General features: G+C 48.6%; 4 protein-coding genes across 6 annotated transcripts; 1 reads left to right on the top strand and 3 right to left on the bottom strand.

Annotated features, from left to right (window-relative positions):
• Window positions 1-9,809: 9,809 nt before the first annotated feature.
• Window positions 9,810-14,363, top strand: LOC128793717 (synaptic vesicle membrane protein VAT-1 homolog-like). Its single transcript, XM_053953092.1, has 2 exons — window positions 9,810-10,089; window positions 14,280-14,363. The coding sequence occupies exons 1-2, from the start codon at window positions 9,860-9,862 to the stop codon at window positions 14,281-14,283; spliced, it is 234 nt and encodes a 77-aa protein (XP_053809067.1). The 5' UTR covers window positions 9,810-9,859; the 3' UTR covers window positions 14,284-14,363.
• On the bottom strand, window positions 11,794-22,838 carry LOC128793716 (peroxisomal coenzyme A diphosphatase NUDT7-like). 3 transcript variants are annotated; one of them, XR_008432872.1, is made up of 5 exons: window positions 22,433-22,676; window positions 20,981-21,139; window positions 18,655-19,083; window positions 13,722-13,863; window positions 11,794-11,867 (listed from the first exon to the last, which is right to left on the bottom strand). XR_008432872.1 is itself a non-coding variant. In XM_053953090.1 (4 exons), exons 1-3 carry the CDS (start codon window positions 22,574-22,576, stop codon window positions 18,700-18,702), a joined length of 687 nt encoding a protein of 228 aa, XP_053809065.1. In that variant the 5' UTR covers window positions 22,577-22,676; the 3' UTR covers window positions 13,404-13,863; window positions 18,655-18,699. The 3 variants fall into 3 exon arrangements, 2 of the variants coding, with proteins under 2 accessions (XP_053809065.1, XP_053809066.1); XM_053953090.1 differs by lacking the exon at window positions 11,794-11,867 and having other exon boundaries at window positions 13,404-13,863; XM_053953091.1 differs by lacking the exons at window positions 11,794-11,867; window positions 13,722-13,863 and having other exon boundaries at window positions 18,242-19,083; window positions 22,433-22,838.
• A 2,017-nt stretch (window positions 22,839-24,855) lies between these two features.
• LOC128793714 (hydrocephalus-inducing protein-like) lies at window positions 24,856-54,764 on the bottom strand. Its single transcript, XM_053953089.1, has 18 exons — window positions 54,564-54,764; window positions 53,346-53,445; window positions 51,999-52,117; window positions 50,624-50,844; window positions 48,635-48,705; window positions 46,286-46,518; window positions 45,553-45,653; window positions 44,170-44,305; window positions 43,550-43,714; window positions 42,525-42,677; window positions 40,470-40,708; window positions 39,168-39,420; window positions 38,403-38,546; window positions 36,925-37,065; window positions 36,117-36,433; window positions 26,904-27,040; window positions 25,953-26,168; window positions 24,856-25,166 (listed from the first exon to the last, which is right to left on the bottom strand). The coding sequence occupies exons 1-18, from the start codon at window positions 54,717-54,719 to the stop codon at window positions 25,153-25,155; spliced, it is 2,916 nt and encodes a 971-aa protein (XP_053809064.1). The 5' UTR covers window positions 54,720-54,764; the 3' UTR covers window positions 24,856-25,152.
• Window positions 54,765-55,898: 1,134 nt separating this feature from the next.
• On the bottom strand, window positions 55,899-64,361 carry LOC128793756 (hydrocephalus-inducing protein homolog). The gene is made up of 6 exons (XM_053953169.1): window positions 64,258-64,361; window positions 62,985-63,104; window positions 61,080-61,214; window positions 59,462-59,661; window positions 56,237-56,361; window positions 55,899-56,113 (listed from the first exon to the last, which is right to left on the bottom strand). The coding sequence occupies exons 1-6, from the start codon at window positions 64,336-64,338 to the stop codon at window positions 55,899-55,901; spliced, it is 876 nt and encodes a 291-aa protein (XP_053809144.1). The 5' UTR covers window positions 64,339-64,361.
• Window positions 64,362-68,305: the final 3,944 nt, after the last annotated feature.

Below are 68,305 nucleotides of genomic sequence, written 5' to 3'. Positions count from 1 at the left end.
ACCACCACCTTGTTAAAATAGGAGAAATAACCTGCAATGTTCACTTTCTGGAGCACTGTTTAGCTTTTTAACTTGATTAACCCAACGGTAAATTTAACTTTTCTAAACTGAAGAAACTAAACCCTTGAATTAAAGGTTTGAAAGTAGTATAAGCCTCTTCCGTCCTCCTCCTAAGGGGGTGCCTTCAAGGTGATTAGAGATCCAGCCTCTTAGTGCAGAAATTCCTTTTTGGACTACACATGCTTCATAATCCCACTGATTTCAAGGTCTCTGGGGAAACTTGGGTGACATTCAGCAAAAATAATTCTGATGCTGCAGCTCAACCAAGATAGTGTTGGTATTTGGAGCTGATTTAGTAACACAATCCCCCTTCTCTAGCTGAGATTCCAAATACTAGTCAGCATCTCCATGTTTAAAGAGAGATGCTGGCTTGCTACCTGCCGTGAAAGGACATTGCTTAGCTCATGATTAAAATATGAAGCCAGAAGGTTTCTATATCTTTTTCTTATGTGGGGGAAAAAAATATCTCTTTTTATAGTGCAAAATACCAATACCCATACCAAACCTCAGTTTCCTTTGTCCTCACTTCACATCCCATGTTACTTCTTCCTAACTTTTATTTTTGGCTGTATATATAAACTGCATTTTGAATTATTTCTTCAAAGACTTCAAATGCCAGCACTTGTACTGTGATTTTACAAAGACGCTCTTGCTGAATTCCAAATTCTCATCTAAAATGGTTTCCAACTTTAATTTAAATCATCTGATAAATTAACCAGCTAGATAGAGAATTACCTCAAAGTAAGAGGAAATCAAACTGCATGCTCAGGAAGTAGTTGTGGCCCTTCCATTTTACCCTGAAAGAAAAAAAAGATTTATCCAGAGTGCCCAAGTTTTCTTGCAGGTTTTCTTACACTGGATAAAAAAGATCAAGCAAATGATAGTTTACATGGGTACCCAAGTGAGTTATGTCATACAGGGAGATAGCAGGTGTGTTCTAAACTTCCCTAGAGGAAGATCATTTCATGAGGACTTTAAAGGCCTCTACTGATGTCTCAAAAAGACAGAAACTCTTGAAAGACACAGAGATCACAATCAGGCAGTGCCAGGGCATTGTGGCAGTAAGTAGTCCTCATTTTCACCCCTTAACTGGGACTTCAAAGTCTTATGTGGCCAAGTTCTACCATTCAAATTTAAATACCTTCTCTGATCACTTGTCTAATTCACAACTTAGCAATATTCTAATCCATCTGCACAATTTCTAGAGGGAGAAGAATAAGAGTGCTGCCCCTGTACAACAAGATGTGTTTGCCACAATGAAAGAAGTCTGAGAATGCTCTACGGGCTCTCATCTCTTGACCTTTTGCACTCAGAATTTCCAAACACACTGACAAACCCTGGAGTTTATTGGACCACATCTGACTTCTCAAAAGACTGGAGCACTGAAGAATCTTTTTTCTTGGTTGCAGCCTGGAAGGCTTGCTATGCAGCTTTTACATTAATTTTGTCTCCAGAAATCACCTTTATCTAACATTTAGCTGATTATTGATGAAAAGCACATCTGAAATTATTCTAATACTTCTTCCAAGGCCCTAAATAATGTCCAGGTGTTAGAAACATAAATTACTTGTTGGTAGAATTGCTTTAAGTCTAGAGCTTAACAGGCTTCAATGACCTCAGAGCTGGGGGAGGTTAGCCAAGCTTGGGAAGAAGAACGTGATTCTGATAGCAGCCACAGAGAATGCAGAATTTACAGGCCACAAGGACACTTTGAAGAACTCCCAAGATAAGGAGGAAACTAACAAAGTCAACTCAGCAACCATGCTAAAATCAGCTCCAGCTGGGTAGAAGGCAATTCAGCCAAGGGAATATTGCAACCACCAACTCACAGCCACCGACCCAAGAAACCCACCATCTGAAAAGAGAAAGACTGAGCATGAGACTAATTAACATGGGAAGCTAAAGAATCATTTAACCAATCAAAGGCAGAATACCAGTTAATAAGAGAACCAGGTAGCTTTTAGCCAGTGAATGCTGATGCCTTTGTTTGCTAAAAATGGTGTGAAGTTTTGATGGTCAGAGAGCCAGCCTCTTGTGGCTTGCCCCCCAGCTCCCTACTTTGCACAAACAAGAGCAGAAAATAGAAATACCTCGCCTTGGGGTGTGAATTGGCACCGTGCAGTGGGCAGTGAGCCCACACTGGGGTGAGAGAAGAAACAGAATGGCACAGTCAGTCCTCTTGTGTAGTTACACTGCTGTCAGGAAATGGTCCAATTTCGGACTACAATGCCTTTTTTTCCATTATCTTCCAGTATGGTGAACTACAGCTACAGATGGAATAAGTACATAGAATCACAGAATCGTAGAATGGTTTGGGTTGGAAGGGGCTTTGAAGGTTACCTCATTCCAACCCCCTGCCATGGGCAGAGACATCTTCCAGTATCCCAGGATGCTCCAATCCCCGTCCAACCTGACCTCGGAAACTCCCAGGGTGGGGCAGCCACAGCTTCTCTGGGGAACCTGTGCCAGGGCCTCACATTCACAGGATTTATTCCTGGTATGAATTCTAAATCTACTCTCGGTCAGTATGAAGCCATTCCCCCTTGTCTTGTCACTCCAGGCCCTTGCTAACAGTCTCTCTCCATCTTTGTTGGAGCTCCTTCAGGTACTGGAAAGATCCAGTTAGGTAGCCCTGAAGCTTCTCTTCTCCGGACTGAATAATCCTAATTCTCTCAGCCTTCCCAAAGTCATAAAACTGGAACACTTATCCTAGTTTTATTATAAATACTTAGTACTGTGCCATTATCAATAGTATAAGCTTACCCAAAGAACTTCACTAGTATGCTTAACTACAAAATAAGGAACTATTTCTCTAGGTGAACGTGGCATTAAGATTTTTTGGGCCCATTTCCTAACTTACGAGTTTACTTACTAAAATCAGTATAAAAATAAGAGAGATGTGGTTTTGGTTTTGCTGTGGGTTAACTCTGACAGGCAGATAAACCCCATGTACTTTCTCATCTCTCCTCTGCAGTGGGGTGGGGCAGAGAGTCAGAAGGACAACACTGAGAAAACTTGTGGGTGCAGATAAAGACAGATTAGTGAGGCAAAGCTTTATGTGCAAGCAAAGCAAAACAATGAATTTATTCCCTGCTTCCTAGGCAGGCAGATGTTTGGCCATTTCCAGGAAAGTAGGGCCTCAGCCATAACTCCAAATGTCCCCCTTTCCTCTCTCTTTCCCCCAGCATTGCTTGCTCAGCAAGATGCCTTGTGGAATAGGATTCACCTTCCATCTGGTGGGGTGTCCCAGCTGTGTCCTCTTCCAGCTCCCCGTGCACCTCCTTGCTGCTGGGGTGGTGGGAGAAGCAGAAAAGGCCTTGACACTGTGTAAACTCTGCTCAGCAAGAGCAAAAACACTGCTGTGTTATCAGCACCCTTGAAGTTGTAAATCCCAAACATGGCATCACACCAGCCACTGTGAAGAAAAATAACTCTATTGCAGTAAAACAGAATACAGGTTCTGAACCTTGCCTGCAAACTCAAATGCATTTATTCAGTGAAAATCCCTGTTTCTACCAGCCCAAGTGAGATGCAACCTAGAAGCTATGTAATGAACAATTCCATTAGCATCTTAAGAGTGCTCAGAGGAGCCCAATCTCCAAATAATTGGTGTTTATGTTTGGTTTCACGGGTAATTGTTTTCCTCCATAGGGAGAGTAGGAAAAATACAGGGAGACTAGAAGAGAATACAGCAGCATGCTAGGTTGGTTTATTAAAATCAATGAGTTAGAAAGCAGTAAGTAGCTATGGAATTGAGGAAAAGAGAATATTAATAGACCATGATAAAACACTCCACAGAAAACACAGTAATGCTAAAGAGTATCCTTTTCTTTTCTGCAGAAGGCCCACCACAGAGGGCACAACCAGGGTGGTACAAAAAGCTGCATCAAGAGCCTGTGGGGGAAAGAGAGTTCTTTGTGTTGCAATGCCTATGGAAATTCTGTGCAGTGACACTGCTCTTGTAAGAGCTGTAAATCGGTACAATGCCTTCAGGTTTAAATTCAAGCTAGACGCATCCCTGCTCCCAGAGCAGCAATCTTTCTGTTACTGCTCTTGGACTGCAGCTTCAGAACAGGCAAAACAGACCTCAGCGTAGAAGACTAAAAGCTCATATTGGTTTCCTTGAGCAGATTCAGGAGCCACCTGTATTATACATGTAAATACTTAACAAGAAAAAAATAAGAGCCTCAAAAAGGCAGAACAGCTCGGTAATTTGTAGAAAGTGACTTTGATCAGAAATAAAATGTGCTAATAGATCGGTCTGAAGACGGCATTCAATTTTCCTGGTGATATTGTGCACTGTACTGTAACAGTGGATAACAATTGGACATAGCCACTAGGATAAGTGGATATGCTTTTCAAACTTATTCTTAGTATTCATTGAATTATTCACTGAATTCTCATCCTTCTGTACACTTCAGCTCTGCTGTACACTTCAGAGACATTTTTTCACAAGCCTCTAACAAGTTACTCTGGATCCATAATTACTGAGAGCAAATTGAGTCAAAATGCCAAGTGGGATTACTCTTTCTCAAAGCCTGGAGTCACACAGAATGAAGCAGTACTTAAATCATCGTGTGCATCCCATACACATAACAGTCCACTTACTGACCATTGCACTTACAAAGGGAAATTCAACGTGTGCAATAATTTTTTTACTTTTGCTACAAACTACCTTAAAGAATAAGCTACAAATAATATCTGGAATCTGTTTAAATTCAGGGATGGCATTGCAATACCCTAAAAATTTCTAGGGGTACCCAGTGCTGGTGCAGAGAACTGTAAATGTGTATTACTAGTTGTTATTCATATTAAGTAAAAATGGCTCAACTCAGCTTTACAAAGCAGGAAACGAGTCATGGAGAGTTGAAATGATGGAGCTGGGACAATGTAGCCAGTCTGCTTTTTGTGAGAGAGGCTCTTAAGCAGTGGCAGTAGTAATGTACTCATCTCCTGTAACTTTGCTCCCTGTGATCTGCTATCCACCTGTGCAATTTTTTCTGACCTTTTTTTTCCTACATTTCTTCAGTTGAGTACCAAAAGGAAACACAGAACTTCAATGTTACTACCAAAATAATGTATATTTTTTGCAAAATGAAAAGTACTCAGAGCTATTAGAAAACACAACAGAAGTGTTGGAATGTATAAACAATAGAAGATATTGAACAGTATTTTTACATTCTACTACATCGGCCAAATAAATGGATAGTAGGGCTTGAGGAACAAGGATATAAATGAAGTTTTGTTAAAAGGGCTTATTTTGGTCTCTATGTGGTAACTGTCATCACCATGATGTAAATACTTCCCAATCCATTTCAAGTTTCCTAAGTTGTATTGTTTTGTGATCAGCTATGATTTATTTAATTTCTGTTGTACTCATCACTGAATTATCTGAGCACAATCTCCAAACAAGCCAAATGGTAAAGTAGCAAAGGGCCATATATTGGCTTTGCCAAATCCTCTGTGAGTGCTTTCCTTTCTTTTCCTCTTTGGTTTAAAATGCAAGACATTTTCATTACTTCTGATGACGGCAAGGAACTCTAAACTGCATCTGCTGAAGGGAACTGTATAGCTCTTTTTAGTGCCTATGATCAGAGAATTGCTTCGTTGCTGCTATGATTCATACAGAGCTTCACCAGCAAGAGAAAGCCCCTGGCTAAGATAAATAAAATAATACTATTATCTTCATGCAATTCAACCTTAGGAAATGGAGGTCTCTTTCATTTTTAAAAAGCCCAAACAAATAAATCTAGCATCCTGTACTCTTGGAGATTCCTTTGGAAATATCTTTATAATACATTCTACACAGGGATACAGGTGGGAAAAGACACGAAACCAATTTTCCTATTGATAAGAGACGTTGTGGACTATAGGGCATCACAACAGCTTAAATAGGTGTTCTGAACATGTTTCATAATACACATCATTTCAACATAATTTCTTTCAGATTTCTTTTTGGCACTAGACAGAATTCAGTGACAATAGACTGTAAAAAAAACCAATGTTTTGGAACTCAATGTGTTAAAAACTGCCTTGACTATGCATTAAAGCAGCCAGAACATATACATCACTATGATTTTCTAACTGAATTTGTAACTACTAGAAAAATAAATAATTTAACCTAACGAAAATGTTTATAATACTTTATTCTAAAAGCAAAACATGATTTATGCTCCAGAGAAAATTACTGAGATAAAAATTGCATTCTAACTAAGGATTTGTTTTTGCCATTTATGTGTTACTTCCTTTGAGCAAAGGGATTAGCCCTTAGTCAGGTCTTCTTGTTCCTGTTAAGAATGGAAACTGATACAAAGACATCAAGTCCTTCTTGAACACAAACCTCATTGTTCTTCCAAAATGAAGTGGTGTCAAGTACGTCACGAGTATCTAGTGGGGGATATTTCTTTTGCACAATAGTCCAAGGGTTGTTTGGTTTGGTTTGGTTTGGTTTGATCTCCACACAGCATCAAACCTTGCATTTAGCTCATCTCCTTCACTTTTTGATCAACCTTCCACTGAGTCTTTGTTTCCAGTAGCAACTTCAAATGCTTCCTCTAACTTCCTCCAGAAGTATGGCAATACTACAGTCAGATTTATCCTGAGTGGCTGCTCCACACCATGAAATTCAGGCATGAACCCTCAAAACAGTATCTGATGCAGTCATATATAGGTTCCTTGGCTGAATGAAGGAACTTTATGTTCTGAAAGTAAAAGATCTGAATCGGGAGGAAATGTTGACTGCAACTGGCAGCATTTATCCACAAGTACACTGCTCCATTTCCCTTCCTTTCTGCACAGCAGTTTAAACATCACTTTCTCAAAGAAGAGATATCCCCAGCTTGATCAGCAGGTACAGAAGGTGATGAAAGAACTCTTAATTCCCTTTTGCTCAGGTTCTCACAGCATGTTCATTAATATTGTCACTGCTTGTCTATACTCATCAAACTGAGTTCTCTGTTTTCACCTTTACAGGTCCAATCACCGGCTGCTGAAGTCAGTGGAAAGCCACCACTGGAATGCTTTTACTGAAGGCTTAAGTGATATGAATGGCCATCCTGCAGCCTGTCTCTAGGGTGGTTAAATTTACAGTCCACTGTCAGAATAAATCCTGCTTTTACATCAGTGTATGCTTCTGTACTGCGTCATCAAATATTCTTAAAGAAGTGCTCAGGAATTACATCAAACTAATGGAATCATATTATGCAAAAATATCTGCTACACATTACTTCAGTTGCCACAATTGACCTGTGCAATTACTGGTTCTACCATACGTCATGTTTCTACAAAATGGCCATCCTTCAACATTTTGACTTGCAAACAGTACACAGTTAAGGTATTTAGGATAAATTACTTTTGGTTCAGGACCAAGGGGTAATAGAGATAGCTTTAAATCAGTATGGGGAGGCTTAATCAGAAGACTCACAAACCATTGCAAAACAAATGCAGTTTGAAGGCCCAGATTCACTTCTCTGGCTCTTGCAGACTGCTGGAGTGATGCGAGTGAGCTATCCCCTAGTCTCTTCATCATTCTGGATGTCACTTAGTTGCCATATGTTATCTGCTTTACTTGCCCCAGTCACTCTCTGCTTCACCATTCATTTGAGTCAGAACTGTAACAAGATGCCGGCAGAGTGAATCTTTTGGAGACAAGTGCATGTTATTCTTTATTCAGCTGCTGCCTGCCTGGTCATGCATTCAAATGGCCAGATCTAAAGTGACAAAACCTTGTATTCCCCATTACAGCACTGAATTAGCCAAGTGCAGGGAACAGGGAAGGGATATTCATGATATTACCACGGGAGCAAGGGAGAAAAAAGCTTCCTGATCTTTAAAACAGTTGGATCTTTCGACATACTGATACTTGGACAGAAGTGAATGGCATTGCTTTAATATGTCACACATAAAATTCTTGATGGTGCTAATGAGCTGGTTCTGAGTCTTTGTCAAAACATATCTTAAGGACAACTTAAGTGGTTTTTGAGGCATCAGACTTCACTTTTGAAAACATCTGCTTGAACTTCTTGAGGTAATGGACTTATTGAAGCTTCCCCGAGGTTAGTACTATTTCTCATTTTCTCCTAACAAGTATTTATTTACTGCTTCATTTATGGCAGGCTTAGATGACAAATTCTCAGAAATGGCCTTTTAAAAATACGTTATCTAAAAGTTTTCACAGACTACAGAGGAAAAAAAAAAATTGCAAAGGAATAGGAAAATTCTCACCATTCTTCCGCTATCTCACTTTGTTACTTAAGGAAAATGTTTTACCCCAATATGTGTTATAGCTAAGATCCTTCCAACAGTTTTGGCTTCCTTCAAATACTTGAACACAGAATACATGACTCAAGATTAAATAAATGCACATTGTGAAATTAAGGGGTACTGATGAACTCTGACCGCTACAACTCCACAGCCTAAAGAGAGGGTGGTCATAATCCCCAACAGATGACAGAGAGGTCCTGAAGCTTCTTAGGATCTCAGTTGCCACCGGCAGGTGTGGTTTGATGGAAGAACTGTACCCACAGGGAGGTCTGCAGGATCACTCGCTACACACACAGCATGCTGCAGTGAAATTTGGAACTCCATAAATACATGCATCATTTTAGGCTGATTTACTCAAACCGTGGGGCCATCCACAAATTGGTACAGGGATCTAATACTGACATCATGGAACCACAACTAGTGATCCCCCCAAAATCCACGCTCGGCTGCCCCAGGGGAGGCTGCAGGCACTGCCCCTCATTAACACAGGGCTAAGTGGCTGATGTCCAAGCCTCTTTAGGGACCCAAACCAAGACAGTCCCAGGGAGCTCTGGTGGATGGGTGTCTTGCAGGACACCCTGTGCTCATATTAAAGGATTTAGCTCCCCACAGGAGCCAACAAAGACCAGCATTGATCACCAGCTAAAGAGCTGTTGTATAAAGGCTTAAAAGTGCTCTACAGCAGAGTCTCAAGCTTGTGTTTCTTGCTGCAAAGGTGTGTGTCAGTCGTGAGGCAGCTGCCCGCCTGCATGGTTCTTCTGACGCTAAGAGTGCTCACTGAGCTGGGCCCAAGAAGAGCTTCAGGACAAGGAACAGGGAAGGTGTGACTCTGCACACTGGGCTCCCCAGCGAGGATCAAGACCCGGGCATCTCGAGTGAAGATTTAATCCACAGTGCCACGAGCTCTGGGGCACAGAGGGTGGCTGGTCCAATCAGACAGCCTGGCCTCACACTCAGCTCAGCGGGCTTTGGGCTCTGCGCTGGCCTAAGGTGACTGTTCAGCCTGGAGAAGAGACTCAGTCAGGGGTGATCTTATCCCTCTCTACAACTACCTGGAAGGAGGGCGGAGCCAGGTGGGGATCGGGCTGTTCTCCCAGGTAACAAGTGACAGGACTTACTAAAGCTGTACCAGGGGAAGTTGAGGCTGGACATCGGGAAGAATTTCTTCACAGAAAGACGATTAGACATTGCAATGGGCTGACCGGGGAGGTCGTGGAGTCCCCACCCCTGGAGGTGTCGAAGGACTGGACGTGGCTCTCAGCGCCATGGTCTGGGTGACCAGGTGGATACGGGTTACAGAGTTGGACTGTGTGATCTCAGAGATCCTTTCAACCGGCCTGGTTCTGTGATTCCGTGCCGGGGGCTGCTGCGGGCGCTGCCCGGGCCGGCGGGCGCGGGCGGCGCGGGGGCGGCGCGGGGCGGAGGGCGCTGCGCAGCCGGTGCAGTGCGGCGGGCGGGCCCCGGCGGCTCCGCGGCCATTCCACACGGCGGCACCGGCCTCGCACGGCGGCGCCGCGGGAGCCGCCGCAGCCCCGCCATGGCCAAGGAGGGAGCGCAGCGAGCCGAGGAGACGGAGCAGATGATCGACAAGGAGGGCGGCAGGGAGGCGGCCGAGGGCGGCGCGGGCGGCAGCCTGCGCGCCGGGGACGCCAAGGAGATGCGAGCCGTGGTGCTCTCCGCCTTCGGGGGGCTCAACAAGCTCCGCGTGTCCAAGAAAGCCATGCCGGAGCCGCAGGAGGGCGAGCTGAAGATCCGCGTCAAAGCCTGGTCCAGTATCGCCCCTCGCCCTCTCCTTCCCCCGGGGGCGCGGGCGGGTGCGGGGTGCCCGCGCTGCCACCCCGGGCATCCCTGCGCTCGGAGCGCGCCGTACGAGCCCCGCAGCCCCCGGCTCTGGCGCCGATTTCCCTCACCTGTGGCTTCCCCGCGGGGGAGCCCCGCTCCCGGCAGCCGCCGCCCCGTCCCTTCCCCGGCGGCGCCGGGACCGCCGGCTCAGCGCTGAGCTCCGGGCTCCCGGTCCGGGGCGGGCAGCGGGGTTTGTGTGCGCTCGGCAGCAGGTGCAAAGGGAAGAAGATTGTCAGTGGTATTTCACGCTACCAGCTAGGAGAAAAGGGGGGGAAAGCCTGGCCAAGTGCCTTCGGGGTTTGGGTTTCTCTGAGAAATGTGGATGCCAGATTGTGCGTGTTGCTCAGCACCTCTTTCCCTTCTGACACACTGGCTGTTGTTTTTCTTCCGGGAATCACTTACTTAAGTCAGCATCCTTTTTCATCGGAGCTGCTGTGGCAGCGTGGCCAGACCTTGAGATAATTTCCCAGTGTTAGTCCCTGTGTCCAGGAGACAAATGGCTACGGTCTGGCAGCATCCTGAAACGAGCTTTCCTAGATGGCTTTTTTTTTTTTTTTTTTTTTTTTTTGGACAATCAGAGCAGACTGTTCTTTCTAGATTGCTGGTTCTTAGTGCACATGTTCCTTTGTGAAAATAGGATTAATTTTTTTGAGTGACAGAAGCCACATTAGGATCTTACTACACAAGTTGATGTTTACCAAAGAGTGAATTAATTTTGCCTAGGCAAGGATTTATCTTCTGTTGTCCTTTTCTGCTATGTGAAAACATGGTGCTTCTGGAAGATAAATTCCAAGGTGAAGGCCAAGTTGTTTACTTTAGAAGGAACTTGTGTTTAAAATGTTACCGGTAAGGGGGAGTGAGCTTGTTTTGAATCATGTATCAGTGGATCTGCTTCAGATTTGGAATATCCTGGTAGGTTAATGTAGCTGAGTGTCTTGATCTGTTCAGATGCTGTACTTTCCATCCTGTTCTTAATGGGGCTCATAAAGTTTGTGACCATTGTGAGTATTCCCCCTACCAAGGTGTTGCCTATGAAAAATAGTGATGTCCATTAATCTGCATGAGTACTAGTTAATAATGGACTGGGATTTTTTGCATTCACATTTGGTACTGGGGATTTTTTTCTTTTTACTAGCCACAATGGGAAATGCAAGAAATTCTGTGCTAAGTGAATAGAACTAATGGTTCTGTTACCTGAGTGGTTTTTCTTCAGCCATTGAGTTAACAAAAGTTAACATGCAAAACTAAAAATGTTATTAGCACATGGATATATTCCTCTAAATGTGTCAGGGGTTTACAGCATTTTCCCGTACCTGTCTGAATTCCACTTTCATGAAACCAGTATCTGTGTATGTATCACAAATAGCAAGCTACCTACACAAGAACACCTGGCTGTAAAATAGAATTGTGCAGGCATAGCTGCAGCTGCTCTCCAGGGCTGCAGTGTCTGTAGAGCTGTGTGAGTTGCACACGTGCTGTTTGACACCAGAAGACCGGCTCAGCTGCTCCACAGGTAACTGCCAGGTTGCACGATGCCCCGTGTGTCTTGGGAGCTTCCCTTCATGCTGGAGAAGCCTGCAGGCTGGAGAGCATCTGCTTGTCATTCCTGACTGGAAATGGCCACAGGGCTGAAATGTCACCAGGTCACCAAACTGTTCTTCCAGGCAAGGCAAAATCAATTTGCTGATCCTCTTGACCCAAGCCTGTAAATGCAGAGGATTGATTGGGATGATGATGGACATGGGAGACCGAGTGAGAAAGGGGTGGGCTTTGCCCAGGGCACATGTTGATGTGGGCAGTGCTGAACACATGCAAGATGGGTTGTTCCAGTCATCAATACTTCTTACAAAACGCGTATTCTGTTGAATCAGTTTTGTAGTTGATGACCAGTAGAGATGATGATGATGATGATGATTATGATTATTATTAGACTCAACAAATTGATGGAGGAAAGTAAGTTTTATTTGAAGAAGGATATGCACATGCTTGATAGATAGTATATGCCCATAGAAGAGCAAGTTCTGTGTGGTCTCTGAATTCCCCGTGGGTAAAACCAATTGAATCACATGTTTAGACCCCCTTAAGTTGTATGTATACACTGTGTAGTATGGTTCTAGAATTGGAGGAGATGGAGGAGATGTTGCTATTAGTACTAAGCCAAATGAATAATTCTTTTGAAGGTCTGGAATATCAGTGATCCAATTGAAAATGTGTCAGCTGAGATGAGTCATGTGTTAGGCTTATTCAGTGACTAAGAAATGGAACAGCCATCGATGACCAAGATGAGTCACAGCTTGTGCATATTTCTTGAAATAATTTTTGATTGATAATGATGAAGCAGTTGAAACTCCTGTGTTTGTTTGTATTGTAATTTGCAGGCAGCAGAATGTTGGGATACAGACTGTTTAAAAGATGAGACAAGTAGCTGGAGTGAATGGAAGCCATATTTCAGATAGGTTGTGTGAATAAGCAATAGTGTCCTATAATTACCTCCCTCTGTTGTTCTTTTTTCTCTTATAATTATTTCTTCCTTGTGCTGCTGTACATGTGCATTATGAGGAATGAGGCAGAAGTGACCCTTCTGACTCTGTGACTGTGAGATAAAGGCTCGTTATAAAAATGGAGCAGATAAAAGAAATCCTAACTGTAACAGAGTAGTGGAAGAGAATCAATGTTGCTCCTAAAGGCAGTCTTGTTTATATGGTGTTGGTTTCTGCATAAAAAAACATGAGACCTGATAATTTTAAACCTTTCCCTTATGTATAGATATGGCTGGGTTTGGGGTTTATTTTTGGTTTTTTTTTTTTAATTTTAAGATTGGGCCATTTGCTGGCTGTGGTTAAGAGGAAGGATTTTAAGAATGCAAAACTCAGGGTCCTCTTGTTTGCTCTGTGGCATTTCATTAATTTCAGTAATTAATTTTAGTGGATTTTTACAGTGAGATAAGATCAAAAGCAGCACCTCTTCAAACCAACGTGTCATGGAGTGGTCTTCATGATTTGGGATTTTGCAGTGGAAGGTACTGGGCATCCTTGAGTATGTGGGATGGAACAAGGAGAAACAAATTGACTGTTGCCACACTTAAGAAAAGGGAAATAAAAATGCAGCAAAACTAAACCACAAGTATAGAGAATAATATTCAAGGCCCTCAAAAGGACCTGGTGTAAAGGTAAGAGCATTGCAGACTGAGACAGTCAGATTCAGATTCAAGGATAATTCCATATTTGATAAAGTCAGCCTGCAGTAATGCACAGTTTGTGCAGGTTACAGAGACATCCCTGCTCTGTCACAGGGAGGTTCTTGCAGAACCCCTATGTCAATGTATTTATCTTGGTAATTCATATCCTTCCCTATCTTCATTTGCATCCAGATCTTGATTTAGGATTAAAAACATGCTGTGTACTGTTTGTCACTGGATTGCTTTGCATTTACACTTCTCCCTCTGCATCTGCCCTTACTTAAAGTTCAGGAGTCACTTTCTCTGGCTGCTCACCAGAACAGGCTATCCTGGTTTGCACTAGTACAAGAAATAAATTGTGCTTAATCTCTAAACCTACCACTCTTCATGAGACATATTTTCTTGTGATCCTCTGTGCAGTCAAACTTTTCCTGAGTGTGCTGTTGATTGAATCCCAATGAAAGAGGTGGGTATCTTCAGTGAAGTTACAAAACTTGCCATCCATCTTGGGTATAGGACCTCTTGGGTATTCAAAGGAAAGAAAAAAAAAAAAAAAAAAAAAAAAAAAAGCTGAGTTGACCAGTATACCATAATCATGCTTTCAGATCTACTGATCTTCAAACATGTCACATCAAATCACAGAGAGACTAATGGGACACAGCCATGTGGTTGGAGTATGTGTATTGCACTCTGTATTATTAATTTATTGGTGCTAAGTATTTCAGCAGGTAACTTCCAGGGCTTCCAGAACTGTCCTAGTGCCTAGTGATCACAAATTATTCACCAGTGCTACTTGTTCAGGAAAAGCTTTTCTGAAGCTTTTCTGAACAAGCACATTTCTGATGCTCTCTTGCTGATTTGGTGTGGGGTTTTTTTGTTGTTGTTTTTTTTTTTTTTTTTTTTTTTTTTTTTTTTTTTTTTTTTTTTTGCCTTTCAGCTGATTCCCTCTAAGTTCCAGATTCTCAACATGAAGAAGGAGGCCAGCACTGTGGGGAGTATTCTGCCCAGAATTAGCCCATTTCTAGACATGAGCGAGACTCGTCCGAAGGTAGCCTTTTCCTGCTCTTTTCCTTTCTGTTTGATGTGAAGTTTGAGGAGGGTGTGTGCTTGTGACAGGCTTGCCTCCAGCAAAACACCTCAGTGTCCAGGTCCTGTTGTCATTGTAAACTGCTGGTAGTGGTGGACTGGGAGTCCTGATCTGCACTAAGCCAACACAAACAACCTCTGCTGAAGCTGCTGGGGTGTGCTGGAGTGTAGCTGCCATTGCTAAAAGAGTGGGGGGAAGGCTAGGGACACAAAGGCACAAAATTGCCATTTGCCATTCTCCTGCTGAAGTAGCCACCTCTTACTTTGGTGTGGTCACCATCAGATGCTCGGGGTCATAGGATTCCCTCCAGAGTGGCAGCGTTGGCCTTTGAAGGCCGAGGACCTGCAGTAATTACTGCAGATTGAACAAAACAAATTGCATTCATGCTCTGGGTTGGAACAATGTGTTGGACCCTGCCAGGGTGTTAGATTTTGCAGGCTGCCATATGTAAAGGAGACTCGCCTCCCCTTCCCTCTCATCCTACTTCCTTTTGGTCAGGTCTTCAACCCTGTCCTTCTCCCAGCTCACAGCAACACCCAACAAACCAACCTGAACAAATCCAAACCACAAACAACACATAGAACCAACAAATTCCATTCTTTCACTTAATAACCTTTTGGCCTCAGCCAAATATCACCTCATCTTTCACACCTCTTCTGGTACTGTTCCTTTCTTACTGATGCCTAAGTTCTAGATCAAAAAAAAAAAAATTTGCAGTTGTGTGGGCCTTGGTTTCCCTGTCTCAGAGTAAAGGGCATCCCAAAATTGATTCCCATAGAGTAAATTCTTGGGTTTTACTTACTCCATGAGTGCTCAGTCAGTGCCCCAGTGGACACAGGGCTGTGCTTAAGGAAAGTGCTGCCTGGCACTCTGGAGAAGGAAACCCAGAGAAATACATGCCAGAAGAGCAGCTTGGCTCGAGCCTGCTCTGAGCTGATCAAGCAGCTCTTGCTCAGCTCAGAGCAGAGGTGGGTGAGCCACTGTTACCCCAGTGTGGGCTGGGCAGACGTGCTCACGCAGAGTCTGTACTTCACTGGGATCAGTGTAAGATTGTCCTTCATGAACCTTCCTCCCAGCAGCTGAACCTCTCCCTGCTCTCTCTCGCCTCTCCAGCTGCCACCAGTTGCCCCGAAACAGAGCTTGTTTCGGGTTTCCCCACCAGAGATGGTATTTCAGAACTTCGTCGCCCATGAGGTCTCTGAAATGGCACTGTCCTTCATGAATAAGGACAAGGTAAGTGCCGGCACCTGGAGCTTTAACTCTGTGCTGGAAGAGGAGAGTGCTGTCATTCCCAGAGTGTACAGCAAAGCAAGTTATCTGCTGCAGCACATGCAGAAGAAAATGTCTCAGCACCTTTGTTCTGCAAGATGGTGGAAATCTTCCTGTGCTGGGAATTCTCCCCTGATTTTGGCCATGCGTTGATGGTATCTATCCCAAAGGAGTTTCCTTCTCTTGAAAACTCTGGAGTGATAGGAATGTTGAGGGTTCTTACCTGCTCTCAAGCTTTGCCTTGAGTGTATACCACATCCTGTGTCTCCTTGGTTAATCTTGGTTCCCGGTAGGAATCTCTGTCTCTCTCAGCCTGTTTGGCTCCCTTTGTGCAGCTCACAGTCAAAGCTCAGGGGCTGAGTCTTCTCCACTTTATGCTGGAATCACTTCTCATTAATGGCATGGGCACTGCAGGAAGTGTGCTCTGAAGCAGCCCTGGAATCAGGCTGATGTAGCAGATGCAGTGGGAGGCCTTTAGGTGCCACTTCAGGCTCCTGCTAAACTTCATTCAGCTCTGCTCAGCTTTTCCAAAAGCAACATGGTGCTCTGCTTTCCCTTTGGAGAACCAGAGCACATCCAAAGCCGTGTGCTCCTGGAGGTTTTCGCTTTCACTTGTGATTGTTTTGCAGTTTCCCAAGAGAGTTGAAAAGGAAAAAGCTGAAAAATGTCACCAGTTGTGTTCCACTGTAAAGAGGAAATGGAGACCATTTGAATTTCAGTCAGGGAAACATTTTCTCAAATGAGCCCTGTGCCAAGAGTGGGCTGGTGGGAAGAGACAGGAGGGAGTCAAAATCGCCTGGGTTAGACTTTTGGAGAGCATTTTGGTGCTCAGGGGTTGATATCTGTGTGCTAGAAAATGCATGTTTGCTGTGTCTGTGTGTCCCAGAGGGCAGAACCTGGCCTGCTGGCTGCAGGTAGGAATGCCCAGCAGCCCAGCTTGCCTGCACAGGCAGCAAGAACCCCTGGAGAGCCAAGATTGGCTTTTAATACTGGAACCACACTGCCAGCCAGTGCTGGTCATGTTTCTCCAGGCAGCAAGTGCCTTTGAAGCCCACAGTCGATAGGCACAGCCTGTCTGTGTTTCCATTGCTTTTGGCAAGCTGATTGCTCTCATGGTTTTATGATTCTTCCTTGCTGCTTTACTGCCCATTTAAATTCTCTTTTGCCATCTCCTTGTTTTAGGGATTGTCTTGCTGTGTTCCTTCTTTTGCTTTTCAGGTTTGCTTTTATTCCCAGTAAGGCCACAGTGTTTGGTCTCCTCTCTTGCTGCTCTGCCTGCATGACTCTATCCCCAGAACGTCCCTACCCAAACCTGATCTGCTAGAAGGGAATTTCTTCCTTCCCCCAGGATACTGTGCTGTTTCGCGACTCTGTGGTGGCGGCGAGTTTCCGCGCGGACCGCGCTCGCTCGTCTTGGCAGCGTGCCTTTGTGGCAGCGGCTCTTTCTCCGCACGGCTCCTGGATGCTCCACGGTGACTCTCTGCCTGCTCCGTGACTCTGCGCTGGCCATGGCCCCCCGTTGGTCCCTGTTGCTGCTTCTGTATCTGGCACCGCAGAGCAAGTGGCTCTAAAGGTTCTGCCTCTGGTAAATCCCCATCCTGAGGCCGTTCCCCACTCCGGTGTGGTGCTGGAGTTCTGAGAGCTAGCCTGGGCTCCGGTGGGCTGCGTCACACAAGTGCTTAATACTGAAAAAAAACCCTGTTCTTCATACGTGTGCCTTCTACTTCTCCAAGGAGTTCACGCTAGCCAAAAAATCAAGTCTTTTTTTTTTTTTTTTAACTTAAAAAGTCAACTGGTATCAAACATAATGAGTGCATAATATTCAATGTTAATAGATATTAACAACATTAGCCGAAAAAGTTAATGTAGGAATGGGAAAGGTTCGATGGCAGTTACTGCATGTGCACAGGAACTGCCATCAGCTTTTCTTTATCACACTTACATCTGTTAGTGACTGCAGCAGGGGCAGCACAAGTGCCAACAGCCACAGGAACATCTGAGGGTTTGCTTCATCTTCCTGGAGCCTTGCACTCGGGCCCAAGATTCCGACAGACACCGAATGCTTCAGCTCTCCTGGGGATTCAGATCAGCTGTTCAGGCCTGGAGACACCTGGAGCTGTGCAGCAGATCTCGAATCTACAATTCAACTAAATCACTTGAGCTTTTACAGACATCACCATTTGCAGTAAGGTCCTGAGCACTGTGAATGAGCTGCTAGTTCAGCAGCAAAGAGGGAACAAGGATTTCCAGCACAAGGAGCACCACGTGTCTGACACTGCCAGGGTGCCTGGTCAACTACACATAAGCATTTCTGGCCTCGTGAATCCTCACCTCCACTTTTCTGTCCTGGAGTAGACTCCTGCCAGCAGCTGAGTGAGGTTTGATAACAAGACAGTGAGGGACAAACTTCAGTCCTGTTGCCTGTATCCTAAGTTTTCCATAGCCTACAGAATTGCCTTGTGAGTAATGTTAAATTAACCACGATTAATTGCAATTTTAATCCGCCCTCTTCCATCCACAAGCCCAAGCAAAACAAAACAAGATTGTGAAATCACCTGAAACTATTTGTATTTTTCTTGTGCATTCTGTAAGTGCTTAATGATACCACACAAGACTGTATGGATCACATTGTCCATGTATGGCACGTGCAAGAGGTAGCCAGATCCCCAGAAGGTTTCATAGGTTAACTGAAACAGGAATTACATCAAATAGTATTATCTCATTACAGACAAGGCAAACCACAGAAACACACAGAACAAAGGCACTGAAACTGAGAAGGAACTGAAACAGACCTTTTCAAAGTCTGTTTCACAAAAAATACTATGTGCTTCTCAGAACTCTTAAAAGAGATTAAAAATGGTATTAATCCAGTTAGGGATTGTCAACCTGAAGTTCCCAATTCAGAAGAAATTCAAGTGTAGCTTTCAAAAAATAGGTAAAAAGGAAATAAACAAACCTCCTTTTTCCTCTTTCAAAATAAATTAATGGCCGGACCAAGTTGTCACAGATTACTCTTCTTTCTTTCATGTACGGATGCATACAAATTAATGAAGTAATTCTCAGAGGATGAAATTAAGTTGTCAAGATCATAATCCACTTCAAAGGTAGGTCTCTCTCCAAAAATTACAAGAGCAAGAAATACAGCAAAGTGGGCAGTCAGTCCCCATATCTTGAATGACTTTCTGTGTTCCTGGTCATCGTATGTAAAGCAGTGTATGCGAGTTAAGTAACCTGAGGAGGTTTTATAAGAGAAGGTCTTGTAATTTAAGGGCTTGACAAAGTACTCCAAAGGCACAACAAAAACCTCGCTCACTTCATCTGGATTAGGAGTGACCTGGAATGTATCCTCCACAAATCCTACAACGGGTGTCACCAGGTTATTCATCTAAAAAGAGAGAAACAAACCCCAATAAATAAGTAAATTTTAAAAAATCAACAAAACCCTCAAACACTTATGTTTGTACCACGTAAAAATCTTCGTTACTTAAAAAAAACATTTCATTGTTACAAAATGGGTACAAGACGCCTATCAACTATTTTTAACTGCAATGCAATTTAGTCCCCATAATGGCAAGCTATTTAATTTGACTTGGAGAATTTGAAATCATATTTTTGTATTTGTCAAAAATGCTTTTACAGATAATCTGTTCATCCTGTATAATCATATAGCAGTTAAAAAGGCTTGCGACTTTGCTACAGAAGTAAAAAAGCATGCATGCTTTCTCATTTACATTTTTAAATTCTGATTTTAATCCAGATTTTCCCTATCCTTCATACATATTTCTGTATTGTTTTCCTGGGATACAGGAATTTACCAGAATATGGGAATATTTTTCTATAGGTACAGAAATATTATTGCAATATATTTAGCCATAAAATATAACACTTCTTGAAAAACCTTATTTATGGACATTTACCATTTCTTGAAACACCTTATTTATGGACATTTTCATTCTAAATGTAATCCCTACTTCCATGGCAAGACAAAATCACTGAATTCATACTTTGCATCAACGGAACACCAAAACTCTTTCGGATACATTGCTAGTTCTATTTATTCACACTAACAAAGATCACTGTCTTGTAGAAAGGAGGAAGAGCAAAACAGTGTTTGTGGTATTTGATTCAAGTCTGGAAAGACCCAGTCCAAGTCAGAAGCACCTGGAATGTATATATTGAGGAGAAAAAATATCATCTGACATGTACAATATTCATGGTCCAAAACCCACACCATCTCTCCTACTGACTGAAGTAATTGGCTGGAAGAAAGGGAAAATTTACACACTACCTCTGAACTAAGTGGCTTTAAGGTTATCTGTAGAGAAATTATAATTTAAGTAGTTAAATAAAGTTTTTTTCAATACAATTTCAAAAGTAGTTCTTTCCTTTTTTAATCGGGAGAGCATATTGCTAACAGATAGACGAACAGGAGGCATAGTAATAAACTGTTACCTGGTGAACAGAAATAGTCTTCAGAAACAGCAATTCCTCTGTTCTATGGGCAAACCGATCCCATGTAATACTGAACACTGTTACAGAAATTGAGAACCTGTGAATTGACAAATGGTGACCTACACTCCAAAGACACCTCTGGGAGTCTCCCTGCTAGTGGAAGATGATGCACACGATCCTGGTGCACATCCTCTCTGGTGCTCCCTCTCTGTGTGCACTGCCCTGGAGTCAGCGGAAAATGAACAAGACACCTGTGAGGCTACAGCAGCCTGCTGCAACCCTGCCTGGGTGAGTGATCTCTGCACAGCTCCAGGGATGGAGATTATACAGCCTGTCAGGAGCATCTGCTCCAGTTTTGGGCAGACCTCATGGTGAAGAGGATTTTTTTCTTGCATCTTATCAAAACGTCCATGCTGCTGCTGTGTCCACTGCCTCAAGAAGAGTTCTGGTATTGTTCTCTCTCTGATGCCCCAGGAGAAGGAAGCAGCCAAAACCCCTGGTAGCTTTCAAGCTGAGCAAGCCCACCTCTCTCAGCCTGTCTGCTCATCACCCACTGGCTGTAGCCCCGTGACTGTGCTCCTGGCTCTCTGCTAAACTCTCACCAGGGCAGCGGTGTCTGTCTGGTACTCCAGAGTCACTGACTGGTGCCCCAGAGCTGGTCTCACAAATACTAAACACTGAGCAAGAGCCCTTTCCCTGGGCTCTGCTGGACACATGGGCTGTGCACATGAAGAAGCAGTGCCTCTTAAAGTTACAAGTTTGAAAAGGTCACTGCCAACCACACAAAAGAAAAGCACCCACACTTACTCTGTATTGATATGCTGACTTACTTTATCAATTCCAGGCATCAGCCTACAGATGACTTCCACCTTCTCTGGCTGAAGACCCACTTCTTCTTTAGCTTCTCGGAGAGCAGTGTCAATGTCATCTTTATCAGTGGCTTCCCTTTTACCTCCTGGAAAACACACTTCCCCTGGTGATCTTCTCAGCTAGAATGTAAAGGAGTGCTACTGTTAAATAGAACAAGGTTTATGTTTCTTATTGGATCCACACAGATGCATGTTGCATTGCAGCATCCCTTTATGTTCATCTTTCCAGTCAAAGAAGCTGGAAATGGTGGTTAAGGTGTCTGCAGAGCAGAAGAAACGTGCCTTAGCAAGAGAAGCTACCTAAGAAAATGCTGAGGCTATCCCCTGCTAATCCATAAACCCTTGCTATAAGAAATACACTGCACCCGTACAGCGTTGTGTAACTGTGGAACTTCTGCTTTAGTAGGTCAGAGTTTACATTTTGCATTATCTTGTTTGCATAAATGACTGACAGGTGAATCCAGACAGACAACTTATAGAGCAAGATTAAAATACTCTAAGAGCAAAAACTTCTGAAAGACACAATTAAATAATGTACCTGTGAGAGAGGAAATAACATTTTGCTTCAGCCCAAAAAGGCTATGCAGCAAAAGAATGAAAATGGTTGGTTCTGTTTCCTATTTGTTATCTATAGTTAGGATGTGTTTTGTTTAATTGGTTGGGTGTTGTTGAGAACCGGGAGAGGGGCGGGGTTGAAGACATGACCAAAACAGGAAGAAGGATGAGAAGGGAAGGGACAGAAGAGTTGGCATTACAAATTAAGTTCCTTAGATATTGCTTCGAAGTCTGTGTCCACTCTTAACTGTATCAGAAAGTGAGTTATTTCTCACTAAGATATTTAAAGATATTTAAAGATATCTTTAAGCTTTAAGTACATTCCAGTAGTAGGCTTGTGCATCAAGGATCAATAAAAAACACATTTATAATCAATGTATCAGCTATGTAACTGGGATTATTTGTCTTTTAAGCAAGACCCAGCAACAGAAAAAAGTAATTCCTGAATACAGGCAGTTGATGTGCACAGGGATGGAAAACGGGAGTTGTAAAAGAAAACAAAATGCTAGAGAAAGAGTTCTGGGAGCCTTGAGTTTTTGCCTTTTATGTATTAAAGGGCGAAAATAGTATTATTAACTGCAGATGGAAAAACCTCAGTTAATAAAGCTGCACTGCATGGTCAGTTTCCTAACTTAAGTAAGCAGATAATTAAGTAAGCAATCATTGCCGACCGTGGCAATTATTATTTCCTGTCACGGGTTTCCGGGATGCCGGCAAGTTCCTGGCACGCAGACACCAGAATCACAGGAGTGTGAAAACAGCTGGCTGTGCCCTTGGGAAGAAGGGGCGGGACTGGGGGTCCGGCGCACAGCGATGGTTCCCCGGGAAGGATCGCGCCCCTCGGAGCCCCCCCGGTACCTGCATGGAGCGGACGGTGAGCAGCAGGTGCAGCCGCCCCCCTCGCACCACGAGCGGCAGCAGCACGGCGGCTCTGGGCAGCGGCAAGCGGGAGAACTTGTCCCCGACATCGAACTCCCTCAGGCGGCGCCGGGCCTTCTCCATGACCCCCTGCCTAGGAGCGGGCAGAGCGGAGCACCGGCACCCTCCGGCCGTGCCCCCCTCACCTCCCGGGCAGGGACAGGGACCGGGGCCCGGCTCCTCTTCCAGCTCTGCCGCCACCTCCGGCGCCGCCCCGGCTCCGCCAGTCAGCGCTCGGTCGTTCCCTGCCCCGCTCCGGGCGTGTCCCTGGCCCGGAGCCGCGGCGCCGCTCGCTCCCTGCCCGACGCGGGGCCCCGCTGCCCCAGACGTGCAGCGGCTCCCTCGATTCCGTCCAGTACCGCCTCAACTCCGCGACCGGAGCAGCTCGCAGTGGGGGAAGGACCGTGAAAGTGCTGCATCCGTGCCCAGTCACAGAACCATAGAACAGGGAAGGACCTCAAAGATCACCTTATTCCTCCTCCATGGTGCTAGAAATGCACTAACTTTTAGATACAATTCAGTGGGGGCAAATCGTTGAAGCAAAGGAAAACTCTATTAGTAACGACTCAGCTGAGCCAGGTGTGTGCCTCCCTTGCCCTAGAAACCAACACACCCACCCACCACCTTTTTTTTATATGGCTTTTTTTATACCTTTTCCTGGCCAAGGCAGTCCCTGTTCCCTTTCCCATTGGATGGGTATTCGGGAACTTCCATTCTCTCCCAGCTGCCAACTTTTCACAGAATCACAGAATGAATTAGGTTGGAAAAGACCTTTAAGATCATCTAGTCCAACCTATGACCGGCACCTCCTTGTTATAAATAGAGGCGAATAATTTGTTCAGCCTTTCAAGAGTCAATCAGAAATTTATTGATTACAGCAAGCGATGGCAAGCAAACAGCGCTGGGTGCAGCCGGGGAGTCCCCGCTCCGCCTATGGCCCACACACCGTTTCCCCCTTCCCACAGTCTTTTTATACTCTTTTTCTCTGGGGCCGCGGTATCTCTGGGTGTACTCTGCGCTTGCGCCCTCTGTTGCTAGGGGGTCGTCTTCTACTCTCTGGTGGTCGTTTGACAAAGGCTCCTCTCTTCTTCCTTGGTGAAAGTCCATGGCCCTGTAATGGTCTTTTCCATATGCACCAGCTTAAGTAATCAACATACTAGCTAGTTTCTGTCTGGCGGTTTTCTGTTATCTACACAAGGCTTCTCCTTTGATTCTCTGTTATCTACACAAGGCTTCTTCTTTCTGTCTTGATGAACAAAGAGTCTTCTCTAACTTATCACATCCTCATCAAGTAAACCATGGCACTTGAGTGCCTCGTCCAGTCTTTTTTTAAACATGTCCAGGGTTGGTGACTCCACCACCTCCCTGGGCAGAAGATCCCAGCATGCAATTACTCTTGCAGTGAAGAATTTTTTTCTAACATCTAACCTAAACTTCCTCTGGCACAGCTTAAGACTGTGTCCTCTTGTTCTGTCACTTGTTGCCTGGAGAAAGAGACCAACCCCCACCTGACTACAGCCACCTTTCAGGGAGTTGTAGAGTGATAAGGTCACCTCTGAGTCTCCTTTTCTCCAGGCTGAACACCCCCAGCTCCCTCAGCTGTTCTCACAGGGTTTGTGTTCCAAGCCCCTCACCAGCCTTGTTGCCTCCTCTGGACATGTTCAAGCATCTCAATGTCCTTCCCAAACTGAGGGGCCCAGAACTGGACATGGCACTCAAGGTGTGGCCTCACCAGTGTCAAGTACAGGGGGAGAATGACCTCCCTGCTCCTGCTGGCCACACCATTCCTGATCCAGGCCAAGAGCCATTGGCCTTCTTGGCCACCAGGGCACACTGCTGGCTCATGTCCAGCTGGCTGTTGACCAGTGCCCCCAGGTCCCTTTCTGTCTGGGCACTGTCCCCCGTCTGTAGCGCTGCAGGGGTTGCTGTGGCAAACGTGCAGGACTTGGCACTTGGACTTGTTAAACTTTATGTTGTTGGACTCAGCCCATCTATCCAGCCTGTCCAGGTCCCTCTGCAGAGCCCTCCTACCCTTCACCAGGTTGACACATGCTCCCACCTTGGTGTCATCTGCAAATTTACGGTCTCCCCTCTCATCCTACTCCTTTTTTAGTCAGGTCTTCAACCCCACCCCTCTCCCAGCTCACAGCAACACTCAAAACCAACCAGAACAAATCCAAACAACACCACATAGAACCAACACCTTTCATTCTTTAACCTAATAACCTTTTGGCTTCAGCAAAATACCACCTCATCTCTCACAATCCACCCTTTCCTTTTATATCCTCTTTTTGCTGAAGCCCTTGATTTAATTACCCTGGCTGGTCAGCACAAACCGGTTCCTTTTGTGAAGTAATTATAAATAAGATTAATCAGTTTTTTATTAGGTCGGTGTTAAATTAACTAAGAATTAACAATTAACTAAGAAGTAATTAATTAACTTAGGGCAGGAGACCATCAGCAGCAGAAGAGACGATGTTGCCGGCTCCTGCCGGATGCTCCAGCTGACACAGATGCTGTCACTCAGGTGGTAGTTTCCAGTGCACCCGCTTCAGAATCCTGCTCTGTCTGCCGTAACGCAGAGCGTTTCGGTTTACCAAGACTCTTCTCCTCCCGGGCTCTGCCTTTCAAAATCACCCGCACCCTCTTCTGAGTTGGCTTCAGGTTAGGAATCCTAGGAAGAAGGGGACTGGTATTAGCCTGACGAACATTCCCAGCCAGCCGCTTTTCTGTCTCCTTGCAGAGCACACAGTGTTGCATCCTCTTCCTGTGCAAGCAGTGAGCAGCAGATTGAACAACTGCACTCGCTGCATGGAGGCTGCAGAGGTGCAAGGACAGGAACATGACCAGTTAAGTGCCTGGGGACCAACTACAGCACACGAGGTTCCATGTAGAGAAGCAGGCCTTGCTTGTCCCAAAGGAAGCAGAGCTAGGGACTGGCTGGTCCCCAGATCTCTCGTTCCAGATTTTGCAACCCTCCAGGAGCTTAATGTTTCATACAGTGTCTTTTCCCAGTGTCTCCCTACCAAGGCCAGATGATGATCTTTCCGTGCTCATGTGGGTGGTTCTGCTGCCTTCTCTGGGGCTGCCTGGCTCCAGGCCCACCTCCCCATCCCAGTCAGAGGGACTGATGGGAGGGTGTTAGGGGACGAACCAGGCTGTGCTTGGTGATGCCCAGCAATAGGACGAGAGGCAATGGGCAGAACCTGATCAGGAAATTTCACCTGAACCTGAGGAAGAATTTCTTGCCTGTGCAGGTGCCAGCTTGACCAGAGAGGGTGTGGAGTGTCCCTCACTGGAATCATTCCAGAGCCCTCTGGACACAACCCTGTGCTCTGGGATGACTCCACCTGAGCAGGAAAGTGGGACCAGTTGACCTACTGTGGTCCCTTCCACCCTGTCCCACCCTGTGATTCAGTGATACCCATCAGTAGCATGAGTTGGCAAAGATGTTTCCCACCTGCACAGCACGGTGGCCTTAAAATTCCCCACACACTTTGGGGAGAACTGCGCATGAAAGGTCTGCTTCTGGCCAGGAGCAAGGACGCCACAGGAGGGGTTGATGGAGAACAGTGGCACGTCATGGGTGAAATCTGGGAAGATTTCTGGTTCTCTATCTGCGGCATGCTCCCAGGAGTACTCCAGGGCTTCCTTCCCTGTGTTGTGAATTTTGAAACTGAAAAGCAAAAAGGAGGAATAAAAAAAAAAGTCCAATAAATATAAAGCAAATAGTACAGTAACACTGTCTGAGGGACTTCTGGTACCACTTTCTGCTGAGGAGCATCTTCTTCCCCAGGCAACCCTGCCACGCTCAGACTGCTGTCCTGGGTGGCCCAAAACAGTATTTCCAAGTCTGGATGTTTAAGAGGAAAGGGCCAACATGGTGCCCAGGACACTGAAGCTAAGGGGCTTGCTCTGGACTTTAGGCCTTGGTTTGACTGCAAACTTATTCTTGAGCAGATGAGGACAGGTGACATGCAGTGAAAGCAAACCCATGGTTGTTTTCAGCAGAAAGCTTTGGCAGCATTGAACCTCTCCTGAGCACCATCTCCTGCTTGGCTTTGCGTGCACATAAATGGGCCTGTGCTGCTTTGGGCTGGGGCAGAGTTCTGGGAAGCAGGCACTGGGCCAGCCCTGGGCAAAGGCAGCTCCTGCTCGCAGGGCCCTGCCTGGCCTCCAGCACTCACGTGGCTGTCCTTGTCTGGGAGGGCTGGGTATCCTTGAACTGAACCACCATCGTCTTCAGCTTCAACTGCTTGTGGGCAGCAACGGCACTGAGGTACACCTCGGCCTCCTGGCTGCTCTCCTCCACCACAGAAACCTCAGAAACCTCCCCAGGTTCAGTGGCTTCAGCTAATCTGTCTGAGACACCGCCTTCAAGGCCACAGGAAGTGTCTCCAGCACTGCTTACCTGTGTCCTGCAGGACAGATACAATGACCTGGAAGGACACATAGATCTGCCCAGGGTTGGTGATCTTCAGAGTGTGTGTCTCAGTGTAACCCTTAAGGACAGGGCCCATGTCCAGGACATACTCGAGCAGGTTAACTCTGCAAGGAGGAGTAAGGACAGTCCTTAAACCACAGTCCTTAAGCATGGCTACATGTCCAAGTGGACAGAGGATACAAACGCAGTGACTATTTCTTTATTCACTGCTGTAAAATCTCAGCTCAAGCCCATGAAACCCATGGCCTGACCACCTGGCAATGACTTTGGGAAGTCAGGAGGTGTCACCAAATGACACAAGCAAAAACGACGCACCACAGCCTTGGTCATGATGAAGAGACTAATTTATTTTTTCTGACTCCAATCTTTTATAGTTCTCAAAAGGTGCCAGTGGATTGGAGAGTGAACGTGCCACCTCTCCAGCAACACTGGACAAACTACCTGTACATCAAATTTCTCCGCCTCTATGAAAGAATGCAAAACAATAGGTTATTTACAGAAAGTTGTGTGAGAAAGTTCTCTACAAGAATGTAAACTCAGAAGGCTTTAGAAAACTCTTGATAACCAGGGCGATATCTCACCCTTTTCAGTTTAAAAAAGAAAAAGAAAAATGAACAATGTTCAGTGCTCATTCATGGAGGACTCATCAGAGTGATCACTCGCGTTGTCTGCATCCGAGTCATCACTCAACGATTCACCCACTCGATGCCTTTCAGGTTGGTCACGGGCTCCATGTTGCCCTTCGGCCGGATTCTGTCTCTGCGGTTGCAGGTCAGGGCGAACACACTTCGAAGGTACCCAGCGCGTCCCAGTATCTGTGGACACACAAGCATACCCGCGCCCCGAAGCGATAAGGTCATAGGGACCTTCCCACTGTTTGGTGACTAAATTTCGCACTCGAACCTTTGCTCGAGGCTGATGTACCTCATCTGCAGCCTGCAATGAGAAATGATGATTCAAAATGACAGGGTTATTTGAGTTCTGCTGCACTGTAAGATGATTGATGGTGTACAAAGCCTTTTCCAACCGACTGTGTGGGGTTTCACCCTGCATTCCCCGTTTTTGTTTTTGAAGAACCCGCTTCAGAGTACCATGAGCGCGTTCTACAATAGCTTGACCTGTCGGGGAATGAGGGATACCAAACTTGTGTGACACACCCCACAGCTGCAGGAACTGCCGCACCTTTTGTGATGCATAAGCAGGACCATTGTCGGTTTTCACGGCAGAAGGTACGCCCAGAACGGCAAAGGCCTGCCTCCAGTGGGCAATGACATCGCGGGCCTTCTCTCCAGTGTGAGCAGAAGCCCACATCGCGGAGGAGAATGTGTCCACCGTGACATGCACATACTTGAGCCGGCCAAACTCGGCAATCTGAGTGACATCGGTCTGCCAAAGCTCCAAGGCCCTAAGGCCTCTGGGGTTTACCCCTGCTGGTAAAGGCGGAGCAAGCGCATGGCAGTCGTCACAAGACTCGACAATGTCACGAGCCTCAGTTGGCGTCAGCTGAAACTGCTTCTGCAAAGTATGTGTGTTCTGATGGAAGAACCCATGCGATGCCTTGGCCTGTGCGAGTGTATCAGGCTGAGGTGCTACCCATGCCAGGTTAGCCAACCTGTCAGCCCTCGCGTTACCTTCTGCCACAAACCCTGGCAAATTGGTGTGGCTCCTCACATGCAAAATGTAAAATGGATGAACCCGGGCCTGAATGGCACACCACAAGGTTTTCAGTAAATGAAACAAGGCAGGATTACTGCCCTCCTTCAAGACCGAATGACCCAATCGCTGTGCAATGTCAGCCACATAGGCGGAATCCGTGACCAAATTGAAAGGTTCCTAGGAAAATCTCTCAAATGCCATGACAGCAGCCCTCAATTCAACCAACTGGGCTGACCCATCCTGATGACCTTTCAGAACCTGCCACTCAGATCCATCCTTCCAAGTAACAATGGCCTTTCCTGTCTTCCCTGAACCATCAGTAAAGACGGTGGGCCCTTGCACTATTCGTGGGTTCCTGACTATTTTTGGGCCGCAAAGAAATTTGTGTGGATTTCGCCACCTGCAGTAGCTTGTGGCTGGGCAGATGATAAGTGATCTGCCCTGTGAAATTTTCCAGAGCACATTGCAAGGACACACTGTGTGCAAAGCTCCAATCAAAATCCTCCCGGCATACCGGGAGTATGATCTTTGCGGGATCCGCACCCATCAATTGCAAACACCGTTGCCGGCATTTGATTATCAACCGAGCAAGCAACTCAGCCAATTCAGTCGCCGTCTTCTGCGGCTGATGGGGCAGGAAAACCCATTCCAAGATGTGCAAGGGGTCAGACCATTCGTCACTCCATTGGCCAATGATACCTGTGGGATGCGAATCTGGAGTGGTAATGAACACAGTGACATCAACGGAGAGGTCAATGCGATAAACTTGGCGGGCAGAAACAGCCCGCTGAACCTCCTCCAGCACCTGACGCGCCTCAGGGGTCAATGCGCGAGGCGACTTTAGATCAGAGTCTCCTTTCAACAAATCATACAGAGGAGACAGCTGTGCGTCGGTTAGTCCCAGGTACGGACGTAACCAAGTGATGACACCCATCAATTTCTGGGCATCATTCAGTGTCTTCACTGAATGCACAAATTGCACCTCCTGGTGTCGGATTGTCTGTGCCAGGATTTTGAGCCCCAAATACTTCCAAGGAGGCTGTTGCTGGACCTTTTCTGGAGCCACCTGCAGTCCATGCGCATGCAAAGCATCGAGCAACCGAGGCTGAATCCTCAGCAGCTCATCCTGGGTGGAAGCAGCCACCAAAATGTCGTCCATATAATGATACAGACGTGCACCAGGAAACTGCTTGCGAACTCCAGACAAGGCACGAGCCACGTACCATTGGCATATGGCCGGGGAATTGCGCATCCCCTGGGGTAAAACTCTCCATTGATATCGCTGTGCAGGTTCAGCATTGTCTATTGCTGGCACCGAGAAGGCAAATTTTGGTCTGTCATCGGGATGCAAAGGAATTGTAAAGAAACAATCCTTCAAATCCACGATGAAGATCGGCCAATCTGCAGGAAGCATGGTAGGCGATGGCATACCCGCCTGCAATGTTCCCATGCTTTCCATCACGGCATTGACCTTTCGGAGGTCTTGCAACAACCTCCATTTCCCAGACTTCTTCTTGATGCAGAAGACAGGAGTGTTCCAGGGACTGGTAGAAGGCTCCAGATGGCCCTGGTCCAACTGCTCCTACACTAAATCTCGAAGGGCGCTCAATTTATCTTGAGGTAGGGGCCACTGGTTCTCCCAAACAGGTGTGTCCACCAGCCACCGTATAGGAGGTGTAGGACACTCTGCGCCCTTCGTCACAGTGGCCCCCATCAAAAACCCGTCCCGATGCGCACCCCCCATGCAGACAGAACATCCCTCCCCCAGAGGTTAGCAGGAGTAGAAGTAACATGCGGCCTAACCCAGGCCGTCTGTCCCTCTGGGTTCGTGACCAGCACGGACCGCTGGCTCACGTAACATCGCGCCGTTCCCCCCAGTCCTGCGACAGACGTCTCCACTGGACTCAGGGGCCAGTCCGGAGGCCAGGCGGCAAGGGAGAGAACCGTGACGTCAGCGCCGCTGTCAAGAAGCCCGCGGAGGCGAATCTCTGACGGCGTCGCACCAGGGATGGACAGAGTACACGACATCTCGGGACGGTCTTTGGTCAGGACAGCGGTCCAGTGAATTTGAGGCGGTCCAGTGGACCCAAAACCGCCAGCCCCACGCGGCTGATCAGCCATCCTGCGAACAGAAGGCTTAAAAGGTACAAGTTGAGCAAGCCGTGTCCCCTTCAGGATCGTGACGGGGGGGCGGGTGTGGAAACCACTGCACAGATCTGCCCTGTGAAGTCTGCATCAATGAGACCCAGGTGCACAGTGATGCCCTGAAGGGTGGCACTAGACCTCCCCATAAGGAGAGCACTCACGCCTTCACCCAAGGGACCAAAGGCATCCAGGGGAACCTTGTGTATCTTAGACGATTCTAAAACAACTGTTGCTGCTGTGCAGACATCCACGCCTGCTGATCCCCGGGTGCTGGCTGCAAGCTGGCTGAGCAAACCTCCATGGGCTCTGGGGTCTGGAGATGAACTTGTGTCTGGGCGCGCTTCTCCTTCGCTCTCCGCCCCCCGTTTCCTGGGCCTGGCAGTGCTTGGCATGAACAGTTGCCTTGCAGGCGTATGACATATGGCCAGGCCTTCCACACCGGCCACACAAGAACAGGGGAAACTTTCCCTTCTGCGCTTTCTTCCCCTGCTTGGTGCTGGTCCGAGCACTCCCCCGCTGCTGCTGCCAGCCCTGCGGCACTGCCCAGACTGGCTGCGCAGCATTAGCCCAAGCAGACATCTTTTGAACCGAGGGGCTGAGGTCTGCACAGGCCTCTGCCATCTGCGAGACAGTAGCCGTACTAGGAAGAGCCCGTATGACCCTCTTACATTCTGCGTTACAGTTGCTCCTGGCCAGGTTCGCAAGCACAAGTCTCCTTGACTCAGGATCTGCCAATTGCCTCTCCACAGAGGCAGTCAGCCTCCCTGCAAATTTCATGAAGGGCTCATCGACCCCTTGAACAATGGTCACAAACGGCTGCAACGGAGCAGCCATTTCTAGAGTCTGAATCAATGCTGCCAAACCCAACGTCTGGCACTGATCAATCACAAGGCGACCATATCCGGCTTGCCCCTGGGGATCAGCGTAATTGCCTGTGCCCAGCAACATGTCAGTGCCAACTGCACTCCTGGGATCCTGTGGCCCCCGCGTAGCATTCTTCTCCACTGCGCTGGCCACTAACCGAGCCCACTTGTCCTCAAAAACGTCAACCTGCACAGGGTCAAAAAGAGCATGTGCCAGAGAACGGATGTCATACGGTGTCAGCATATCAGCGACAAGCATTCGGAGCGTCTGCATGACCTCAGCAGACCCAACACCATGCTGGGCAACGGTATCACGGATTTCTTTCAGTACCTTAAACGATAAAGGCTGATGGGTGTTATGAGTAACACCCCTAAGCACAGGGAAAGCCTGGGGACCCTTTAGTAAGGTTGCATCATCTGCCGTGTCCCGTCCCGTAGGTTCCCCAGAGACAACAGCAGCCGCCTGACTGCGGGACAGTGCAGCCTTACTTGACATCCCGCCCCCCGCAGCATCAGCAGAGCCAGAGGAACTTCCTCCGCGATCTCGCAAATGCTGCGAGGAAGCAGAGTCGCACATCTCCTCAGCCTTATCTAGGACCTCCTGCCAAAACCGCCCGTGGTCCCTTGGACGCACGGTCACCTGGCAGGCGGGGAGGGTCCACAAAGCCGATGGGGAGGACCCGCGGCCACGGGAACCTACTGGTCTCCCACTGACCGCGTCAGCATTCGCGCTAAAAGTAAACACCTCAGCGCCCCGCTGCTCCGCAGCGTCAGCCCCCGCGGCAGGCGGGGAAGGCGGAGCCGAACCAGCCGGCAGCTCGGCAGTGCCGTCCACCGCAGCACTGGCAGAGGGCACCGCGGCGGACACAGGCGCCAGCCCAGACCGCAAACCCGGTGCGGCGCCCCCCTCCCCCGGCGCGGGGAAGGGATGGTGCGCAGAGAGAGCCGCGGCGCGCGGAGTCACGGCACTGCGGGACGACACAAGGGAGTCCGGCACGGCCCCGAGGAGCGTCGGGCCCGCGCCGCGCGCAGCCGCGCAGCCGCGCAGCCGCGCAGCCGCGCAGCCGCGCAGCCGCGCAGCCGCGCAGCCGCGCAGCCGCGCAGCCGCGCAGCCGCGCAGCCGCGCAGCCGCGCAGCCGCGCAGCCGCGCAGCCGCGCAGCCGCGCAGCCGCGCAGCCGCGCAGCCGCGCAGCCGCGCAGCCGCGCAGCCGCGCAGCCGGCACCGCCCCGCCGGGCGGAGCGGGGCGGGCTGCCCGCCTGCTGGGACGGGGCCTGGCGGAACACTGACCAACGCCCCGCCCCCCGCGGCTTCCACTGCCGGCGCATGCCCAGCAGGCTGCGCAGGCTCAGAAAGGGGAGACGACCTCCCCTCAGAAGACGAGCCCGAGATCGAGGCGGGTGAGCCCGCTCCCGCCGCCCCCAGGGGGTATGTCGTAGAAACGCCGCAGTTCGGACAAAGCGTCGTCACCGAATTAGACGCAGTCAGAGGCAGGGGCTGATCCCCGAACCCTACCTCGTCCCCGAGCGCTGGGAAAGCGCAGAGAGACGGCCGTTCTGCCCCCGGTTCACTGCGTCTGCGGCGCGGAGCAGGGCGAGGCGGCCGAGCCGGCTCCACCGACCGCTCGCTCAAAGCCAGCAGGCTGGGAGCCCGATCCACCTCAGAGGGGGAACCGTCTTCCGGCTCACCGTCTCGGGGAGAGGGGGAAGCGCCTGCATCCTGCAGAAACTCAGATTCCCCGTCATCCACGTCCGAGACGGACAGTTCCCCTAAAGAGCCCCGAGAGCTGCCAAACTCAGATCCCGGCCAAGCCACGTCTAGCAATTTCCATTGCACCAGCAATGGTCCAACGTCCACAGAGCAGTCATCAAATAGGGCTTTCATGAGACTGTCCCCCACTTGAGACCACACCTCTCGGGCCATCAACTCCCTAAGGTCAGAAAAGAACCCCCGCTGCCTCGCCCACAAAAACAGCCTTTCAAAATCACTCCAGGAGATGGGAACATTGTTCCTCTGCAGGACATCCCTCCAGAGATCCAACATCAGAGATTCCATCCCGAAACCGATAGAGGGTTCCATCACTAACACAGCAGGCAAAACGCCAAAGAGGAGGGAGGGTTAAGCACACTCTCACCCGACCTAAGCTGTAGTGCACGCCGGCGGCCACCAGATGTCACCAAATGACACAAGGAAAAACGACGCACCACAGCCTTGGTCACGATGAAGAGACTAATTTATTTTTTCTGACTCCAATCTTTTATAGTTCTCAAAAGATGCCAGTGGATTGGAGGGTGAACGTGCCACCTCTCCAACGACATTGGACAAACTACCTGTACATCAAATTTCTCCGCCTCTATGAAAGAATGCAAAAGGTTATTTACAGAAAGTTGTGTGAGAAAGTTCTCTACAAGAATGTAAACTCAGAAGGCTTTAGAAAACTCTTGATAACCAGGGCGACAAGCTGGTGCCTCTTGGAGATGAGCACTGCCAGCACAGCCCCAGGGCACAATCAGGCAGCCGCTGTTTGGGTCTGTTAATCTGGCAGGGTTTGGGTTGGGACCAACAAACTCCCCAGCAATGACCTGCATCTCCTTGAAAGCACCATCAACTCCATCCCTGGAGCATGGCTTTCAGGACCTCTCCCTAGGGTAGCAGGAAGCTGGTGCAGCCCCAGAAGAGACCATGAGCAGAGTGGCAGCCCTAGGGGCAATGCTGGAGTGACACAAGGTTGTCGGTGGGCAGGGAGGTCCCAGGTGCCATCAGGGCACTGGGGAGCTGCTGTGGGCTACCAGGGGCTCAGGTGATATGGGGAGGGTGGCATGTGCTAAACAGGGCTGCAGCTGTTCTTACTACAATGCCAGAACGAGGGATGTGGGGCTTCAGGCCCTGAGTCTTCGGATTCCGAGTCTTCGAGGTCTGACTCTTAGTGATCTCATCTTTTTCATTTCCTGAAGGAAGAAAACATCCACAAAGAGAAGTGTGAGCAAAGTGCCAGTCCCATTTAAGCTGGGAAGTCCCCGCCTCCCAACACTGGTTTCTTCCAGAAAGAAATCCCTCAAGCCATCTATGGAAACTGGATGCTGCTGTTCCTCTCTGAATCTCATCCCCTGCAATGTCACACAAATCCAACCCTGCCAGAAGCCCTGCCAGCCTCTCTTACAGCTTTCCCAAGCCTTTCAGCTGCAACTGATTGCATTGAGCAACTAGAGAGGACAGGGATTAACACCTTGTGGGGATGCAAAAAGCACAGTGAGAGAGGAAAAGACAGAGAAGGCAAGAAAAAAGGTGAGATTTGAGGCACCAAGGGGCAGACCCAGCCAGTGACGAGCCAGCAAAACCCCCCCAGTGCCCAATGCCAGAAACTCTGCAGCTCCACCAGGTATTTATCAGGAATGTTTCCCTGACACTGCTGGGGGGTTGGCTGACATTTTCCAACACTCCCAGGGGACTCAGGTCACATTCCCCATTTTAAATTGAAGCAGGTGCTCAGGGTAACTCTGCTTGTGTTTCTAATGCCACGTGAGGGACACAGTCAAGCCGTGCCTGCCTGTCACCCTGCTGAGCTGCAAGTGCTCCCCACACAGTCAAACCCGACCTGGATGCTCCGTTCCCAGACAGGCATTCAGGGCCTGTAATGACCTGCTCCCCAAAGAATCACTGTCTTTTGCTATGTAGCCTGTTATCTAAGGCTGGGCTTCATTTCTGGATGAGGGGCTCTCTCATCATAGCCCCCGAGAGATCCCTAATCATCTAGCCCACTGTCTTTAGTTGAATGAATGGTTTGAGGCAACTTCCCAGGACCATGATGCCCAGACAATGACATTTTTCACTCTAAAGCAGAAACTCTCTGGGAGGCAGGGATAGGAGATGATGTGATGAGCAAGTCCTGCTGCCAAGCAGTTCAGAACCCATAAGGGACATGTTGCAGTGGGGAAAAGTCAAAATGAGTAACAAGTGTCATAAAAAAAAGGGAGTGAAGAATCCAAGGTGTCCACTGAACACTGACCCCTGGGAATGAAATTGTCCTGGCACTAAAGGAGTTGTCTCAGCAAAGAAGGAAAGGGAAGGTAACAAGATGTTCAGCATCAGCCCAGGCACTAAGTGTCTCTTTCTCTGGTCTTGGGACTTTCTGGGCATCCTGCAGCACAGTGCAAGGGAGGAAGGCAAGGAGCAGAGAGCAGCTCCTGCAGAGAGGACCCATCCCAAAGCAGAGGGGCCAGAAGGGCCTCCAGCAGCACTGTGGGAGCTGGGACTAGGAGCCCTTCATCAAGGTGGACACTGCCTCAGGCCACAGAGGTCAGAGAAAGCAGCTTTCACCCCAGCTTTCCTTCCCAGGAGAAACCCCTATGGGGGCTAGGCAGCACCAAACTGCTGGAAAACCTATTCCCTGAGCATCCAGCCTGACCATGGCTGGTCAGCGTTATTTGTCAGATCCTAGGCCAACAGCTTTGTTCTTTGCCAAGTACAATCAGGACACCAGCAAGAAGAGCTTCAGGGAGAGGACAAAGGTGCACATACCTCAACTTGTTCACCTGGCTGTCCGAATGGAATGACCAGTGGTACTCGACGGGAAGTGGGCTGCGGTTGGTGATCTCCAGAGAACGCACTTCTTCAGTGCCAGCCACGATGCAGCCAAACTCCAGGGTGCCGGGCTGGATTCGGAGATTTGGGAAGTGGACTTCTCCCCGAAGGGTGATACGCTCCACAAAAGGATGGCCCCTGACCATGTCTATCTTCAGAACCTTCTCTATTTTCCAGCTCTTAAAATCCAGTTTATAAGCTGGGTCAAATGCGATGTAGAGATGACAGGTCTCCCCTACACCCACTGTCACAGGCTGCAAGGACACAAACAGTAATTAATCACCTGTGGCATGATGTCCCAAGGTCTTGACAGCATGAAACAGCAAATGCTCAAAGTGTGACCCCAACATGGGCTTCTCAGTTCATAGTTCATTTCTTATCAGCAGGGGTCTGACTGCAGGCACCACAGTCTAGTCCAGGATTCCCTCAGGCCCACGTTTCTGTGCTCAGCCCCAATACAAGGGGGTGGCTGCTGGAGAGCTGGCATGCTTTCCAGGAGACACCTTTACTGCATGGCTTGCCCAGACCCAGTTGCCTGCTCCCTTCTCCCTGTGCCTTAAAGCCAGGATGGATCTTCTCAATTCACATAAGATTTTGATTCCTTCAGCAGCTCTGCTGATGCAGCTCAGGCCAGCCCACTGCTGATACTGCAGAATAAACTTCTTGACTCAAGGAGCTCCCAACAGAAAGGCACCACCACATCCCTCCTCTTCAGACCCCACTGCAGGAGTCCAGGGCTGCTCACCTGGCCGTCTGGGAGGGGCTTCTGGTCCTCATCACAGACCAGGAATGGCTGCTCCAAGTCCAGCATAAGGTCCAGTGGCAGCAGGCAGGTGTTTTTTAAAGCCAAAGGCTGGTACTGCAGTGTCAGGACATCACTGGGTTTCTATGGAAACAGGAGAGAAGGAAAAACAGCCTCAGCCAGCCACAGACCTCCTTCTGCTTCTGCTGCATCTCACATTTTTCAGCCCCAGAAGTGCATACATTTCTGTTTACCCTTTCTATTTGTTTCTACCCTTCCAGGAGGTTTTTCTTTATAGCAGATGCTTCTCATCTTTAGAAACCACAGCATCCTCTGGAGGACAGGGAAACACTCCCACGTACAGATGAGGGAACAGGCCCCTGAGAGGAGGTGGCTGCTTGAACAAAGATCTAAAGCAGAAAGTGAATCCAGACCATTTGCCTCCAGTTTTGTCTCTCTATTGGGCAGAACAGCACTAGATGATCTTCACATGCACAGAGTCATTTCTCACAACCTTATTGGCTCTAGCAGCCTCAAAAAGCAGTTTGCCTGCAGCATGTGTCCTGCAGCCCTGCTACAGGGACAAGGTGTCTGTGGTCTCAAAGCTATGATCAGCCCAGGCTCTTCTTTCCTGTCTATGCATTGTGCTGGGCTTCCTGCATGGTTTAGAGAAACCAGAGACTTTGGGGAACTACTTCTGGATGTACTGATATCAAACAGGTGCTGTGCCGTAGTGTGCAATAAATCAGTTTGTGTGTGTGGCATCGAGCAGAACCCAGGCAGAATCAGGGAGAGCTGAAAAGCTTCTAAATTACATCTGAACTGCCTGTTCCAGGGATTCTGTACTTCAGTGGAAGCCTGGCAACCAGAGGAGACACCTGAAACTACAGAAACCAAATCATGAACCATCTTCTCTTTTTCAGACAACTTGCAGGAGACAGAAAGATGATGCTGGAGTTGGGATCCAGAGACTAAAGGGCATCTGCTCTGCCTCAGTGTTATCAGCACTGCAGCTGCAGGATGTCTGGGGGTCCTTACAAGCAGCTGAGGCTTAGGAAACTGCACAGAGCTGTACCATATAGCTATACCACAAAGCATCCATGCCAACAGCAGAGAAGCCAAAGAGACACAGGAGATGATGGGTTTTTCCTTGTCAGCCTGAGGAATTCACAGGAATGTCCATTTTTCCCAGCTTCCCTACAGCATCAGTGTACAGACATCACCGGGCCTTGGAGGATCCTCAGAGCCTCCCTTTACAGTGAGCAGAGAAACTGGCATTTCTCTGGAAGTGCCACCATCTCCTTGGCAGTGCAGCTGTAACTGCAATTTTACTTTGGGGACGTTAAATACCAGTCTCATCTCTAAAAGCATCTTCACTCACTTTACAGAGTGCCTCAGGAAGGGTAAAGAGGGGCTTTAACACAAGCACACAGCCCCCTCAGCCATGCTCTTAAATGCCAGGATGCAATCCAGAGACTTACCTTCTCCACCCGGAAAGAGAATTGACTGGCTGATGCTTCTATAGAGGGGTGAATGAACTTGCAGGTAATGATTGTTTCTATTATCTTCTCTTTGTGGCTGGGTATCTCAATGGCAGCTTCACAGAACACATAATCCTGCACCTCCTGCATGCAAGAGTCACTTGTCAGCAGTGGGTGGTGGCAGGGCACCCTGCAAATGCCCTGCATTGGCTCAGCACCCACCACGGGCCCTATTCCTGCCACAGTTACAGTCACTGCCCCTTTTTCTTCCTGTGATGCAGCTTATTTATTCTGTGCTCAATTGCCTGTAACACTGCACCCCAATAACCACAAAAGGCACTTGTGAGAAACTCCCTCCCTTCACATGGCTTTTGTTTTACTCCGTGCTTACCCCAGATAAAGCACTTGGCACTTGTTTCATTCACTTCCTTTTTGGGCTTCTAGTCTAAGTGTAACTTATTTCTCTGCCCTTCTTTGCTGACTCAGCATGCAATACTGCTTGCCCCAAAAGAGCAGTATTTCCTTCCACCCCTACTTTGGGATCAGCACTGGGTTTTGGTAGCTGTGGAATCACAGTAAAGTCTTAGCTGGTCTGGTGGTGGCCAGCAGGGAAAGCAACTGGTGCTGCCACAGAAACGTGTGGTCTTAAACCAGTTTTGTGAAGGCCCCTCCTCATTTCCCCAGGCAAATGTCAAGGGATGTGGGACAAGCCCAGGGGAGGGGATCTGATGGTTCCCCAGGCTCAGCCCGTGGTGGGGACCTCACCTGCGGGATGCGGGAGAAGCCTCGCAGCACCATGTCCACAGACTCGCCTGGCTGCAGTGTCCCCGTCGGTAGCTCCACCTCAAACACGGGGGCGGCACGTTTGGGGCTCTGGGAATCATCTTTGGGGCTGCTGAGGGCTGAGACACTCTGGTCCTTCCCCTTAGGTGGGCTGTAGCATTTCGCTTTCCACGAGAGCCAATGCACATGGTTGCCTCTATTTGTTAGCTTGAACTGACGAATACAGGGAAGGTGGCTAGAATAGAAGGCAGGATGGAAAATAGTATGGGAATTGCTATTTCCCTGGTCATCAGATTGCTCCCAGTGAGCAACCTGAGATGTTAATAGCTTGGAGACTGTCTTCATTTCCAGCTCTTAATGTGGACCAGAAATGGTGTCTGATGAGCTGCCCTTCCGATGTCATTATTGCAAAGAGAAATATGCTTGTAGTGGTAATGTAGCATTTTCCAGGCAAGGCTAACAGGACGTGGTGTTTTCCCCCAAAATGTTTGTTCTGGGGTGATTCATGCTGTTGCTGTATTTTGTATTAATCTGTGCCTGAAACTGTGACTGAATCTCTGAGACCCTGCACTTGGGGACCTTGTGTGTGGGGCTATGATTGCAGGCATGTCTAAAAGCTGGCTCAGAGGCAGTTTCTGGATGACCCCAGCAAGCTGGCAAAAATTGTCTGCCTGCTCCAGGAGAGGAAACCAGGGCAGCAGGGCCTCTCTCATTCGTAGCAGCCTTGGTTTTGCAGCACTGGTAGTCATTTGTAGAAACTTCATTTTGCAATTAGAAACTGTTTGGAAGCGAACTTTGCTGGCAACTCTGCCTCTGGAACTGCTCTGTGGGCTCCTGCCTTCAGGTGAGGGTTGTCACCCTCCTGTCTCTTTGTTCCCAGGGCCCCTGATTGCCTGAAAGGTGCCATTTGGAGGGGAAGGGGAAGGATGTGATGCCATCTTCCCTTGGTCCCTCAGCCACACGGAGGGACTGCCTCATCTGGGCACCATTTTGGGAACCTTTTGCTCCAGGGCAGCCTGTGAGATCATTACTTCATCAAGTGAGGACATCAATGTATTAGAACTAAAGACAATTCAGTGGCAATTTAGCACCTGGTTTCCCTGTCAGTGGCTTTTGAGAGTGTCTAACAACTCTCAACTGGCCATCACATGTTTCTAAAGGAACCTCTGCCTTCAAGGAAGGAGTCAGGGCTTTGAGCACTGAACAAGATCTTGCCTGACAGACTACAGCAAAACTGCTCCATGTTGAGACAGGAGGAGAGGTGGGAGTGGAGAGATCTCCTACCTGAATTGGTACCCCAAGTTGAGCTCTGGGGTTAATGGCTTGTCTGTGACAATTGTGGTGCCAGTGCCCAAAACCTCCACCGCACAGGAGGTCCAAAGGCTGTTCCCAATGAACAGCTGGACATTGCCAGCAAAAAGCTGAGTGTCATCCGGGGCTGCTGTGACAGTCACAGGAACCTTGCCCCTAGCAGGGATCACTCCTTCTCTGGGCTCAACGGCAAAGCAGTGGGGTGGGGGATTCTGTAAGACAAGCATAATATGCATTTAGGATGGAAACCATCCACCCTGGTGTCTTGTGGGATAGGAGAAAAGAAAGACCAAAGAGGGGAGGACAAAAATCCTAAAGGCTTAATTTCCCTAAAGTTAAGCTACAGTACAGGGCAACAGCAGAGCTCATACAACCTGCATTTTCCCCTCCTTTAACGGACTCACCCAATTAACCCACTTTTGCCCAACCCAAGGGATGCTTATCCTCAGGAGAGTGTGCCTTCCCCAGTCTTTCTCTGGAGTGTGGGCCAAGGAAAGCTGCTTTCTCTCTCCTGGCTTCTCACAAAGGCTCAAGGCCAGAGGAAGCCATGACTGCTCAAATCCCACTGCAGAAACCACATGGCTGGAGGACACTGCTGAGAGCCTGAAGAATATCTCTGCAAAACCAGTTGAGCAAAACCCCAACACCAAACTATTCTTTCCCAAGGGGCCATCAATGCTTCTCAACATCCCCTCAAGGACTGAAGCCCTCACTTCCCACCAATCATCAGCTGTAGAGAGATGTCCCAGTGCCCTCTGCTTTGGAAAAGTCACCTCCAAATGGTTAGAGCAGAGCAGGAAAGCAGGAAGCAGAAAGCAAACTGGACAACGTGTGCTCCGTGGGCATGGCCCACTCTTCCCAAGAACTCCTGTTCTCTGGTTTCTCATGGACTTCACGGATTGGGCAAGAGAGCTGGAAGCTGTCCCGGGGAGGGAGGAAAGGCCTTGCACCAGCACAGCTGTACAGACACAGCTCTGCAGGTCTGGCCCTGCTAGGAGCATGTGAAACCCATCCTTTACACACCACAACCACCCAGCTAAGGTGCATTGCTCCCTGCAGAGGCTGGAAGCAAAATTCCATTGTGGAGTCAGGGAAAACTGCCCTGGAAAAACCCCCTCACTTCAGGGTAACATTTATCCCCCAAACAGCTGGAAAAGCAGCAAGATGAAAATTCACACCCCTCCTCCTTGGCCCAGGAGGCTGTGGCTGGACTCTCCCACACGGCCTGACGCTTTACCCACGGCCACAAACAAGTCCTTAGGATCAGGTTTTAACCAACTCCACAAGTCCAACACACCCAGCATGAAGAAGAACAAACCTCAGGCCTCTCACAGATCTCCCCCTCCAGCAGACATCCCACCCAGCCCCAGGCCCAGGCCCAGCCTACAAGCCCTTCCTGCCAGGGGAGCAGCCCCAGCTCCTTCTGCCCTATGCAGCCTCCAATATTAAACAGCCTTTCTCTGCAGCTGGTCCCCAAAGATGCTCTTCAACGGCACAGAGATCACAGGCTGTGGGGGTGCACAACCCCCACACATCTTTGTGTGGACAGCCCAGCTGGCTTGAGCCACAGGAGGTGTGAAAATTGCCTCCTCACGAGCAGTCTGAGGACAGACCTCACACCCTGCTCTCTACTACTAACAGCAGTTTGGCACAAAGCAAATGTAGATGGAACAGGGAACCATAGGGAAATCCACGTTCTCTGGGGAGCAAAGGACCACAGGTTTCTCTTGGTCTTGGAGCTCCAAAATGTGACACGCACAGCTAAAGACAAAGGATAAAATTAAGGGAGAACTTGTTAACACAATCCAGATTAATTTCTGCTCCAACATCTCTGCACCTGACTTCACTGAGGGATGCCCCAGCTAACACCACTCCAGAGCCAGGTTCCTCTTGCCTCGCTCAGATGGAGTATTGGAGTATCTTGCCTCCTCTCACACAGGGCAATATGGAAATCTTGCATGTAAAAACCAAGTCATGGCTGCTACTGACCAGTCAATTTCCCTGGAAAACAGCCCCACAGATACTTACGATCTCTAGCCTGAAGTCTATAGGGACGAGACCATTGTTCAAGAGGGTAAGGCTTCGTGAAGTAGGCTGTAATAATGGGACCTCGCCAAAGTCTATCTTGCGATCACTTAGGCAGATTTTTGCCAGGCATCCAGAGCTCTGTAGTTCTATTCTCTGTTCCAGGAAGCAGGCAAGAAAGATTTTTTTAAAAACCGAAACAAACCACAACAGGAAAATCTAAAAAAAGCTTAAACAGCTCAACCCTGCTCAAGTTATTTCTTTAGGGACAGCTGCCACTCTCCACCTGAAATGCTGGGCTTTTGGGGAAAAAGAAAATTACATATTCACCTCCATATTTAAAAGGATTAAGGTAAGAGAACCTTTCAAACTACAAATTATTGGCCCAAAGGTAAGAGCTTTGCAAGAAATCTCTAGTTTAAAGACCAGGCTGACAGTTAAACAACTGGTTATTCTGGTGGGGAGAAACCGTCCTCTTTAAGGGAAGCAGCGTGATAGTTGAAAGCAACTGTTTTGTCAAACTTCAGGCTCCCTGGCACAGCCTGCATTGCCTGTTCTTCCTGTTGACTGATTTACATGCAGTGCCACAATGGCCCAGGTTCAGTGTTTGATGCCATCCAGGGAATTTGGCATCCTCATTTCCTTATGTTTTAATAGAAGTTTAAATCCTTGCAACTACTCTTCAGATGCCAGCTTTCCCTTTTTTTACAGAAAGCTCAAGGTTCCCAGAAGTCTTCTGACATCCTCTTTTGTGCTCAGAGAGATGACATTTTAAAACAGATGTTTCCAAAGTTAATAGCATTTTAAAGAATAATTAACTAAAATCATCCTCGATTCCAGCTTAGATGAACTACCTTCTGTGTCAGACACTGAGATTACCACCTATAAGGCATGAGCTGTTTGTGCCACCGATCCCTCCTGTCCTTCTCCTCAGCAGCCTGTGCCTGTTTTCCCCGGAAGAATCCCTGTACCCTTTGCACCCTGCCAGGAGCAGTTGCACAAAGGCACACATCTCCCCTTGCGCTCACCCGTGGGTTTCTCTCATCCCCGAACACGCCGACAAGAACGTTGGTGCGATGCTCGCCCAGTGTTTGGACTTTGACTATAACTGGAATCTCTACAGTGCTGTGAGGCTGGACAATCCCATAGGGTTTGGGGCTGGAGTAGAGCACAGGAGAGTCCTCCTCGTGTTTCTGGAAGGGACAGAATCAAATGCAACTTCAGAGGGACCTCTGAAGAAACTTTAGACTCCTGAACACCCACCGCAACAGCAACTTACACACATTTTTTAAAAATCCCCAGGACAAAGGTAAAAGGCACAAACAAGATGCAAGAATTGTAGGCTTAGCATTCTCAGGGGGTCCTGCAAGAAGGCTGCCAGCACAGGCACTGGTGTCTGTAGATGCAGCAGCTTTTCACAACCCTCTAAGATCTCCCACAAGAAAACACCCTGAAGACTAGAACATAAACTGTTTCCTCAGGAGGTTAAACTGCATCCTAAAGTTTACATTCAGGTAGGATCCTGTTCTCAGCAGATCTTTAAGACTGAAAATAAGCCAACAAGGTCTTATCCAAACCCTTTTCCCCCCTAAAACCTTTCTTTCTCTTCAGAAATATTTGAGAGGAGGAGGTGGATGTGATGCCAAACCTGGGGAATAAGCCTGTAGCAGCCAGGAAGGTCGGTGGGATTCCCAATGATGAACTTCCTCTCATATGGCTCCTTCAGCTGGCATTTACCATACAGCAGGATTTGAGGGTACACGTACAGCTCAGGAACGAGACACCTGGGCAAAGAGATGACCCCAGGGGAATCAGAGATACTGGGAGAATGGAGAACGTTTACTCCCAAAGATTGTGAAATGGAGCATAACACATTTGTCACTGTCAAATGGACATTTAACAGCCCTGCAGTGATAATTGCCTTCTAAGTCTTCCCACTCAAACATGCCTTGTCAAGGAGGGGCAAACCCTGAGAGGCAGCACCCAGAGGCTGCCAAGTGCCCCAGGCACAGCACTTTGTCCCACAGCTGCCTCAGCCCCTCCTTAACCCAAGAAGGCTTGCAAGGACTCCTGTAGCAGTCCCAGTGATCCGTGAGCTCTGGGGGAGCCTTCCCAACAAGGATCAGTGCTCACTAGGGCTCAAGGAACACACGACTCTAGTGTCTCAGTAAAAATGACTCCCTTCTCTCCCACGGTGCTGTTGCCCTGCCTGACAACTCAGCTGTTTGCCCCAGCCTTGGAGGGCACGAGACACCCCCTGCCCTACAGAGGGGGGGATCACCCCCTCCCAGGTCCTACAGCTCCCTCGGTCCCTTCACTCCACAGGTCCATGCACTGACTGTCCCCAGTTGCACTTGCTTTACAAAATGGCAGCCCAGGCACTGACTGGATGGCTCTGCCTGGGACAGGGAACAGCACCAGGGAACTGCATCCCTCTTGTCATTAAACTGATGCCCACAGCAGCAGAGCAGCATGGAATTCTGCTGCAGCAAGAACGACTTTTGGTTTACGTCTGAGAACATTAAAGCTCAAAATGGGAAGCAGAGGGAAGGAGAAAAACTAGAGCTGACCTGCCACATCAAGGGCTGTTTTCCCCTTCTAAGATCTTACCCTCACCACTCTGCTGTGAGCCACTTCTCCACTGCCAGGTGCCCTCATTAACAGAAGCAGACCCTGACTCTCAGCAGGCTGCTTGGTGTGTCCCAAACCAATGCAGGGTGGTCACAACCCAGCACAACTCCACCTCTTGCAGGAAGAAGGAGAGGAGGCCCTCGGGAAACTTGTTCCAGCTCAAGCACCAAAAACCAGGCCAATAAATGATATCATTCCTGGTCCCTTTAGAAAAGGGCCCAGGACCGTGCTGGGCTGGGAGCAGGGGTGCTTTGCACCACAGGCTGCTGTCCAAGCACTGCTGTTCTCATGTCCAGCTGGGCACAACATGAGGTCATTAAACAGCACTTCTCCTTGGGAGCTGCAGCCAGCAAAGCCTGTGCAAGGCAGTGGCTGGGGGAGGCCAGGGAAGGGCTGGTACCTGGCTGTGATGGTCAGTGATGCCACTCCCTCGCCAATACCCTCCAGGTCCACCAGCATTTTCCGGCAGAATTCCATCACGGTTTTGGAACACATGGTCACCTGTGGAAGAGAAGAGCAGTAAATTCTTCCTTACAAAAGCTCATTACGCATGTGTGATATCCTCCAGCTCTTGAGGGAGGATTTTGCCTTAATTCTTCTCCTGGTCCATGTGTAGAGCACAGTCTCTGAGAGTAACAAAAGCCTTCTGGCAAGATCAGATTTGATAAACACACCTTGCTATCAGGGCATAGGTCAGCCAAATTGAAACATTAGACTAAAGCTCTACACACCACTGCATTCAAATTAAGGGGCCAATTTTTCATCTGTCTACGATGACATAGATGCAGAGGAAATCTGACTTAAACAGAATGAGTTCAGCTTTACAGCAGGAATCTGAGGGCAAAGTGTGGCCCAGCAGGTGCTGGGCAGTTCATGGCTGCAGTTTTTTTGTCTCCACTGGAGATCCCTGCACTAATTGTTCTGCTCCCCGGGAGAGGAGAAATGAGATTTTGGAAACAAAACAGTGCTCCTTGAGGAACATCCCGAGGAACCCAGCTAGCAGAGGCCTCACACCAGTGCAGATCTCTCACTCACACGATGCTCAAAGCTGGCACCAGAGCTAAAGCCCTCCCACACTCCAGTGAAGCTTCAGCCCTGGTGCTGAAGCGTCTGTGGCTCGGCTCTTCCCATACCTTGATATCCCGGTGTCCCTGGGGGAGGATGGTCCCTTGCATGGGATTCATTGTAAACTCTCTTGGCTCCGGGAAAAAATGAATTCCCTCCGTCCCGGATGGGTCACTGTCGCTGTGTATTTGATCACAGCTATTCACAGCAGGCTGCGTGTCATCGTCCAACATGCGGAGCTTGAACGTCACGGGCACCGGGCAGGTGTTAGTCAGGCGAAAGCTCTTGGTGTAGGGAAAGCCTAGGAAAGGACACAAATATCCATTTAGGCACCAATTGTGGCATGACTCCTGGTGTGAATATCCTGGTAGGATGAAAGTGTCATTGGAGTTTAGCTCTTTATTAGCTGAACTACAGCTCACCCAGAAGCTGCATGAGGAATTAACCGTCACTTAGTTCCCTTTGACACTGATTCCAGACTGCAGCCTTGAAAATGCCCACTCCTAGCCCTGCTGTACACTGCAAGTTTCTCTCTTTGTGATGGGGAAGAGCTCCCTCACCTGCCCCAAACCAGTGCCGGTTATTTCTCAGAGATGAGTGCGCACCCAGACCGAGCATTTACATTTACTCTGAGAATTCAAGCTGTAAAATTCCCTGTTAAGGCTGCCAACACTCCCACCGTTTTCAAGATCTAGAAACAGTGAGTCGTCACTGAGAAGAAGCTACAGCAAAAGAAAGTGAGGATGTAGTCAGGAACTAGAACATGATGCAAAGCACCCTAATGCAGTTCCTCTCTGCAGGATCCTTAAGGCAGCTCTTGGTTTGGGCCAAACAGACTGAGCACGTGACAGCTCAGAGCCCACTCAACTGGAGGCAAACCCGAGCCTTGCTTTGAGATTAGCAATTAGGAACCATGTCCCACCCCACCCAACAAACGGGGACATCACACCCATGCTGCTCACTGTGATTGCTGCCTGCAAGGGTTTACCCCAGTTTAGCTCTGAGATTTGCTTTCCATACTGGAAAGTCAGAGATAGAGCCAGGCACAGTGGGGATGTCCTGCAGAGCCCGGACAGCAGCCACAACCTGCTCTGCAGTGGACATCTGGCTGGGCTGGCCAGCTCTGTGGGGAGGAGACTTCTCCCCAGGCCTGCTCACCAAGAGGCATTGGAACACAGATGGGGAGAAAAAACAACTGCAGCTACAGCCCAGAGCTTCTCATCAACAGTGACCACTGCCAGCTCCAGCAGTGACTCCAGCAGGGAGGTAAGAGAGGCACAAAAAGGACAAACACAGATGTCAAAACCTCAAATGAGACTGACATCAACAGTTAAAAAGAAGCAAAGATACAACAGCTGCCTTCAGCTGAAGAGACCTTAGGAATGAAATTGGATTAAGCAGGATGAATCTCCTGTTTCAGAACCATATTTCTACCTGTTGCCTTTCTTGTTTCATTTATTCAAAAGGCAACTTGACAAGTGCCTCCGTGGTGATGCAGGCTGGGGAAGAAGCAGCTCAGGAAAGGCAATTACTTTTCTCAAAATGTTAATGAACTTCATTATTATGGGTTTAGGCTCCGTAGTGAATTTCCCCTTGGTCGAAAAAGGGGGATAGGGGTTTTGGGAGGTTTTGGCTGCGGGGGTGGGCTTTTCCATTCGGGGTTTTTGGGAGTTGTGGCGCGATGCCGTGGGCGGCTGTGAGGTCGGACCTGACCTCAGGTTCGGCAGGGAGCGGAGCTTCCCTTCCTCCCGCTCGGGAGTCGAAGGTCGGCCGTGTGCTGCTGTGGGAGGCTGTGTGCTTGGCCCCGGGACTGCCCTGGCTGCGGCTCAGCACTGGGATCCAACCCGCCTGCCTTCCCCGCTCCTGCCTGCTGCTGTCGGCCAGTGCCGAGATCCCCTCTGCCCGTGAGTTCGCCAAAGGAGCATTTCCTTCCTTCCTGCCCTGCCAGAGCCCACAGCCCCTCCTGCTGTCATCATAACTACACCAAAGGGGAAAAACCGGTACTTGGCGGGTGGGCGTCTGTTCTTGCGTTGTTGTCTGTGCTGTCCTGATATATTCTGGTAAAGAACTATTCCTTTTTCCCATGTTTTTTTTGCCTGTGAGCCCTGTACTTTCAAAGGTATAATAATTTGGTGGGAGGGGGTCATCTTTCCACTCCAGGAAGACTCCCACTTTCCTTGGCAGACATCTGTCTTTTAAAGCAGGACAGAGACAGCAGAAAATACTGACTTTCTATGCCTTGGTTCTGTTTGATCTCACAACGGCAGAATGCTACCTGAGGCACCAGCAGCCCTGGAGTTCACACCCTGAAGAGGCTGCTGTGGCAGAACATGAGTGAGGGATGCTTTTATGTTCAAGTGCTCCATTTTGGAACACACAGATCCCTCACGCTGTGTCCCAGCCCAGGGAACACTCACCAAAGGAGATGTCCCCGAAGCTGAGCTCATCATGGACACTGAAGCGTACAGTCGGTTCAACGACACACCCCCTGCGACAGCGAGGACAGAGGAGGAAATGGCTTGGTTAAAGGGAATTGCAAAGGTCTGGCTGCCATGGCTTGGGGGCACAAAACCTGGTGTCAGGGCACGGTGGGGTTCAAATCAACACAGCACCATGTGCTCAGCACAGTGCCCCTGTGGAGGCAGCTAAAGCCAAGTGGCCAGCAGCCAACAGCCACTGATGGGGCTTTGGGCACAGGGCAGGCAGGAAAAGCCCCCGGGTTGCTGGTGGTCCCATGAAGGACCCTGAACACACACCCAGACGTGGCTCCGTGCCTCAGTTTCCCCATCTGTAATGTGATGGACATAAAGGTGCCCCCACAAACTTCTGTACTTTCCAGCTACAGGTGCCCTGCTTTGCTACTTCTGAGCTGTAACTGCTGTTCCCATGGAGGAGCTTTCTCAGGAGAGTTTGACCCACACAATCATTACAGACACAGTTTTGAGACATGAAGCCGGGGGAGCCCCAAACATGCTCTGAAAAGAGCAGCAACAGTTCTACACAGTGGACAGATGACTCCTAGAGGAAAGGACCAGCTTGTCAGCAGTGCACCAGCTGGCACAGCCAAGAGCAATAGCTTAAACAACCAAACAAGGGTGTCCTGAATCTAGCACACCACCTCACGTGTCCTTGAACTCAGCAGACAGACTCCAAAAGTCACCTACTGAAAATCAGCACTTGAAGCTGCACAACACTCACGAGTTTATTTCATGGTTGATGCCAATCAACGCCCACTCTGCCTTTTGGTTAAAAATCAAGGACCAGCGAGCTGTGCCTTCTGTTATATTCACAGGACTGCCACTGGCTCTGCTCTACACCTCTCAACAAGAGACACCTGCCTTTGCTCAAGGAGGAAGCTGCTTATGCAGAAACATCCCATGACCAGTTTGGGGGAGGGACAGAGGAGAATCAATTATTTGATGGTGAAAGGTTCCCTCTTGGTTTCCAAAATAAAAAAGCAGCACTTTTCTTCCAAAAACAAAGCCAGCATAATTGTTTCTCCACTATGGACAGACCTTCTGACCACTTTTCTCTTGCTAAGTAATAACTTGCTTGTTCTTTTTTTATCCATCTCCCTTATCTTACTGGTATAATCAACTGCAGAGTGCTGTAATTTCTTTATTGCCTTGACCCAGTGCCTCCCAACAGCAACAGCCTAGCTCCAAAGCTCCAGAGCAGCCAGCATCAGATCTCCTGCTTACCCTACATGATCCTAGCAGCACATGGCTCAGGCTAGCAGGGACAAGCCCTCGTGTGCTGTGGTCCTGAGGACTGAGCTCTGCCTCCCCTTTTATCAGCCCTTGCCCCTTTTGCTGGGCCAGGATTATGTCTTGCAATGGCACTAGCCCATAGGACGACGCCCAAGTCCTTGGGACAGTTCCTGCTGCACAGTTCCCCGTCTCCCACATCAGCCCTTGCCTGGCTGTGGAAAGGAGCTACCAGGGCACTCTCTGCACAGGAGTTGAGAGCACGGCTTGTCCCCCACAGCATGGCTGTGAGAGGTGAGGTGAGGAGGCTGCTGCCCATCTGGGATGGATTATTAACAGAAGTTTTTACAAACACTGCTGCTGGTGCAGAATCACCCAGGCTGGCCAACCTCCAAAGCCCTGGGGGCCTTGCTGGCTGTTCAGGGGGGACATCCCAGAGCAGCTACTGCCCAAAGCTGATCCATCCCACTGCCTGCCATGGCCCAAGGCAGAGGGAGATCCCTGCAGGGAGGAGTCATTCCAGCTCCTGGGTACCACCCAGGGCAGGAGGCATCCTCACACTAAGGTAATTCCAGGATCAGAGCAGTGATTAAGACCTCAGGAAACACCTTTTTTCTCTGCTCAACCCCAAAATCAGGTAGGTGGGGGATGTCCCAGGGACAGCTACAGATGTGCCCACCAAGCTCCCACAGTCCTTACCTGATGGTCAGGATGGCAGGCGTAGGAGATCCAGCCACACTGACCTGGATTTCTTCCTCAAACATCCCCAGCACGGTGGCATTGAAGGAGATCTGAATAGTCTGGATCCCACCTGGTGCAATGATGCCCTCCTCAGGTGCAAACTTGAAGCAGAATCCCTTCCTGGTTGAAGGGATATAGGTGAAGGGAGCATCAAGAGCTCCTTGGTTAATCAGCTTCACCTGCAGCAGCAAGAAAGCAAAATGGAAATACATGTGGGATCTTCCCTTCTTGTGAGTTATTTTCTAATGATGCAATTAACACCCAGAAAAGGCAGAGGATGCTTTGTGCTGCTGAATGGCAGAAATTTAAAAATACAAGAGGACAAGGTCTGCCTTTGGGTTTTCATGCAAAGCCGTGGTAACTCCACATAACTGCAGTCACCCTGGGGTTATCCCACGGACACAGAGCAGTCCACCTCTGGTCAGCATCACCAAGCTCATTCAGACCTGGCCCTGAGAGCAACGTGGGGTGATTGCAGCTGCGTAGTGAATCACCACAGAGCTGCTGCTGCCCCAGTTAGCAGAGCTCCAACAGTACCATCTACTCATTCACCTTTTCTCATACCATGAAAACAATACATTGATAATGAGGCATCAGCATCTCAATGTATAGACAGCACCATCTTTGGGTAAGAAAAATAAGCGTGTCTTTCCCTTCCACAGTTAAGCTTTTGAAAGTGTCTGGCATGATGTAGTGCCTCATTTTCTACCTCTTTCAGTTGCTTTCTCATGGTTTTGGGGTGGTTTTTTTTGGTTTGTTTTTTTGGGGGTTTTTTTGGTTTTTTTTGCAAACTTGACACTATTGTGGGGGAGGCAAAGAGGTAGAAAAATCCTTTGCTGTATTCCCAGGAACACGTTTCACTTTCTAGAGCCAGAAATGCACCAAGGCTGAAGTGTGGTGAGGGACTGGTCAGCAAGAGAAAGAACTCCCAAGCTCTTTGCAAGGGCCAGCACTCAGCCAGGAGGCTGGATGGCTTTCCTGTGACTTCCAGGAATAAGCAGGAGACACTTGACTGGAAGCTGTTTGCAGTGGACTGAAGCTTAAATGCAGCCAGTGTGTTCCAGCTGCTTCTGAACAGCCCAGTACAAAGGTTTCATATGCCAAGGGGTTGTTTTGCAGGAAGCCTCCCAGCTGATCCCTAAGGAAGGCTGCCCAAAAGCAGGGAGTGGGGCTTCATGAACGACAGACACACCTTTCTGACCCCCCTAGATTTGACCAGTACATCAAATATTCCCTGCTCACAACTGCCCAGGTTGCCAGGAATTCCACAGCTCCACCAGGCTTGCTGCTGCCTCAGGAGCCATCAGGATCCATCCCAAGCCCTGCTGCTCACCTCACAGACGTGGAGGGTGTCAACAAGAATTTTCCCAAGATTCAGTGAAGGACAGCTGAATTCAAGCAAAGGTCCTTGGCCTTCCCCTTTGAGGCGAAGGGTCATCCTGCTCTCACGGCCTGGGGAGAGATGTCCATTTCAGTACAATAATTCCCTCTGTTACACTGCATTTTCCAGGCTGCCTCCGTGCTAGTCCCTGACTCTGAGCTGGATGCAACCAGCTCCTGATGCTGCAGGAGAAGATAAGGACCCTTCTCTTCCCTCAGGACATATCCCTTGGGGCTGACTTGCAATTCCTAACCCATTCCTGGGGCTGGTTTCCAATTTGAGCCACCAGTTTGCTGAGTTTAAAACATCTCTGATGTCCTCCAGTGACGGGCCAAGGAGTAATGGGTAGAAATTGAAAGAAAGGAAATTTAGGTTAGATATTAAGAAGAATTATTTTACTGTGAGGGTGGTGAGACACTGGAGCAGGTTCTCCATGGAAGTTGTGGAGGTTCCAGCCCTGCAAGTGTTCAAAGCCAGGCTGGATGGGGCTTGAAGCCACCAGGTCTAGTGGGAGGTGTCCCTGCCCATGGCAGGGGCCTTGGGACTAGACGAGCTTTAAGGTCCATTCCATCCTTAACATACTATGATTATGTGGTTTCCTTCCCATGCACTTAGAGGAGCTCTGAAATCCATTCAGTGAAGGCACAAAGCTCATAAAGAGTTTGGCAATCGCCAAACTACCTGGCCCAGCAGCACACGACTTTGTTGCCAAAGTCCTCAACTTCTGGCACTCAGCATTGTGTTTCATTTCCACAGACTGAGCTGCAAGGTGACAATTCCCACACAGGGACAGAAGCAGCTGCTGGCCAAGGGTGCTCCTTCTGCAAACACCCTGGGCTCAGTGGGGCTCAGGCACCTCTGGTCTGGTGGTGTCTGGGCAGTGGGAGGTGATCCAGGGTCAGGGAGCCCATTTCTAACTCAGCTCCTACCACCTGATGATGGAGCCATGTCAAATGGACCCATCCTGGAGGTCAGTGGTCTCTAGAGGGGCTTAGTGCTTGCTCACTAAAGCTCTTCTGCTCTGTAGCTCTTTGGCCTTTGAGGAAATGCTGGCAAAGCCATGGCATGAAAATCTCTCCCTGCACTGCCTGGGTGGTTTTGGGATCAGTAACCCAGACACAGGATTCTGAGCCCTGGCCTTGCACGGGAGACTCCCTGGAAGCTGCAGGGCCAGTGGGGTGTGCCAGCACTGCCCTGCTGACCAGGGACTCTTCCCAGCAGTTACAGGGGAGCCCAGTGGGCTCAGGCTTGCACCATGGCTGCACTGAGGGTGAGAGAAGCTGGGGAAAGGAGCTGTACCTGAGATATTGCAGTAAGCCATACTTTGGTACTTCAGTGCCTTTAGGGGTTTGAAGGTCACCTTGATTTCGGCCGAACAATGCGGCCCAATTTCTCCCTCCTAAAACAGAAAGGGACAGCAAAACATTTCTCTTCAAACTGCATATTTCTTGTTTTCAACCACAGTCCTGTAAGCCTTTATTTAGAGCATCAGTGATGAGTGAACAACTCAAGGAGCCCAAGGAAGCACTCCAAACCCAGCTCAGCACACTGCTGGAAGCTCTCAATGCTCAGCTGATCAGCTCCCACTCTCCACAATATTCCTACTGCTCTGACACAAGCTCTTGGTCACATCCTGCTGCTGTCAGCTACAGTGGGATGCAACTGCCACTGTGCACTGGTGGCTCTTGGCCTTAGATGAGCCATAGGAGTAGCCAAGGAGGGAACATGATCCCCTTCCTTGAAATACAAATATTAGTTAACCTGTTTTGAAAGAATGCAGAGGTTGGGATTATTCTGGGGTTTACTCCAAGATGAGAAGGGATTTTGCACTGTGCAGACACCAGGCATTCATAATCTCTCACAATGCCAGTACTCAGAATCAGGGCTCTGGTTGGTGGGAGGACGTGGCAGTTTGCTTGCACAAACAGAAAAGGAAAAGGTTTTCTGTCCCTGTGTGCAAGAGAACTCATAAGGCCCATTTAAACCTTCCAGCCTTGTGTCCAGGCTCTCAGATGACACTGGGAGGGACACTCAGAAATAGTGCAAGGCGTGGTTACAGGAGGGGATTGGCATTTCTGTGATTAACCTCGGGCTGAATTTGGCCTCCTTTTCCCAGCGAACCATTGCAAGCTTCAGGTCAGTATGTGAACTGGCAGAGCTCCAACACCCTCTGCTGAACCCCAGGCACCACGTGTCGGGGGAGCCCCTGCCTACAATAACTGCTCCCTGTGGACACTGCAAGGACACGCACGGAGCGCCCTTGAGCTCGAGCCCTGGCAGCAGAGCTCGGCTTTGTCAGGCTCCCAGCCCTGCCTTGAGCCTGCAGGGCAGAAATGCTTTCAGCAGGGAGCTCTGCAGCCACACCAGAAACTCCATGTCCTCCCTCTCAGCACATCCAGCCAGCTGAGGATCTGCCGAGTGACCGCATCTGGGGGCAAGGGGGGCAGGGATAGGGTGGGTGGGAGGAGGAAGAGGAGGAGGAGGAGGAGGAAAATGAGGTTCTCAGCTATCACTTACCAATGGCTCAATGAAAAAAACTTCATCGGAGAACAGCATGGGGTCTTGTTGCACCTTTGCCACCTCCTCCTCGACCATGCTCTTCAGGATGCCAATGCGATCTTCACAAAAGCCCTTCACCTTCCGTATTTTTTCCTCCTCCATTAAGGTTTCCATCCACACCTCACTTGGCACGTGCAGCGAATTACACTGCCTGCAGCCACAGGGAGACACAAGGCCAGCAGATCATTTAATAAGCCACATATTTGCAGAGAGAAGTGTGAGTGCAGGAGAGCAAAGCACTTGGGAAGGAGCAGCAGCAGCTCCCCAGCAAGGGCTGACCCCAAGCCATGGGGGTCCCACATGGATCAGAGGATAACTTGCTGTTCACTGGCACAGCAGGTAGTTTTACTTCACACTTGCAAGCTCAGGAGACGTTTCCAAAGCCAGCAGCCCTCAAGAGAACCTCCTGGCTCAAAGCCTCTGCCAAAACTGAGGGAGAATCCACCAGCCACCTCAGCTGGCTTTTCCTACCACTGAGTTGCTTGGGGGAGGCAGATAAAGATCATGGAGCACCCCCTGGGAAGGGGAGATGAAGCTGGGTTGCAGCTACGTGTTACCAGCATCACTCTTTGTTTCTGCCATTTTGGACCTGCCCTGTTCCCTACTCTGCCTTTCACAAGAGCATCCCAGAGCACTTCCAAAGGAAATGGATGAATTCAGGCACTGCCGCCCTTCAGCGACATTCAAGGTTTTATATGCAATATGCATGAAAACAGAGGCTCTGAGAGGGGAAGGGACTTTGTTGTGCAGGAGGGAACAGCAAACTCCTGTAGAGACCTTTGCATGATCCCATCCCAGTGCATGGTAGTAAATGTCATGAGAGGGAAAGGATCCTGCACAATCTCCTCTCATTAAAAAGTCCTCTCTGCTCTGAGATCTCAAAAGCTTCACTGACAGCAGGACAGGAGGAGACAACCAGCCTGGATGGGCAAGGAGGTTTTGAAGGAACTAAGGGAAAAAAAGAGGGTGCATCACCTTTGGAAAGAGGGCCTGGCAACTCAGGAAATGTTTAAGGATGTTGCCAGGTCATGGAGGAAGATGATTAGAGAGGCAAAAGCCCAGTTAGAACTTGAGGAAATCCAGTCATTGCAATCAACCTTTCCTTCCCAAAATGCCATGGTTGGAGTATAAATGGAACTGGAATGCTAAGTGCTGAGCTCCTGAAGCCCAGGGACACACACCCTAGTGCCAGGGATGGTTTACTTGGCCTAAACCATTCAAAAGCACCAACAGCCCCCTGAGGCCATACGTTAGTTTCAGTCTTGGGCCATGTCTCTCACTGAAATGCATCTTTCAAACCAACCTCCTCTTCACTTCATTCTCGTCTTCCTCATCAAGAAAAGTCTTCCACTGGAAGTGGGCTGTGATGTTACTCCTGTTTTCGATGAACACGGTTGTGTGGTTTGACATGGTGATGAAAGTCTTCTCAACCTCCACGGAACTTGTGCTCAACCCAAGGTTGAGATCTACAGCTTCTCCATGGAGCTTTGTGTGGATCCTTTCTTCACCTGGAACAAAGCAAGGGGGACTCTTTGCTCAGCTCAGTGGCTGATGGAAGCACAAGGAGGATGGGACAACAGGGAGTGATGGGGCAGAACTGTCCTGTGCCCTGTGCAGGGCCCAGCACTCACCTGTGTTGCAGCACGCTACCAGGGACCCGAAATGGTCACCATTCGTCAGCGCGTGAAATCCCACTGTCACCTGCATGCTGTCACCAGCGCCCAGAGTTCCCGTGGCTGGAACCACGAAGAAAGGACTGCAACACAGAGAGAGGGATCAGGACTCGGGGGGACACCTGGGCATGAGATTCCTTCTGCAGTGCAGCTCACTTCAGCTCACTTGGGCAAGCAGGGAGCTAACCAACCAGTCAGCAGGAGACAGACAGAACAGGCAGGATCAGAAACAGCCACTGACCCACTTCTGAGCAGATCCAGTCCTCAGAGGATCCTGTGGGTAAAAGGACCTCATCTCCCCCATACTCTGCATCCAGCCCTCTGCAATGAGACTCAAGGGTCCGACTGCCAGCAATCCCATCAGAGAATGGTTTGTGAAAAGCACGGAGAGGGTTCAGAGCTGTCTGCATGCACAACTTGACACTCACTGCCTCAGGAATTTCTCTTTTCCTGCTGCCTATAAACCTCATCGCAAGAGATGCAAATGTTAGGGCACTACCTGTCCTGTGAGATTACAGCCTGGAATCAGACAGGGAGAAGGAACTTCTCCTTGAAGACCAAAGAATAGCTACTGTTGAATTTGCAGTGTGGTTCTTTGGTTTATTTTACCTTGAAAATGTCCTGATTTAGCCTAAAAGGGCACATTTTACCAGCATTTCAGTGAAAGCTGCTCTAAGAAAAGGAGCAGTCAAAACTCTGAAAGAGTGCAAATGCAGATTAGAGCAACACAGTGACATGGAAACCCAAAGGAGGATGCCATTTACAATCTGAAGGATCTGGTCCCAGCTAAATGAAGCACCATTAGCAGAAGCACATCAAGGAAACAGAACAGGAGCTTTCTATTTACCAGCCATGCAGCCTGGGACTGTGGGACGTCACCCAGGCTGGTATCTGTTTGATTGGCCCAGCAGAGAAACTCTGTGTAATGTGTTGGAAATAATGATGCAAACGTGTTGGTGCACTTTGGATTTAACAGGAGCAATTAGGATTGGTCGCCAGGTAAAGAGCTCTTGCCTGACAAACGCAAGACTCCGTGCTTTGATGCTCAGGGACAGCTCAGGGAAATGTGCTTCTGCCCAGCAGCTGCTGGGCTTTGTGCTCTTCTACAGCCCCACTGAGGAAACAAAAGTTCCTGGCCTCGGTGCTTTGCTGGTGGCCAATCTGTCACTTAGAAGTGTGTTCTGGGGAGTTTGGTGATGAATGCATCACACACAAAAATAAAGAGAACATCTGGCAAGCTGAACTTGATTCATGTCAGTTGCTTCAGGTTCTGCTCATTAAGGATCTATTGCTGCAATGATGGGCCTGGCCTGTTCCCATTACCACTAGTGGGAACATCACTACTGGCTGATGGAGAAGCCTTGGGCCAGCAATGTTTATGTGCTGGACGTGAGACTTTGGAGGGAGGGGAGGAAAGACAAAGCCCCACCAGCCCCAGAGCCAGATTAGTGTACCTGCTCCTGCATCTGCCCCGGGGGTGATACCAGGACTGCTGCAGGTCTCTGCTGGGGCTTGGGGCAATCAGTGCCTGGTGTGGGCAAGGCACAGGATTTTTTCTTATTCTTTTGCCAGGGATTTCACCAGGACAGAGAAACTGCCAGTTAAGGGAATCCCTGGCCACACTTCAGCACTCCATTCCATTCCATTCCATTCCATTCCATTCCATTCCATTCCATTCCATTCCATTCCCACTGCTGCCCCATGTTACATGCTCCTGCCCTCAGATGGCAGGATGGGAATAACATTCCTGGGGGTGACTTCAGGGGTTGTCTGAGAAAGAAGGTATCTTCTTATTTTCAAATTATCAGGAGAAGAGGATCCAGCCAAGTCCAGGACTCAGTTTCAGGACTGAAAAACTGAGTGCAAATCAGCCCCTGCATCTTCTACATCCCTGGGCTGTACCCAGCAGACTCCTATGTTACTGCTGTAGCAGTCATCTCTCACACAGACCTGGCTCCCCAAGACCCAAGGACACAAGCTCTACAGCTAAACTTAACTCCTCTGAATTTCAGCCAACATCACTAAGCTGTTCCCTGAGCCCACAGATAGAAGAGCTGTGAAGGAGACATCCCTCATACTGTAATAACCAAATGAAAACCACTGCCAAGAGATGGGGCTGGCAGGCTAAATTTTGGCCTTTTATCTGTAAATTGTGAGCTGTTCCTTAAGACACTTCTCATCCTGTTAGATGTGCCCTTTCAGTGAATCACTACTGCACCCAACAGGCAGAAAAGATAAGGTATGGAGGGGGTTTTAATAGGTTGCTTTCTTCTGCTTTTTAACTAGGTCCATTTGTATGTTTTCTTGTATGGCATCTCAAGACAGGTCCAGATCTCCCAATGGCACCTTGCAATCCCCAGACACTGGTCTTGCTTTGAGCAGTGTGTCTGCTCAGATGATTTCCAGAGGTCCCCTTCAGCAGAAGTTATTCTGTACTTTCCTAAATCAGCCCAACTGCTCCTCACATATTCCTTAAACGTCTCCTCTTTCCTATACACCTGTGCATGTACCTATGGGCATGTGGCATATTGACAGGCATTAGAGGAGCTCGACCTGCAGGAAAGTTCCCAATGAAGAATTCATGATCTTTTGGCAAACATTTAACACAAACCAAAATGAAAAGATGGCAGAAACACAGCAACTTCAGAGTATTTAGAAAGAAATCTCAATGAAAGGGGGCACAACCTTATTCAGAGATTTAAATCATCTGTTTGAAATTTTAAACTGGCTTTCAAAGGTTCATCATGGAACAGAAGAGGTGACTGATGCCCTCAGCTGACAAGGGAAATCAGGTCAGCTTTAAGTAACAGGAAGTGCACCGGCTGCCTGCAGCACAGCTCAGGGGACCACTGGAAAGCCACGTGCCCGTGGCCTCCCAGAGAATGGCTCTATTTGGCTGACAGTGCTGAGTAAGCATTTCAGAAGCTGCTTGTGCTCAGGAGGGTGCAAGCCAGCTACTAACATGTTCCAGCACCCTCCAGGAAATCTGGGACAGAGAAAGCTCAAAGGCTGCATCCTGCTAAGAACACTGAAAGCAAGAGCAGATGCCATCCATCCTGCTCACTTCCAGCCAGGGCTGCAGGGCAGCAGCGGCGATGCTCTGCTTCCTTTTGCTGCTCTTTCCCAACTCTGTTATCACCCAAGGGTGATATCCTCTGCACAAAAGGAGATGAGCTGCCTCACCTCTGGGTGCTCAGCTGGTAATGAGCTTCCAGGTTACCAGTGTTGCGAACCAGCAGAGTCTTCTGGGTGCTGTACTTGACTGGACACTTCAGGAAGTCCAGGTGGTCAGGGAATTCCAGGATAGCTTTGGCACCAATGGCCCGAATTGGCACAACTATCCTTTCCTTTGCAGTCATGCAGACGAGCTCGTGGGAATAATCCTGCAGGAAAAGAAACGGTCTCAGCACAGGGCATTTAGTGCCATCCCCGTGGCAGAAGAAAAATCATTTCTATAACCCTTCAAGGCGTCAGGTTACCTATTCCACCCTAAAATGAACACTAAATTCTACTAACACATCACATTTTAAAGACACCAGTGCACTTTGCAAAACCTATCTCAGTGGCATTAAGCTCTTGTGCCACTTGAGTCATACAAAGAACTGCCCTAGGCCACCATAATTTTTACTCTAAATTTTAATGATGTAAAATAATTCCTAAGTTCCTTCTAAGGAACATGGAGCTAGGGAACACAGGACATTCCTCTTTAGGTTTCTATATACCCACTGTCTGAGAATAAGGACAAAGTGTTAAACTGACTCTAAGAAGCAAAAGGAAGATGAGGAAACAGCTGCACCCAAAGAGATCCTGCACCTCTGGCCTGGTGTAGAAAGATCAGTTGGCTCAGAACTCCCCTCTAACTTTGCCTCTCCAGGCAAGTCAGGAGAAGAACAGTGCTAAGAGGTGGCAGGATGCTGTTGCAAAGAGACTCTCTCTGCTTTCCTGCAAGGCTTCCTCCCTTCCATGCCATGTCCCAAACCCTTCTGTATCAACAAGCCTCCGGATCACAGCACTGAGATCAGACTTGCCAAGGCCCCAGCACTGGTGTTCAAACCTCCCCACAAAAGCAGGTTTGGCACGGAATGGGTGCCAGCTGACAGAGCCACCACAGTGACAGGCATGAAGACAGAGCCACAGCAGTGTCACTGCCACAGGCTCTGGGCTCACAGCTCTGCCTGCAGGTTGTACCTGCCCTATACAAGCTCTTTCAGGCAGGTGTCCAAGTCCCCTGCAGCTCACCAACCTCCTGCTGACTAAGGGCACCTAGAGCCCAGTGTGCCTGTGCCAGGCTGGGCTCCCGGGCACAGCACATCCTCTGTCCTGGCCCTGCAGCTGTATCACAGTCAGTTGTGCTCTGGGACAGCACAGCTGCAAGGCTGGAGAACAGAGGGTGTGAAAAAGCACTGTCTTTGCTCCAGCCCAGGGTGAGGCAGGGAAGCTGTTGCCAGTCAGGAAGGAGGAAAGCTCTCCGACCTCTTTGTCCCTCTCTAGTGTGTTCCATAATAATTAAAGCCCTTCCACTGTACCTAGAGATGGCCGAACATCTATCAGCACCCCTCTGTCATTTTCATACTGTTCCCTGTGCATCTTCCCTTGGGGATGCTCAGGAATGTGCAGGGAGGGGAAGCAGAGCCTGTCAGGCCCGGGTGCAGTGCCTGACAGCACGTGCCAAGCAGCGAGTGGCGGCAGGCTGCCTGCCCACAGCCTGGAGTCAAGCTCACAGCATGGAATGGGCTGTACCCAGGGTGCAGGGAAAACAGTGGCTTTGGAGGTAATTCTGTTTTGGCTCCTCCAGGCTCACCTTGATCTCATCAGGGGTGAAGCGGATGCGCACACGGGCAGACGCGCCCGGTGGCACGATGTGGTACACATCACTGGGGCACGCCAGCTCGAAATAAGGTGAGCTCTCCATGCAGACCTTCACCATCCGAGAAATCTGCAAGAAAGACATGAAACTATGATTCTGCCACTTGTAGAAACAGGACGAGAGGAGAGCTGTCCGTGCCCTGGTGACATCTGTCCTTGACCCCTTTCCCAAAGCACCTTCAGCTGTGGAGGTACAGGCACATAATTCACAAGGGTGAACTTGAATCCCCTCTGTCTGGGTCCAGCACTTTGGCCAGGGGCAGTAGGGCAGTGCGTGGTGGGAAGGAAGGGCCAAGCAGGTCAGCACCAGCAGGACGGAGACAGAGCACCTGAACCAAGTCATCTGCATATTCAACAAGGCCAAAAAACCTGCTGGCTTCTGCCAGCTCACAGCCATGCAGTAGTCGTGTTCCAGAGGGGGAATGTGCTGCCTGAAGGCAAAACAGCACATTATCCTGGGGGAAGGAAGAAATTCCCTTCTAGCAGATCAGGTTTGGGTAGGGACGTTCTGGGGATAGAGTCATGCAGGCAGAGCAGCAAGAGAGGAGACCAAACACTGTGGCCTTACTGGGAATAAAAGCAAACCTGAAAAGCAAAAGAAGGAACACAGCAAGACAATCCCTAAAACAAGGAGATGGCAAAAGAGAATTTAAATGGGCAGTAAAGCAGCAAGGAAGAATCATAAAACCATGAGAGCAATCAGCTTGCCAAAAGCGATGGAAACACAGACAGGCTGTGCCTATCGACTGTGGGCTTCAAAGGCACTTGCTGCCTGGAGAAACATGACCAGCACTGGCTGGCAGTGTGGTTCCAGTATTAAAAGCCAATCTTGGCTCTCCAGGGGTTCTTGCTGCCTGTGCAGGCAAGCTGGGCTGCTGGGCATTCCTACCTGCAGCCAGCAGGCCAGGTTCTGCCCTCTGGGACACACAGACACAGCAAACATGCATTTTCTAGCACACAGATATCAACCCCTGAGCACCAAAATGCTCTCCAAAAGTCTAACCCAGGCGATTTTGACTCCCTCCTGTCTCTTCCCACCAGCCCACTCTTGGCACAGGGCTCATTTGGGAAAATGTTTCCCTGACTGAAATTCAAATGGTCTCCATTTTCCTCTTTACAGTGGAACACAACTGGTGACATTTTTCAGCTTTTTCCTTTTCAACTCTCTTGGGAAACTGCAAAACAATCACAAGTGAAAGCGAAAACCTCCAGGAGCACACGGCTTTGGATGTGCTGTGGTTCTCCAAAGGGAAAGCAGAGCACCATGTTGCTTTTGGAAAAGCTGAGCAGAGCTGAATGAAGTTTAGCAGGAGCCTGAAGTGGCACCTAAAGGCCTCCCACTGCATCTGCTACATCAGCCTGATTCCAGGGCTGCTTCAGAGCACACTTCCTGCAGTGCCCATGCCATTAATGAGAAGTGATTCCAGCATAAAGTGGAGAAGACTCAGCCCCTGAGCTTTGACTGTGAGCTGCACAAAGGGAGCCAAACAGGCTGAGAGAGACAGAGATTCCTACCGGGAACCAAGATTAACCAAGGAGACACAGGATGTGGTATACACTCAAGGCAAAGCTTGAGAGCAGGTAAGAACCCTCAACATTCCTATCACTCCAGAGTTTTCAAGAGAAGGAAACTCCTTTGGGATAGATACCATCAACGCATGGCCAAAATCAGGGGAGAATTCCCAGCACAGGAAGATTTCCACCATCTTGCAGAACAAAGGTGCTGAGACATTTTCTTCTGCATGTGCTGCAGCAGATAACTTGCTTTGCTGTACACTCTGGGAATGACAGCACTCTCCTCTTCCAGCACAGAGTTAAAGCTCCAGGTGCCGGCACTTACCTTGTCCTTATTCATGAAGGACAGTGCCATTTCAGAGACCTCATGGGCGACGAAGTTCTGAAATACCATCTCTGGTGGGGAAACCCGAAACAAGCTCTGTTTCGGGGCAACTGGTGGCAGCTGGAGAGGCGAGAGAGAGCAGGGAGAGGTTCAGCTGCTGGGAGGAAGGTTCATGAAGGACAATCTTACACTGATCCCAGTGAAGTACAGACTCTGCGTGAGCACGTCTGCCCAGCCCACACTGGGGTAACAGTGGCTCACCCACCTCTGCTCTGAGCTGAGCAAGAGCTGCTTGATCAGCTCAGAGCAGGCTCGAGCCAAGCTGCTCTTCTGGCATGTATTTCTCTGGGTTTCCTTCTCCAGAGTGCCAGGCAGCACTTTCCTTAAGCACAGCCCTGTGCCCACTGGGGCACTGACTGAGCACTCATGGAGTAAGTAAAACCCAAGAATTTACTCTATGGGAATCAATTTTGGGATGCCCTTTACTCTGACACAGGGAAACCAAGGCCCACACAACTGCAAATATTTTTTTTTTTTGATCTAGAACTTAGGCATCAGTAAGAAAAGAACAGTACCAGAAGAGGTGTGAAAGATGAGGTGGTATTTGGCTGAGGCCAAAAGGTTATTAAGTGAAAGAATGGAATTTGTTGGTTCTATGTGTTGTTTGTGGTTTGGATTTGTTCAGGTTGGTTTGTTGGGTGTTGCTGTGAGCTGGGAGAAGGACAGGGTTGAAGACCTGACCAAAAGGAAGTAGGATGAGAGGGAAGGGGAGGCGAGTCTCCTTTACATCTGGCAGCCTGCAAAATCTAACATCCTGGCAGGGTCCAACACATTGTTCCAACCCAGAGCATGAATGCAATTTGTTTTGTTCAATCTGCAGTAATTACTGCAGGTCCTCGGCCTTCAAAGGCCAACGCTGCCACTCTGGAGGGAATCCTATGACCCCGAGCATCTGATGGTGACCACACCAAAGTAAGAGGTGGCTACTTCAGCAGGAGAATGGCAAATGGTAATTTTGTGCCTTTGTGTCCCTAGCCTTCCCCCCACTCTTTTAGCAATGGCAGCTACACTCCAGCACACCCCAGCAGCTTCAGCAGAGGTTGTTTGTGTTGGCTTAGTGCAGATCAGGACTCCCAGTCCACCACTACCAGCAGTTTGCAATGACAACAGGACCTGGACACTGAGGTGTTTTGCTGGAGGCAAGCCTGTCACAAGCACACACCCTCCTCAAACTTCACATCAAACAGAAAGGAAAAGAGCAGGAAAAGGCTACCTTTGGACGAGTCTCGCTCATGTCTAGAAATGGGCTAATTCTGGGCAGAATACTCCCCACAGTGCTGGCCTCCTTCTTCATGTTGAGAATCTGGAACTTAGAGGGAATCAGCTGAAAGGCAAAAAAAAAAAAAACAAAAATAAAAAAACAAAAACAAAAAAAACCAACCAAAAAACCCCACACCAAATCAGCAAGAGCATCAGAAATGTGCTTGTTCAGAAAAGCTTCAGAAAAGCTTTTCCTGAACAAGTAGCACTGGTGAATAATTTGTGATCACTAGGCACTAGGACAGTTCTGGAAGCCCTGGAAGTTACCTGCTGAAATACTTAGCACCAATAAATTAATAATACAGAGTGCAATACACATACTCCAACCACATGGCTGTGTCCCATTAGTCTCTCTGTGATTTGATGTGACATGTTTGGGGATTTCTGCTCTTTGGGCATTTGTTTCCTCATTGGATTGAGGCAGTGACCTTTTCAGAGAGTGGGGAGGAGCTCTCAGAACTCCCCTAACTCCATCCCTGCACAACACTCAAAGCTCACAGCGAGGAGATAGCACTGCTGGGTGAGTCCAAGAGAAGCAAGAAAGCAAAGTTGTACCAAGAGTGAGGTGCACAGGAATGTGCCCAAGTTTTTGTTCTCTCTGTTCATTAGCATTTGTTTTCTCTCTCTGGGCTCACAGGCCCCTCCACAGAAGAAAACAGAGGGATCTCCTGGAGAGAGCCTCAGCAGTGGGGCATCTTCAGTCAAGTGAGCTCCAGATGGCCAAGGGACCTTTGTGGCCCTGGCTCCAGTGCTGCCTGCAGGGCTGGATCTGCGCCCACACAGGAGATGAGAGAGAACAGCTGGCTGGGAAGCTCTTCCAGCTGGGACCAGCCGTGTCTCTCAAGGCTTTGGGCAGAGTTGGAGCTTCCCCCCGCCACGTGCCCGGGTGCCCAAGGGCAGGTTGGTCAGAGCAGCACAGGTGAGTGCCCAGCCTGACAGAAGGAATTGCTGTGGCAAAGGGAAAGGGAAAGAAGCACATGCTCAGGGCTTCAGCTGCACATTGGTTTCACTTGGCTCCGGTGGCACAGCCAGGCAGGATGCTGGACTGTCCCTGAAACATCACACAGCGTTCCCTACTGCACCAGGACAGCCCCCACCAAGGGCCAGGAGCACGGCACAAAGAGGTGGGGAGGGGGTCTGCAGCTTCACAGGCTGCTGACAACAGGGGCGGGGAGAGGAGGGACACGAGGGGAGTTTCCAGCCTTAACACAGCCCCAGTGGCTACTCACAGTCTCAGGCTTCAGTCTTTCCCTGAGCAGAAGACGAGGGCTCGGTGTCTTTTTCGGGGATCCAGAAGCCATTTTGGAAGGAGGATGTTGCAGATGAGCGACAATGCCTCAACAAAACTGGAAGGAGCAACAATGGAACTCTGAAAATCCACAACCCAATTCATGGCAGACTCCAAGGATATACTGGTGCTCAAGATTTGATATTATTGAAAAGGAGCAAGAGACAGAGTCCAACTTGCCCCACCCCAGGGAGGTACCTGGGCAGTCCCACCTTGCCCAAATCTGCATTAATCCCCTGGAGTCTTACATTTTGTGGGACCTCACCACAGAGAAGACCAGAAGAGGACTTCATGGGTTGGGTGGGATCCATGGAATGGTGATGTTTTCTACTAAATCTGTCTCTGTCACTCTCCTTTCAACACCGCTTCCTAAACCTCCCCCCCCACCCCTGGCTTTTTTTTCTATTTTTTTCTGTCTCTCTCTTTCTCACACTTACTGTTACATAAAATCAAGACTATTGACTTTGACATATGGTCTCATTTTGCACCTTAATTCAGGGGCATCTCCTTTAATAATTTTAATAACCAGATCATAACAACCCACTGAAACTTGAACAGAACTCATTCACCTTTAAACCATTTAAGTAAATATTATAGGAAAAAAAAAAGTATAGACTAGTATATTTAGGAAATGTTGATAAAAAAGCACCATCAGTAGACTATATCTTGTTCATCCACTCAGCTGGACATGCCACTGAACTGAAGACTGGCATTATCCCATCCTGTATTTCCCTTTGGCATTGTCTTTTAGAGCACAGACGTGGCAAAACCAGAAAGTACAACTTGAGTCAGTCTTTACCTTCCACCAGAATTCAGGAGTCCTCACAAAGACCAATGCTTTGTGAGTTCAGGACTGGCTCGCAGAGACCAATGCTCCGCGAATCCAGAGGACTGGCTTGCGGAGACCAATGCTCTGTGAATTCACAGGACTGGCTCGTGGAGACCAATGCTCTGTGAATTCACAGGACTGGCTCGCAGAGACCAATGCTCCGCGAATCCACAGGACTGGCTCGTGGAGACCAATGCTCCGCGAACAATTCTCTTGGTGAATCGCCGAGTGCAGCCGCCTGAACGTGCCGGGGCTGTGAACAACCAGGTTCCGGGCGCTAACATTTAGCTTCTCGTTCTTCTTAGGGACACACAAGTAGCAGAAGTCATTTCCTGGTGTAATGCTGAGCCTGCTTTGCTCTCCTCTCAATTCTTACCTCGCAATAGAAAATGAGTAAATAATTCTAGTAAGTGTACTGGCATTTGGTCAGCATTAGACTCACTGTGTTCATTGGTGCATTGGCCAGGAAATTCGAACCAAAATCTCTACACTTAATTGGTGTTTCTGCCCGGTTTCAAACTGAAACCACTGCATTCTGCTACTAGTTATACAACAAAATCCAAGCTTCTTGAAAACCAAAACTAAAATTTGTGAAATTGTTCTAATTACATACTTAAGAAAAAATGAGTATTAAATTTGTCACAATCCAAAACTCCTAGAAAATTAAAAGATAAATTACTTTGAACCAGTTTACTGTTCACTACAAGATATCCATCTAGTGAGACCTCACCCTAAATTAAGATATGTTACTTTAACATTCCTACGGCCAGGGAATTTATTTTCCCTCTTCACCTTATATATCAAGAATTTATCCTCAAGTGAAAAAAAAAAATCACAAACTCCAGAAAAGTAGTAGATTACATGAAAAAATCACAATAAAATACTCAAGCACTATGTCATTTAATACATAAACTTCAAGAGCCTTTTAATATGCATTTTCATTCCCACCCTCTTAATGAAACCTGACTGGGAAGTCAGAAGTGTGGAAGGAATCGGGTGGGATTTAGGAATACTGAAAAACAAGAAAAATTATAAAGAAGAAGAAAATCTGTTTGGAACATTTCAGAATTACCTGTCACCAATGACATTCTGCTGTGAAATGATGGCATCTTAATATCTTCATGTAAGGGACCTTGCTTTGAAATATTTATATAACACATGAAATGGGACTCCTGGTAACAATGAGAACTGTCAAGTACTGAAAATAGTGAGTATTGCCATGCAATTTTTCCCTGTCAAGCTTAAATCCTTTCTTTCAGAGCTGGGGAAGAAGTATCACCTCTAATGCTGAGTTGTTTATTCATCCTTCCCAGGAATGACTCCCATGCCATCACTCTGTGTGACGCAGTGTGCCAAGTCACGGCCATACCCAAGTCCCTCTCCACCCACTGGCAAACACACAAACCCCGTATTTTTTTCCTACCCCAGCTCTAGGAAAGCTTTATCTGCACTGTCTCTTTAGAGAGGGACCCCCAAACTTTAAAAAATGAGTGCTAAATCCTTGTAGTCCACTCTGTTTGGAAGCCTCCATCCTTGTGGACTTGGTGCCGCTCTTTTGGCTTTTCAGAACAAAAGGGGATTGGAACATTTTAACATAAACAAAGCACAATCCAGGGGAGCAGTAGCAAGTGAGTAAAGACCAAGCAAAATTTGTGTCATCCAGTTTTTTCCCCCTTCCTCATCAACAGAAACCAGGAAATAGATCATTCTCAATATTTCTTTTCCCCCATTGGAGTGCCAAGAGTTACATCTGAACTCAGCCCAAAGCATCCTCAAAAAATGCAGTGGAAAAGAGATTTCTGTGAAAATGCCTACGTTGTCAGAAGACCAATGTTTTGCCTTATTAGAACATCTTTTCTTCAAGAACAATCAAAAGATAAAATG

Source organism: Vidua chalybeata, chromosome 11 (genome assembly GCF_026979565.1).
Source record: "Vidua chalybeata isolate OUT-0048 chromosome 11, bVidCha1 merged haplotype, whole genome shotgun sequence".
In the NCBI taxonomy this organism is placed as follows: domain Eukaryota; kingdom Metazoa; phylum Chordata; class Aves; order Passeriformes; family Viduidae; genus Vidua; species Vidua chalybeata.
Note: the sequence above shows the minus strand (reverse complement) of the source record. Positions and strands in the feature narration are given on the sequence as shown.

Excerpts from the sequence above, each read along its gene's own strand:
- LOC128793716 (XM_053953091.1), bottom strand. The coding sequence starts at position 22,576 with ATGGAGAAGGCCCGGCGCCGCCTGAGGGAGTTCGATGTCGGGGACAAG. Across the intron at positions 21,140-22,432 it reads TCACCGTCCGCTCCATGCAG|CTGAGAAGATCACCAGGGGA; the intron begins GTACCGGGGGGG and ends TTTACATTCTAG. Across the intron at positions 19,084-20,980 it reads TGATGCCTGGAATTGATAAA|ATGAATAACCTGGTGACACC; the intron begins GTAAGTCAGCAT and ends CTCTCTTTTTAG.
- LOC128793756 (XM_053953169.1), bottom strand. The coding sequence starts at position 64,338 with ATGAAGAAGGAGGCCAGCACTGTGGGGAGTATTCTGCCCAGAATTAGC. Across the intron at positions 56,362-59,461 it reads TACCAGCTGAGCACCCAGAG|TCCTTTCTTCGTGGTTCCAG; the intron begins GTGAGGCAGCTC and ends TCTGTGTTGCAG. Across the intron at positions 56,114-56,236 it reads GGTAGCGTGCTGCAACACAG|GTGAAGAAAGGATCCACACA; the intron begins GTGAGTGCTGGG and ends GCTTTGTTCCAG.
- LOC128793714 (XM_053953089.1), bottom strand. The coding sequence starts at position 54,719 with ATGGAAACCTTAATGGAGGAGGAAAAAATACGGAAGGTGAAGGGCTTT. Across the intron at positions 43,715-44,169 it reads GCTACAGGCTTATTCCCCAG|AAACACGAGGAGGACTCTCC; the intron begins GTTTGGCATCAC and ends TGTCCCTTCCAG. Across the intron at positions 39,421-40,469 it reads AACTTGGGGTACCAATTCAG|CCACCTTCCCTGTATTCGTC; the intron begins GTAGGAGATCTC and ends CTTCTATTCTAG.
- LOC128793717 (XM_053953092.1), top strand. The coding sequence starts at position 9,860 with ATGGCCAAGGAGGGAGCGCAGCGAGCCGAGGAGACGGAGCAGATGATC.